We start from the raw sequence: 60,353 nt of genomic DNA, 5'->3' as shown, positions 1-60,353 counted from the left end.
CCAAAATTGACATGGTAATCTACTAGTGTATGTTATTTTCTTTAATTGCAGAAAAAATAATTCTTTCTACAGATTTTTTCGTTTTTTATATTTGTATGTCTGAGATGCTTTTCTTGTATTTCTGAATTGCCTCCCGGGCCAGATCAAACACTGTCGTGGGCTGCACATGGCCCAGAGGCCGGACGTTCCCCATCCTGGTGTAAAAAGTACTGTCAACATCAATCACAGATATAGAGCTAATGAAAATCCATTTTGTCTAACCAGGTTTTACAGCCGAGGTCTCTGAGACCCCAAACAGAAGCAATTCATCATTTTCTGTCGTTCAGAATGATTAGTTATGGGTTATAAACAACTCTGAAAAGAGAAACCTGAAATGTCAAACTGATTAAAGAACATTGCGTGTGTTTTCTGAGCTCTTAAAGAGGGATCAGGGTCTCCAGAACTAAGGTTTAAATAAAACAACACATAAACAACACAGATAGAATCATTTGCTGTGGGATGTTGTTACAATATATTTCGACTGATCTTAAAAGGATGACACACAGTGAGGGACTTCAGATCTTTTACTCTTTATGGTATCTCACCTTAGGTTTTGTTTAATTCCCTCTTGCCTGTTTGTCTACCTGATGGCAATGTTTTGGCAATTAAATCTTGTGTGTTGCTACTGAACATCTGTGAGTGTCAAGGAGATGTGATGACATATCCTTTAGTGTTTGTGATGTAAATGAGGATAATTACATGTTGAGATAATAGTCCGTCAGGTAAATGTTAGAGAGATTTAAGATTTATGGTCCAAGGTGAAGAGAAACACTTAATAAAAAAAAAGTTTTCAACTCAGAGAAATGAGGAACTCTAAATCTCAGTGAACATGCAGAGCTCAGATGACGCACACTGCAGTGTTAATCCTTTTTATTCAGCCTGTTAACAAAGTGAAAACAAGCCTTGGATCCTCTTTTCCAGCCCATTGACACCGCTTCATGGCTGTATTACCGGCTCAGTGTCGGAGGGGGTTGAGAGCTGTGATCACCCCTGTAGGAAACGAGCGCCCTGCAGAGTTAAAAGACCCCAGGCTGGACGAACTGTGCGGGGCCCTCACAGGCCGCCCAACGGTCAAGCTCCATGCCGCCCACGGAGACGCCTGCCCCGGCCCGCTGGGCCCCGCCAATCCGCTGCTGATTGAAGTGCAGCCGCCTGTTGGCCTCTCACAGCGGGACCGGGGAAAGAGGAGCGTTTTGAATAATTATTATGTTACTTGGGTGTCATTTACAACACAAGACCGGGGGGGGTTTAGATATTCCAGTAACACGTGAAAGGATTTTTCTCTCTCTCTCTATTGAAAATGAAACTTTCTCACAATAAAGGTTTTGTTTTCTCACTTCTCTCAATCAACAAAAAGAGGACCAAAGGGGGACATTTGGTCAGTGTCAAAGACTGGCCCACAATGGATGTCGACCCAAACAATAAAACACTTTGAAAGCTATTATCAGCCGGTAACTTTCTTGTCATCTAGCACGCTTCAGCACTTATTTATGACCCGGTATGAGGAGCAACTTCATTAAAACGCTTTATTTTTTGCCACAATTACGCTCAAACACCCCTGTGCGTAAAACAGCTTTTGCATGACTTTAGATTTTCTTATCTCATGCTGACAGCATTCAAAAGTGCATGTTTCCAATGCGTTGCATTTGTCATCACACTTTTGAGGCAAACTGCACTGCCAGAAAGAAATATATGTGTATGTGGTTTAATATTCTCATTCTTATCACCTTAATTGATTGTTCCGAGTTCAGTGCGCTCTGTTAAACATGCGCCATCACGCACAGAGTGGGACAGTTATCACGATTCTTCTCTCGAGTTATCCCGAGACGATTATAACGCAGCTGCAGCCCGGATAGGGAGAAAGGCGGAGAGGATGGAGGGATGATGGAGGGGCGATATCAGCTCGGAGGAGAGCCTTGATAAACGATCGAGGGGGGTCTTCTTCTTCTTCTCTGGCGTTTTGTGTGTGTGATAAGGAGGAGGAGGAGTAAAAGAGGAGGAGGAGGGAGGGGGCCAAGAGACCCCGTCGCGTTTTGACCCTCCGAAACCACCCCGCACGCCGCACACCACCACCATCACCACTCCTCCTCCTCTCCTCTCCTCCTCCTCCTTCTCCTTTCCTCCCGAGCCTGAAAACACCATCGCTCATTCCCAGCAGTGACATTTTCCAGCCTGTCGCCGTACGCTGCGCGGACAGCGAGCACAAGGAGCCAAAAAGGAAGGGACGCTTTCTATCCGTCTTCCCACAGCACCGAGCATCCCGACGGCTGCGAGCCGGAGCGAGAGGCGCACCAGGCGGAGGCGAGGCGCTGCAGTAAGCCGCTGCTCCCTCTCACCGGGTTTCTGGACTACACCGGACACGGCCCGAACAGGACTGGAAACGGCGAATATTTACGTCTCGGTGGGACATTTTACACCATTTACTGGAGCCTTGCGTAGCTATAACTCAACATATTCAGCTAATGGCATTTAATAGGCTGCGGGCTTTATTACCGCTAAGTGTATTATAAAGCACTAAGATTACATCGGCAGCAGCACATAGAAGGATATGACCGTCCATAAAACCTCCAGTCCCATCATAATGTTGAGGGCTAATAGAAGACGCGATGGGCTCTTAGTAAACAGACAGAGGGAGCAGGTCTTGGCTGCTTTCTATCCACAGCCTTGTGTTTTTGTTGAATCCTACAGGCTGTTTTTGCATGGTGTTTATCGTGTTTATAACCTCAGTGCTGTTGAGTGTATACACCTATAAAAAATATTACTTTTATTTCCAGGACCCCAGAGACAGAGGAAGTGAGCAAAGCTCGCTGGACTAGCCGAGCAGCGCATCATCGTCTCCGGTGTAGGTCTGGCTGTCGAGTCGCATGGAGAAGAGGGTAGGTCGGCTTATTGTTATTATTGTTATTATTTTTATTGTTGTTGTTGTTGTTGTTAACGAGAACGGTTTTTAGACCAGATGTCCAGAGCCTGGCGCGTTAACAGATTTTACATCACCGATGAGAGGAGGTAATTAGACATCAATATGGGAGCATATGGGTGGGAATCCTCTTTGTACTGCTGGGTCTCAGGTCCTATTTAGCAGCCATACAAAACAGAGGGCCCACTGGAAACAGACTAGTGGACTTTGCTGGCATGGGCTCAACGAATAGGAAAAAACAACAGGAAAAGCGTGCCAGCAGAAGCATCACAGCCGCTGTGAAGTCCCGTATTTGACCCGGAAAAACTATTTAGAAGTGTTCTTTACATGCCACAAATTGTTGTTTCTAAGCACTTTATGTTGGTGCAAAGAAACAATGAGAAACAACTTTTAAAACAACAGTCAGTAATCCATAAGGTGAAATGCAGTTCAGTGGACTTTATGGATAACTTGCAATGTAGCTGTCAGCAGTCTTCGTGAGGAGCTGTTGCTTTGGATGCAATATTTAATCCTCTCCGTAAAATAATATGGATTTATTGTTGTGCAATGCAAGCCAGGCGTTAGAATGGCACATAAGTGTTAGAGTGTAGGTCATTAAGAGGCAGAGGAGAGGAGACGCAGCTCTTCAAGTCGGTAAGTAGGTCAGTTTTTTTGCTACAGTGATTCAGAGGCACGGTGGTGGTGGTGGTGGTGGTGGTGGTGGTGGAGGAGAAACAGGCAGAGGCTGACGGGCAGCAGGCGGACTGAGACCTCTGAGTGCAAGAGAGCAATTAGAGATGTACAGCGGGGTAGGCAGAAATCACTGCTGTATGGAAACAGCAGGGAGGAGAGGGCTGAGGAGCAGAGGAAAGGTCCACACACACACACACACGCACGCACGCACGCACGCACGCACACACACACACACACACACACGCGCACACACACACACACACACACACACACACACACACACACACACACACACACACACACACACAGAGCCAACTGTGCCAACAGCTTCAAATCAAAATTTAAATAAGGATACACACAAGTAGCTTTCTGCTGTTTCTTAGATGATAAGATCATATAAATGGTCATTTGTACAGTCAGGTTATATAAACATGTTCAAAAGAGAAGCAAGCATGTTATATTTCACTGGCTCACTCAACTTTATTTTGTGCAGTTCTGTTCTGTGCAGAAATTACACTGTGTGATAAACTAAAGTCTACCAGTTCCTTTGGCCGAAACGTTAAGAAAATCATGTACAGATTGGTGAACTAATGCGGGTCGGGACCCTTTAAGACTTAAAAAACAACAGTTCTAGTTGTTTTGTGGCAGAACTTGATCTCAAATCTATGAAAGGTCCGAGTTGATTTGTTTGATTTTATGCTTTAAACACAGGGACGTCTACCTGTAGCCATAACCAAAATAGAAACTTTAGGTAACTTTTTTTTTTTAATACTTTGTACATCGCCTTTGCTTGTGTTGTTGAAGTTGTTCCAACTTTTTGTTGTTCTCAATCTTATTCATTGAAGTGCAGAAAAAAAAACTACAAAATCAAAGTAAATTCATCAAGGTTTTGCTTGGATAGTTAAATCATTTCTTGAGGTAAAACTGTCCTGAAACAAATTCGTATTTCACTTGCATCGTCTAAATCGACGCACTGAAAACACGACGAGTTTTCTTGTTTTCTGCTGTTTTGTCCGTCTAGAAAATGGTTGGGTTTAGTTAATAGCCATTAAATTAAAATAAAGTGTTCCTGTTTACAAAGTTAAATGGACCCACCGTTCCTAATTAATAACGCAGGAGGTTTATTAATTCAGTTAGACTTTTAAGAGCTGAAACATGAGACGGAGCGGTGCACCCAATTTCTCTTATTTTTACTTTTTATTTTACACAGTTTTATGGTCAACTCCAACATAAATCCAGTTCTTTAAAGCGAAATAATGTTATTCCAGCATATCATCGTATGTTGTCGGCTCTTCCCAGCCGAAGCAGCCTAAACACGACTGTTAGGCCTGTTATAATTTTCCTGCGTCCGTGGAAATAAGACAATTAAATCTTGTAATGAAAATGTTGTCCTGCCATCTGAAGCCTGTTTACCAGCTCCGTGACTTTTAAAAATGGGAAAATTCGTGGAATTTGTCATCTCGACTTGTACGCTTTGATCAGCTTTACGCACAGAAACCCGATAGGGGCCGTGCGTAAAGAGAGACGCGCAATCCGATAGCGGTGATTGTGTTAATAGCCAGCCTCCATAAAAACTAGAAGGTGTCCCGGGCCAGGGCCTCAGAGCAGGTGCTTTCTGTGATCCCGGTGGCCATATGGGACTCTGAAATACAACAATTTGATAAGCCGTTTAGGACAGTGGTTCCCAAAAGTGGGGTCCAGAGACCTCCAGGGGTCCTGCACATTGGTTTGCAGGAGGGCATTGCATGCACACAGAGAGGGATAATTTAATTTCTTTTTTATTTGATTCCCAGAGGTTAACAGGAGATAATTTGTAAGAATAATTGCTTTTATGTTGGGTTTCACCGCTGCTGTCTCACCACTTAGGATTTAGATATTTATGCACTCCACAAATAATAAAATCAGCTCAAACTGGATACAAATTTAGGTGTCTGTGAGTTATTTGGATTATTAAAAATAGAGTTGAAAATAAATAGAAATATAGTTTTAATGACTGCAAATCTGTTAATATCAGTTACCTCCAGCAACACACTTAGTAGTTAATCATAACCTCTTGTAGCGTGGGGAATAGTCTCCAGAAAAACTAGGCTAAGCAGATCATAACTTTTATGGCTTGATTAAAATAACACCAAAGTGAAAGGTGTCCGGGCCAGGCCACCTAGCAGGTGCTGTCTGTCTATGATCCCAGTGCCCCTGTGGGACTGAGCCGGGAGTCCCTTTAATCCAGTAGAAAGAGAAACAGAAGCAGATCTGCTGACCTGAGCAACGTCGCCTCAGAGACAGAAGCTGCAGTGGAGCACAAATTAGCTCTGTAACACAGAGAAGGAGAGGGGCGAACAAGGGAGTCAAGACATGTATATTCATGATGCTATGTGTACAACTTCTCTCTGGCTGTATCTGTGCATGTGTGTGTGAGCGTGCCATATGTGTGTCTGATTCTCTGTGTTAGAGTGTGTGTGTGTGTGTGTGTGTGTGTGTGTGTGTGTGTGTGTGTGTGTGTGTGTGTGTGCGTGCGTGAGCGGGCCCCAGTGAGGCTGTCACAGCAGGTTGTGAGAGACGTCTCAGCACGGCTCCTGTCTAGTCTGAGTTTAGGAGGGAGGAGATGATATTAGCAGCTACAGGCTCACCGTCTTTCTCCAAGGATCTCATCTGCCTCTTTTCCCATCTCCTCCTTTTTTGAGAGCTAAGAAAATTGGCTTTTTTTTTTTTTTTTAGCTTGACTTGCAGTGTGTTTTGGAGCTTATCTAAGTGCATTTGAATGGAGTAGAATTTTCAGCAGCATGTGTTCCTTCAGCTGAAGTTAAAACGAAGAGAAGGTCAAGGTTTTCTTATGACGGCATGTGGGTAAATGTACACATATGACTGGATTGTACGACACAAAGCTGCAATGACAAAGGTTTATCAATGTCCATACACACACACACACACACACACACACACACACAATCTGGGAGTAGCGTATAGCCACATTATATTATCTATGTTTGAGTAAAAAGAGGTTTTTGCTTCTCTGACTGTTGATTTTTATTGAAAATGGTGTTTCAAATATTGAGACATGTTCCCATTACAACTTTACTGTCACTAAAATTTACAAATACGTATGCATGTACTGTATGCATGTATATGCATGAATATGAGATCTGAAACAATTTATCAGCGGTTCGATGATCATTTAAATTATTCTCTAAGCAAAAAATGCCAGATATTCTCTCTCTCCAGCTTCTCCAATGTGAATATTTGCTGGTTTTCTTAGTTTTCTATCATAGTTAATTGAATAGTTAATATGTTTTGTGACTCTTGGTCACACAAAAAAAAACAGCCAGCATGAGCTTTGGGAAATTGCTTTTGTACTATTGCTATTTATACTACTACATTTTATACACCAAACAATTAATCAAGAAAGTAACGGTCGGATTGATCAGTTCTGAAAATAAGTGTTAGTTCCAGCCTTAACACACACATCCACAGGCGTGCACACACACACACACACACACACAAAACACATAAAACATTAAATTCAAATGTTCAACGGCAGCACAAAATCTGCTCGGCGGATCAGCAGATAGAAAAATACAGCAGCAGAGCTCCTAAGTGAGAGTCCAGTAAGCTGTGTCACTGAAGCCCCCTGACAGCTCAGCCACGTAATACAATCACAATATGATTTGATGTAGGACAGGCACAGATGCTGAATGTGTCTCATGTTTTCTGTCTTTCCATCTAATTGTGTTTCAGTATGAAGAGCTGGTGCACTACTCAGGGTCGGAGGGCATGTCGGTGGGGGGGTACGGGGACGATGTCAGGCCATTTCCTCCCCCACAGTATGGGCCCACCATCCCCGACTCCCTCAAACACCACAAAGACCAGATCTACGGGTAAGCATGTGTGTTGTGTGTGTCTGAAACCTTAGATGTGCTGAAAACAGTGATTTATGTCGAAAATAGTTGAAATTACATTGACACCTTTAGCAGATTAACATACAGTGTATATTTGTACACTGAATATGAAAATACATGTGAAGTATTTTCAGCTGTCTGTTTCATAAATACTGTGCTATTAAGTTTCTTGTGACACCTTCTGTGAATGTATCGTGTGTACACTATGTCAACTGTTACCGTGTTTATGTATAGTATGTTAACCGCATATATGTGTGTCTGTATGTGTGTGTGTGTGTGTGTGTGTGTGTGTGTGTGTGTGTGTGTGTGCAGTCACCCACTGTTCCCACTGCTGGCCTTAGTGTTTGAAAAGTGCGAGCTCGCCACCTGCTCTCCTCGAGACTCTGCCTCCCTCTCGGCCACCTCCCACCTCCCTGGCATGACCAATCACAGCGACGTCTGCTCCTCTGAGTCCTTCAATGACGACATCGCCGCGTTTGCTAAGCAGGTGAGCAACAGCCGTGAGAGCGAATCAGACAGCAGACAACAAGGACAGATTTGTAATCATTTGTTTGTTTGTTTTTGCAGATCCGCTCGGAGAAACCCATATTTTCTTCCAATCCTGAGCTGGACAACTTGGTACGATTCGCACTGAAATCATACTAAAATATGAAGACACTTTTCACACATGCATTATGGGATACGCGTTGATAAGTAATCCACATTCTCCCCTCAACAGATGATCCAGGCCATACAGGTTCTTCGCTTTCATCTACTGGAGTTAGAGAAGGTTGGTGCTGGTTGATGTTTTGTTTGTAACACTTTTTGGTCAATTGCTAAACAGCACTATTGTCATATGTTCTTCATCATAAAAAAAATAATAATAATTTGTCATCTTAATCAAATATTCATGATTAAAGCTATACATTCGTCGAAGAGCTTCCAAACCAGTTATGTAGAGAAAGTTTAAGAGAATTACATTTTAATTTGGAAACATGGAAATGAAAATTTGATCAGCAAGTGAAAAACATTAAAGGAAAGGTTCACAACTTTTTTCCTTGTAATGACCAGTATGAACAGGATGAAGGATTACAGCAAGCAAAAACTGCCTCAGTATAGAAATGAGCATGGGTATGTTGTTTTCAGAGAGACTTGAAAGGTGGCCAGAACTTTAGTCTGAAATGTTAAAAAACGACCTGAAAAACGATTCACGGCTCCTGGAGTCAGAGCCCTGCTGGGAGCTGCTGTAAATCTCCTCAGCACTGTATTCCCTGCTGTCAAACTGGCTTCTTTTGGTCTCTGAGGCTGTGTTCAGTCCCAGTCTGGTGGTGTTCACTGGGAGGCTGCTGAGCCAACAATCCCCCTGCACGGCTAACTGAGCTAACTAGCTAATGACAGCTAGTAGTTACAGCCAAAGATAGCTACAGCAAGAATATAGTGAGCAGCAGTCAGCGGTTACTCTGGTGATATTAGTTTGGCGAAACCATTGACAGTTGGCTAATTCTTATATTAATACCTTTAATGATATTTTTGGGAACTGATCAGAAAGTGGTGTTAACAGTATGCACTGATAAATGCACACCTGTTTCCAAAGGTGCATGACCTGTGTGATAACTTCTGCCATCGCTACATCACCTGTCTGAAGGGCAAAATGCCCACAGACCTCATCCTGGATGATCGGGAGGGTGGCTCCAAGTCTGACATGGAGGACTTCACTGGATCCTGCTCCAGTCTGTCAGAGCAGGTGAGATGAGCTGCCAAAGTTCCGAATGGCAAACAGTAAAGCTGCAGGACAGGCTCCACCATTCACCTGTCCAGCTGCATTCTCTGGATGTCTGAATAATGACCATGTGTTTCATGACTCCTTGTTCTCTTCCCCGATGGGAATGGCCCGTCTTCCCATCCTCCAACCTCCTCTCTGCGTCTCTGTCTGTCCCTGCAGAATGCATCGTGGTTACGGGAGCCAGATGAATGTGCCACTACTCCTCTGGGAACACCAGGCACCTGTGGCCTGCCTTCACTCAGCACAGCAGACAACTGTAGTGACACAGGTACACACACACACACACACACACACACACACACACACACAGTGAAAATATTGCATGTGTGACAAAACACTGCAGCAGAGATGCATACGGGGAAACAAGGGTGTGCATGTGTACAATAGCCACATCTGCATTAAACAACATCCATTCAACTTGCCATTCATGCATAACATGTTATATCACAGACACTAACTCATTTTTGAGACCACAATGCCATGCACAAAGGAAAGAGCAAAAAGTTACACATGGAATGAAAGAAAGACAGTTCTGGGAAGTCTTGTAAAACCAAAAAATAAGTATTAAATATTAGGAAAGACTTTTTATATATATATGTATTATATGTATATATATATATATATATACACACACACACACATGATACAGCTTAGCTGTTCACTTATTTGCAACAGATTTGTTCATTAGAGTTATGCATTAATTAATGCATATTAGAGTATCAGCAATTATTATTACTACAAGAAATACTGGAAAGTGTTTCTTTTTTGTTCCAACAATAGTCAAATAAAATTTAAAAAGTGTTACAGTAGGACACCATATCTGCAAAGACATCATTGTGAGCTTGCATCAGTTGTACCTAATAGACACTCACACAGTCCCTCAGATATAACATGTGCATCCCTGCAGGCGATGGTCTGGATGGAGCAATGGCCTCCCCTAGCACAGGAGAGGAGGACGAGTCCGACAGAGACAGGAGGAACAACAAGAAGAGAGGGATCTTCCCCAAAGTGGCCACAAACATCATGAGAGCGTGGCTCTTCCAGCATCTGTCGGTGAGAAAGCTTTTTCAGGTTCTTACCACATCAGAGTTTGACTGTTACACATGAAAATATTGACTTTGGACACAAATTAAAACCATCCTGCAGAGCTGCAACGAGACACAGACAGATTGTGTATCGCTGCATGAGAGAATAATTACAGGGAGGATTTAGCGTGTGGCAAAATGTCACCGACAAGAACAGACAGAGAGGGGAGCTGAGTGTATAATAGAGGTCAATTAAATTAAATGAAAAATCAGGGGATTAAGTGATTATGCGAATATGCTATTCAATAACTGTGGAAGAGATAGAAATGGAGTGAGTAATTGTTGGTGAGGTAATTAGCGGCTAAATGAGGCAGGTCAAATGTTGCTTCACTCCAATTATTGCAGTTTGTATGCGTGTGTGTGTGTGTGTGTGTGTGTGTGTGTGTGTAATACAGAGACTGAGGGGTTTCTGAGGTTGAAAATGTGAGTACAGATGTGAATACAGATGGAAGGCTGTCAGTATTCACACTGTGATTTCTCTCACATACTGTACATTACTTCATCATAGATTATTGTGACACCAGTTCGAGGTTATTCTCATGTTGAGCCACATTTACTTAAAAAAAAATAGATACCAAAGCCAGGTATGTATGGATTTCTTTAACCCCCGCTCTACATATCCTCTCCCAGCACCCGTACCCGTCGGAGGAGCAGAAGAAGCAGCTATCACAGGACACAGGACTGACCATCTTACAGGTCAACAACTGGTCAGTGCACTCTCAGTCGATACACTAATTCTAGCCCTGCTGCTTATCAATAATCAGTTAAACTGTCGTGTTTAAATGCAGAGCGTCAACTTTCAATTTAACAACATGGCCGGTGCCACGTCAATGACGTATTGGCATAATCGTTTGCTGAAGAAATGAACAGCATCTCTATTTACATCTCGCTTAAGTTGCTTTTTTTGGCTTGGTATCTCTTCATTGGGCACACTTTGTGCAAATAAATGTCAATTAAATTAAAGGTAGCACATTTACAAGACTTTTAGAGAAGACCGTAATCTAGTTTATTAGAGAGAAGCTTGTAACAGGGGAAGAAATGTCCTGCTAAGCATTTTTTCCTGAAGCTGCAGCGCAGTAAAAATCTATTTGCCCTATGTCCATAAGACAAAATAGCAAATCAATATCCAATAATCAGATGGTTTACTGCACCAAATTCCCCATTCACTCTACAGGCACACATGTGTCTGCACAGGCAAAACACACACTCATACACACACACACACACAACATTTCCATGTTGCTGATCAAATGGTTCTTTCATAATGTAAAATTTCTGCACCTCAGATATTGATACAGAAACACGTTCAAAACCAAAATATTGGTGTGTGTTACATGTTAAACAATAGATTTTGTAAGCTGATAACTTGCATGTTTTTATTTGTAGCCCGTGCTGCAGCACACACACAGTGACCCGATCAATGCAGATCAATCAATTATCCCGGGCCGATCAATACCTGCTCTGCCCTAACGTTGATTTACTCTGCCCTCTGAAAGGGTTAAGTGGTTGTAAAATGGAAAAGGTTAATAGTCTCCCGGTCAACCATTTTCTTCGTTAACGGGTGGTTTCGCCATCTCTCTCCCTCTCTCTCTCCCTCTCCCACTCTGTCTCTCTCTCTCTCTCTCTTTCTTTATGTCTCTCTCCCTGTGCAGGTTCATCAACGCCAGGAGGAGAATAGTGCAGCCGATGATCGACCAGTCGAATCGCTCAGGTTGGTGTTTATACGTTAGCTCGTTGGTCGCTGGGAAAACAACTCTGTGTGTAGATGAGTGTGTGTGTGTGTGTGTCTGTGTGTTGTTGTATATTTGCGTCTGATGGCGTGTGTCTTCTCGCAGGTCAGGGTGGTCCCTACAGCCCAGAGGGAGCAGCTCTTGGGGGCTATGGTATTGACGGACAGGCCCACCTTGGGCTTCGAACAGCAGGTACAGTCGCCTGTAGGGAAATATGCACAAGAAAACAAAGTCTTGTCTTAATTCTACACTTGAATATTGTTTTGTGAGATCCTGTGAATGAGGATGTTTTTCTGCGCTGAAAGGTAGATTATTTTTAACTTTGTACCTTGTGTCTGCTCAATATTTACCCATTTCAGTAGAGCCAAAGCCTAAAAAATATCCCACTTTAGCTACATTGAAAATGTGAACCCTTCTCCATGTTTCCCCTCCAGGTCTCCAGGGCATGTCTTCTCTGCAGGGTGACTACCCTGGCGCTCTATTGTCCCAACCAGGCTACCCTCCCCACCCGGGATCTTCCCTCCACCCCTACCCGGGCCCACACCCCCACCCCGCCATGCTGCTCCACCCACCACCACACGCACACCCGGCAGAGCCGCTCCTCGCCCAGGGACTGGACATACATGCACACTAGTTGTCGGGGTAGTTGAGTTGTGTGTGTGTGTGAAGGCAAATTGATGTATGAAAGTGTGTATGTGAGTGTGTGCAGTGAGATGTGTGTGTGTGTGTGTGTGTGTGTGTGTGTGTGTGTGTGTGTGCGTGTGTGTGTGTGCTGCTGTGTATGTGTAATGACGCATACAGAACACTATTTAAAGAAAAGAGACACATTGCTCCGAAGTTTACATTCCCCACTGAAAGACACTGACCTCAATGTAGCTGTTCCACTTGCTAACACACACACACACACACACACACACACACACACACACACACACACAGACATAAGTAGACATAAACATTACACTTACACACACACACAGTCTGGACCCACAGGTTTAAGCCATACCTCTTTCAGAGTAGAAGTGCTTCCTCCTCTCCAAATGTCTCCACTGTGTCCTGTGGGTGAGACACATGCTTTAAACTACACTTCCCATCATGCCTGCTGAACCACAGGAGGACGGTCGATCAGATCGGAGGGACAGATGAATATTTATCCCCAGACTTTGCAACGGCACATGGACGTTACTGGAAGGGACTTGATCCTGTGAACGCGCCTTCGTCACGACTCCCTGTCTTCCTCCACATGTTGACTGTCAAAGATACACACACACACACTTTCACACACTCTTTATTTAAAGCTGATTTAAGTTTTTCTTATTCTATTTTTATATTTATGTGTGCCACTCCAGGCGGATGCAGCTTCACGTGAGCTTGTTGAAATATTAGTGCTCTTCCTCAGCATGAAGCTAAACACTATGAATGATTTCCAGTCTGCCTCGCTCTCGTACCACTGACCTCCTTAAGACGCCAACAGGTGTCCGTTTCCTTAGGATCTTTCCTATACACTCGCAGACACACAGCATACACACACACACACACAAAGCAACACACACTACACTGAAAGCCATTTCTGCACACACACGCACACACACAATCTTCTGTAAGCATTTCTAGTACATTTTTTGTCTGTCACAGCGGCGTGCGAGGGGAGCTGCAGCCAAAGGACTCTTGAAACATTTCGGCTCCCTCTCCACTCTGCTCGGACTGATGAAACATTTCTGAATGATGATGGGAAATACAGTTAAAGTATTAAAATGTTTTTTTTGTAAGATTTGTCACTGGTCATGTGTTTGTGTGTGTTGTCTGATTCCACCTGTGGTCAGTTTTTGTGCTCTGGTGCAGGAGGTGATGGATTTGAAGTTTCTGACAGCAGCGACAGTCATTAGTTTGGAGTGTGTCCCTTTTTTATACGACTTTATACTTTTAGGCAGGTTTATGAACTAAAATAATACTCAAAAATAACAGTGCAGAATTTACTTGTTTTCAGAGCGTGCTGTTGACAAAAGTGCACATACAAATTGCAGAAGACAGCTGCATTCAAAAAAACGTGTTTTGATCGGAGACTTTTGTATCATTTTTTGTTAATACAAAAATTTTTAGTTCACTAACTTATTCTGCATAAATGCAAAAATTGCATTGTTGGTTAGATATTTGGTTGGTTTGCGCCCTTCATTGTGCCATGCACACACAAGTACTATGACATGAGAAGACACTGTCTTCTGTCCCAAGCTGAACAAAATAATCTATAAACAAACACTTTTTTTATAATCATAAAATTAGAGGCCATCATAAATGACACTTTACAAAATATGGTTCAAAATTTTGGAAGGCCATCTGTCCAAATTCAGTATTCATGGGGTATCAAGACTGATGAACTGAGAAGTGATGTGATATACTGAGGCAGCTGCAGTAAGAAGACAATTATAAACAAAAACAATACCTTACTGGCAGTTCTCGTCTTGCTGTGGGTGAGAACCAGTCAGATCTTTCACTAAATAGACAGTGATGATTAAGATATTTATCTCCTGTAATGAAATACTACAGTGATTAAATGCATCAAGTTCTTAAAAGGTGGAATGAGCAGCATGAAAGGGCAGAATATCTCTGTGGTCAAGTATAGACGGTTGATTGTACAATGGTTGAGATTTTAAGAAACCCATTATTATCCAGTTAGTGTGTAAAAGTAAGACTGCAATCTAACCAAATTCCCACATATTTACAAGACTGAACCACTGGAATTTCAGTATCATTATGTGTATGCAGGAAGATATATGCTATGATAGGATTTAGGGTTCTTTAGAATAAATGCATTTTCTTCTATCAGCATTCAGTTTAAGTTTGAAGTTACTCAGAGATGTCTGATGAAAAATATTAAAGACAGGCTTGAGCATGTGCAAACAAGAGTGTATCATCTGCATAAAAATAGATATTGTGCAGTTGTTAGAGTAGAGTAGAAATTAGAGTAGAACAATAATATTGTTATATTGATGTAAATAATAATGGAGCAGGCACATGAGCTTGTGGTACCCCCTTGGTTATTTAAAGGGATGTTGATGTGAGACCATCAGTGCAGATCATTGTCATTCAGAATAATGAACAATAAAATATTAAATGGACCTCATCCCTTGCTCTTCAAGGAGACCATTAAACCTGCCTGTTTACAGCTAATGATAATGCACCTGAACGTAACTTTGTGTATGGAAATCTTTACTTTTGGTTATGAGTAAGACTCTACAATGAAGATTAGTATGTAGTTTATACTGTATCACATTTAGTATGAAATTGGGTTAAGAAATGGTCAATTATTATTGAAAATGCTGTTCATTTTTGCAATTTTGGAATTCTTCTGAAACATAGCAGTTGTGGGCATATTCCTTCCTCCGAGCTCTGCTTGAGGCCCTCACTTCCTTGATTTTTCTGCTCATCTCAGCCGATAACTTTTACCACTCCATGTTGATATAAGCCTTTCCTTTCCTCGCTCCTACTCTCTGATTATATGAACTGATTATAGACATCAGTAACATATACATGGCATAGAGACAAATTTCAAGCACTGTCTTCTGCTCACTCATGACTTCCCAAACACAACCAAAGTCAAAGAACAGGAAACAGAAAAGATCAAAAACAGACCAAAACAGCGTTCTTGATTTACAATAACCCATAGCACTCAGGAGTGTTCTGGCTCCTTCATGAGATGTTCAAACACTCCCTTCTGCAGGACCTCCTCTTGACAAATAGTGTAATCGTCCTACTTTTTTTCAATCATAAGTCATGTTCCCTCGTCCCCTCCTCTGACTATCTGTTTAACTGACGGAGGCCTCAGGCTGCAGCAGCGGTGATCTGTCACACAGGCTGGATTATCACAGGGACAGAATTTTTTTCTTTAATGCTTCATAGCATTAAAGCTTTACACCAAAGCTCCTTGTGGCTCATATATCACCTAAACCAAGGATAATATCATGTGTCAACATATGCAAACGCAACATAATTTAAACAACCTCTAGGTCCGCTGTCCTATCTTTTACCCTCGCAGCTCCTTATGTACACATCCTATCCATAACCTTCACCTCTTCTCTGAACCACGTCTTTTTAGCCATCAAACATCCATGCATAATTCCACCTTTTGGCACCCTAGGTCCACCCACAGCACCCCAAACACACAACAAATACTGAATACCATCCTCACCCTGCCCCCATTCAGCCTGGAGCAGGAGGGGGGTCAGGAGCCAGAGTGCAACCAGAGGTCAACAGGAAATGGCTGTTCTCCCTGGCACCTAGGTCCTGACCTCAGCACCCTCCACTTTTCATTTCTCTTTGTCCCTCCACACACTCACTCCTCAGACATGTTGGTCAGCGTGGGCCCCTCACTTTTACTCTTTCACCTCTCCACCTCTCTTTTTTTCACAACATGTCTTGTAAAACAGTGCAACAACTTTTGTTTCGATCTAAATTACATCGATATGACCTCTGAAGGTGGGAAGGTGAACTCTGGTTTACCACAAAGCTCTTTGTGGGTAAACATGGGGAAATTACAATGTTCTTTTCCATGACAAATTGTAATTTTTCATGATAAAATGAACAAACACTAACTCGAGTTACAAATGGGGTCACATGGAAGACTATACACATCCACTGTCCATAATTCATGCAATGTTAAGTGTTTTGCTTTAGAGCCATATTCTGTCATTTGTTCATCAGTCACTCAAAATCCGTCCACAGTCCAACAAAATAAAGACAAAAGGGGACATGTCCATATTGCATGTTTAGAGTATATGTATTTTCCCTGTGAAGCATTATAATATGAAGAAAAGTATATATATATTTTTTATTTTTTAATTCCAATTTCCAATTTTCATACACTGAGACATTGATAAATGTGTATTAATGTTAAAACAAGTGTCTATAGAGAGAGTCTATAGCCATGTTTGTGGATCTGCAAGGCTGTACTTGATCTAAATGGTAGCTAACATGCTCACAATGGTAATTCTAACATGCTGATTTTATTAAAATCCATCCTGATGGGCAACATGAAGGTGTGTATCCAAAAAAACATTTCATTCAATATCACAAAACTCATGTTAGCTCTTGATGCATGCAACTTGCTGGCAATGCAAAATGTAGCACTTCCCTCAATCCAGGCAGCAATTACACGTCCCTGCAAAGTGTAGTTGGCTGAACAAAGTAGTGGTATATGAATGTAATCTTGAGGAGGTGGTGCTGAATATCATTGTCAGTATCATCCTCAAAAATCCAGGATCAGTCTGACTCCTACAAAAACTGAGCCTGTTGCTCTGATGCATTACAGTGCACTTATTTTTCTTCCATTTGAAAACAATGATCCTAAGATTTATAATCCTGCAACATCACGACCCAGGCGGGGATCTCAGCAGAAAAATCAACAACACATACTTTATTCATACATCAGTGTGCAGCCCTCACTCACACAGTATAATTCATAGTCATAGCCTCGTCTTATGATTGGTTCACATAGATTGCCATCCTTTGCTCTCACCAACACAGACTCCATTAGACAGTGGGAATTAGACTGCATAAAATCTGTTGACTTCATGTTGACAAATGAAGAGGGGAGGGGAAACGGGAGGGAGAAAGTGCTTGAATGCATTAATGTGCGTTGTGTTTGATTGTTTGTGTGCTGCGGTTAGAGGAGAATACAGTGTCGGGAGGAGTGTGTGGTGCTGCAGTAGATGATTCAGCCTTACGACTTCACAGATCAGAGGTGCAAGGTTTTGGTGGAATTTTGAAAAGTGAATAACACATTTTAGCAAGAAATGTGTTTTATAAAATTCACATAGGCTGAAACATTTTGTTAAAATGACAACAGTGTGATTGTCGTTTCAAATGAGCTGCCTTGCAGCACTTGCACAGTGTTGGCCCTGTGAGGGATAATATATATATTGCATTCAGTGCATTGCTCCTTATAATGTCACCATCATTTCAAGAGTCCTACTGGTTTGAATTTGACCATTTGGGCTATTGAAGCAAAATGAATACACATGTGTAATGTGAAAATGTGAACGCCTGCGTGTGTTAGCGCATGAATATGTGTGCGCATAAATATGCACAATTCCATTTTAACGTAACATGTATGTCTGCATGTGTGTGAGTGTGTGTGCGTGCGTGAGAGAGAGAGGTGGGGGTACATTGGTGGTCATTAATCATTCAATTACACACCTGTCAGAGTTCAGACAAGCGGGAGAAAGGGAGGGGCAGTGGGGTGGGAGGAGGAGGAGGGATGGGGGGAAAAGAGAGGGAGGGGGAGAATAAGAGAAAGGATTGGAGGAATGCAGCGGGCCAAAGAGGAAGAGCAGAGAGGAACTGAATGACAGAGAGAAGGAATGAAAAGGGACCAGCAGGGTTAAAAAGAGAAAGAGAATGGGTGAAAGTTTTATTGTGTTGTAGTGTGTGAACGAGCCGCGACAGGGCCAAGCTGCTGCATGACAGACCACAGTAAAGACAAAGACACTCATATGTATTATAGGGGACGGGTGACAAATGAGGACAAGGAGGCCAGCACAGGAAAGATGGAGACAAATTCAACACTTCATCCAAACTGATTCAAGAAGATTGCTGATCGTAAAGTGAAGCAGTGCGTGGCATCTTTGGGGCATGTTAAACAAAACATGAGTGGTTATTAAAACCAGGCATGCCAAATTAAGAGGTTTATAATGTGTTAATACCACATGTATTACTTATATACTGAGCTTCAGAGCAAGATGTTTAATGCAGTGCGTTTACCAGAAATTAATGTAGGTTACATTTTGTACTAACTAATACAAGACAAGCAGTGGTGGAGAAAGTATTACAGTACTACAGTATATGTGTTTTACTTAGGTAAAATTAGCAGTACTGCTAAATGTTATGTATTTTGTTATGTACTTAAAGTACCTCTGTATCAGAAGTACAAGTACTCATCATTCAGAAAAAGTGCTACAGATGCATTAATGTGTAAGCAGCATTTTAATGCAGTAGTTGGCACGTATTTGAACTGCACGTTTTGTATGTGAAATCTTAATCTGTGAAGTAACAAGTAACTATATCTGTCAAAGGAATGTAGTGTAGTAAGAAGTGTGGTATTTAGCTGTGAAATGTATTGGAGTAGAAGTAGAAAGTAACATGACATAGTAATACTCAGTGTGTGCAAGTAGCTCAGATTTGTACTTCACAGTACTTGAGTAAATGTACTTAGTTACACTTCACCACAGAAGACAAGCACCAACAATCATTAATCAAACACCATCTTTTCTGGATTGTTTTTCACCAAAAACTGCTTAATAGTTATAAGACAGTTTCTTTATTTCTGATAAGGAGGCCGAGGTAATAATACCACTGTATGTTTGCACTGTATGCAGCTTTTTATCTCCTATTTCTCTCTTCTCCTACACAGTGTAAGTGTTTGTATATGTGAGCAGCCCCCCCACACTTAATCTTCTGTGTGTGGTGTGTGTACGTGTGTGTGTTGCAGTCTCCGTGTTTAGCTGCAGTATCTCAACTGCCTCAGGCCACAGCCATCTGTGCCCCCCCCTCCTCATTTCACATACACACAAGTACACACACTCCTCTTCTCTTCTCTGCGGACCCCCTCCTCTGCTGCCGCCACCACCGCCATATATCTAATTTATGGCTGTGGTGAGTGCGTTACACACACTCATGTATGCATAATATATCACATGTGTGAAAGAACTGTGTGTGAGAGAACCAGTGTGAGAAGCTATGTATTGGCCAGTATAGTCTTGACCACAACTCCTTCCTCAGTGCTTCCCTAGATAGATTTTGCTGTGTGTGTGTGTGTGTGTGTGTGTGTGTGTGTGTGTGTGTGTGCGCGCGCGCCCTATAAATGTGTGATCCAGCATGTATTTCTGTGTTTCTTTCTCAGTGTTCCACCAGATTTGACAGTACTGATAAAGTGTGAGAAGAGAAAGGGAATGTCTGTGTGTGTGTGTGTGTGTGTGTGTGTGTGTGTGTGTGTGTGTGTGTGTGTGTGTAAAAGCCCAGCTGTTTCTGGGCTTGACATCCACATGCAGGCAGAATGCCAGATGTCTCATTAGGCAAATTTGATTGGCTCGGTCATTTAGAATGCAGCGATGATACGGTTCCATATGTGTGTGTGCATGAAGATGTGTGTGTGTGTACATTTACATGAGAGGCCCGTATAACTATTTACATGTGTACATGCCTGATGTATGTGCATTCATTAACTATTTTCATAAGATTTGAATTTACAGGCTGGCAAAAATATAAGAACTACATAAAATGGATGTAATAATAATAATAATAATAATAATAATAATAAAATACTTAGCAAGTTAATTGATTAAATTTGTTGCACAGAAATATTATTACTTCATTTCTTGCAAACACTTCCTTTATCGTCCACTACAACTGCTTTCAGCGCATCATCCTTAACTTTCCCTTTACCTCCTTCAAAATCAGCCTTTAAGGTGATTATTATTCAGCTGTTAATTAAATTTGTTGAAGTATTTCATTACAACTTTAATTGCTTTCTGTGTCTCATCTTCACTTAGACTCCCTTATAAGTTACTTCAATATCTGCTGCTTGTTTAACTCCCTCAGTTGCTTTTGCTGCCACTTCAATTATTTAAAGTTTTTCAACCTCAACTCCCCACTCCAAGGGGAGCAAAGAAAAAGCATATACAAAATATTAAAACATACATTTAAAAAGTGGAGAGAAATAAAAGAAGAGCTTCATCTTTATCTATGTGCAATCATGTTGGTGCTTTATCTTCTTCAGCTCCTTTTAGTGCCCAAACCTGTGCAGCCACTCTAACGTCTGGACACCCACAGCACATCTACAGTGGTTTTAGTAATGAGTGGGTATTATATTTAATGTCCTTGTGTGTGTGTATATCATGTGTAAGGGGAGAGAAATAAACATAAATCTGCAGTGACCCACCAGCTGGACAGGTGGCTACTGCAGGCGGTGACATTGTTTCTCAGCATTTTTAAAAACTGCAACACAAATGCAGGTTTTATTCTATTCTGTTTAATAGGTTTCTCAGTGCAAGAACAGTGTAACCTTTTCCATCAGTTTACAACCTCATCTGTTCACACTGTAAATAACAGATTTAATAGAGCAAATGCCGTACATCTCACAGGAGGGTTAATGCTGCCCTCTAGTGGATCAAAAACAACTGCCCTCTAGTTGTTCTGGGATTTCTGGTGAGTCACTGAGTGAGGTTGTGAAGTCTTGATGCATACGTAATACAAAGGACATCCAGCACTTAAACAAGGGCACAGTGACATCAGGCAAAAAAGTGACGGTTATTCACAGCTTAATTTATTGATTTTTATTTTTATCTATTTATTTTGTCCACCTTGGGGGCAGATGAAGTCCACATCAAATAGGAAAGCTACACCTATCTCACAGCTGATGTATTTTGATTAATATATTAACAGCTGCTTACTTACACAACCAGAAGACACAAAGCTACATTGTCATTCATTTGGAGACGTGTTTCTGTCCATCTGATGAATGTAATTCCAATATTCACTCCTGAGGGTTAAATCTGGCTCTTTAGCTGCAAAATACTCATACGTTCACCAGATAGACACAAACTTTCTGTCTGCTCTGCTGTCTAGTAACTGTTCTGCCATGAAGCCATTTCAGGGCTGATGAGAGAAATGAAAGTGAACCTGTTGGCTTTGTCTGCACAGACCACAGAACAGTCGCTGGTGCTCTATAATGACCTTCTGCAATAATGATATGCAGAGACACAGCTGCCAGCAGCTGGTGGACATGGTATTGATGAGAGCAGAAGCATGCCATAGGACCCAAACTGTTATTACTACTTTATTAAGTTTCTCTTTTGCACATTTTTACTTTGATATTAGTATATTTACAAATCAAAAATGACATGAATTTGTATCAACCAGCATATAAAAGAATTCCAACTCATGTTGTACCTTATAAAATGTAATAGCCTCCAAACATGAACTTTATCAGCGCCCTGTTCAGGGGATTGTTCAGGCATGACAGGCAACAAATAACATCTGCTGTAAGCTTGCTTATGTTTCCCACATTTCTGAGGAAAAGCTGGATGGATGGATGGATGGATGGCAACACATTACTAACTGATCAATGTGATCAATTATTAGATGCAAACTCCCTGAGAGGGAACACCGATCGTGTGAAACAAATGAACAACAGTCAATTGTGTGTACATGCTCTTCTCTTCTTTACGATATAACTGTGACATGAATTTCACACTCATTTAGGCCAGTGCTTCCCAAACATTTTTGCACAACCCAGTAAAATGGCCTCAGTGTGGACAGTGTAATCAGTTTAACTAAAGAGTGATTTTTGCTTCCCTGAATTTTTCATTTGAAAGGTTTTTAGATCCCTGAAGAGGTATTTTCGGGACATGCTCTTGGTTTATGTTGCAGCTTATGGGAGGTTTGGACCCACTGAGATCATTTTTAGGTTGTCTGACCAAAGCAGCAACCTCTGGGGCTGAAAATGAAGCCAATGCAAGTGCCAAAATCTGCAGTTCCTCGAATGATCACTTGAGGCTGGCTCCAACGGCAGGTCAATTCTTATAGGCCCCCATATTAAAATGGGCAATTTTACAGCAGAAATAAGCATGTCTACATCCTGGAACAAAAAACAGTTTTGGTTCTGGCTAATTTCCCCGTTCATGACATCTGCATGAGGATGAATTTTCATTAAATTACATTAAGACTTAAAGTTATGCATAATTACAGGCATGGTTGCTTTGAGTGACAGCTAGCTGCTCAATTTCAGGAATCAGGTTTTATTCGGCTCGCCTCAGCTCCACCCACGCTCCACCTCTTGGCTCATTTTTGGATTAGCTGGGAGTTTGGCAGCGATGGTGACGGCCAGAGCTACTGTCATTGAGCATCGCTATGGGGGACCTCCAGGGACCTATGGGTGATGGAACCGAGACTATGTCCATGTTTTATGCAGTCTATTGTCAGACATTGTCTAAATGGTCAAAGAATATGTGGCAGACAGATTGCTATTCTTTGCTTCTCAGGTCCATTCTTCTTCTTTTTTTCTCCGTTACAATCCTCTGTGGTCCTCTTCTCCCACTTCTTGTTTGCTCCTTATTACATCTTGTTGATTACAGTCTGATGCTGGAGTGGACATCTGTGATTTGTCCTCAGCTCCTTGTCCTCTGCTTGTCTCGTCCTTCTGTGGCTGCAGAGCCCCTGTTGTGCTCTCTGTCTGCTGCTGTGACTCATCAATATTAACTGAGTCCGACTCTTTCCCACTTTTCTCTTCAGCTCCAGTTCCCGTCTCTGAGCTCTGCACGCTCCTCTCTCGACATGTCTGTCTACGAATGGTCCGTCGATGCTTGCTGCGGCGTGACTGGTTGCAGTGCATTGTGCGCCTGCGATGCCATTGGTTAAGAGAGTGTTGGGCTTCGACACTGAGCTGACGGGCTGCCAATCGTGGCTGGAAGCTGCTGATGTAGTAAAGAGAGGCGTATAGGGTTGTAAGGTAGTAGCCACCTGTTGATAGGGGGAATGCAGAAAGGGAGAGTTATGGTTAAACAGTATCTAAATCTCCAGAATCAGTGGGAAATCATTTACAAGGTGAGAGACAAACCCAAAATTCCATTTGGAGGTGAGAACTTATTATCAGGCAAAGTTACGAAGTGCTGGTGCCAACAGGTGGAGGAAGCATGGCAACTAGAAAGAATTTGTCAACTTATTACATGCGTGACTGTATCTGCCCTACCTTCTCCCTGTAGCTGTGTGGGGTCCAGCAGCTCCATCATGTAGTCTGTGTCTAGCTGTAAGGTGACCACATCACTACGGAGCAGCACCCATGTCAGGCAGGGCAGGAAATCATCGGCTCCAAACACTGTACCTGCAGGAGAGGAGAGGAGAATGTGGATTTAATGAACAGACAAACAAGGCGTAAATCCAGAGACAGCTAGAGCAACAGAAGTAACAATCCCAAAAAATGCCTGGTTACCTGAGCTAGCATTAGCACTCATGCTATGATAGATGGTCTTGCAGACTTTGAGCAGGATCTGGACCTTCTTGTTTGGGGAATAGGCCTCATGCACACTAGTCCACCTCTGCTGGATCCGCTCCAGGGTGACAGGGTCAGGAACTCCAACGCCTGCCGATCCGCCTAGCTCCTCCATCCCCTTCTTTTCCAGCACACGCAGGTTGTTCTGGAGACGCTTGAAGCTGCTGTCATCGGTCCGGGAGGCGTGGATGCAGGAGTAGAGGTGTGCAGAGATGGGCTTCAGTGCCACCTTGTGGAGGGAAAGTTCTACCAGGGAGTCTACAGGAGGTCAAAAGGTAAGTGAGGAGAAATTAGAGGAGTCTATACATCTATTGAGATGTATGATAATAACACACGTTCTGTCAATTATGTTACTTTTTTATTCGTCTTTTGTCAAAGCACTCACTCACCGATCTCTGCGTCATTAAAGTCGGTAATGCTGTCCAACAATGTCTGGATTTCCTGACAGTCCAACAGTGTCTCCCTCAGTGATGTGAGTGATGATCTCACTTCCTGTAAAAACTCTGACCCCGTGACCCCACCAGGATCAGCTCCTCTCTTCAGTGTCATCTCCACAAATCCTTTCACAGCCTCTGCAAACATCCCACCTTTCCTCTCACTCAGCTCTTGGACACGATTGGTTAATCTCTTCTTCTGACATACGAGCCCACCGAGAGCCTGACCCACCGCTGAGAGCCGATGTATGACCTTGTCAGCCAACCGGTGCGCAGGTGGGTGGTGCGGAGTAGGGCTTGGCGATGGGGACTCCAGCTCTTCCTCTATGCTGCTGATTGATAGCGAATCGAGCTCCAGTGATGGTGGCTGGAGAAAAGAGGAAGGCCTTGGTGGGGGCAGCCAGACTCCATCTTCAATCCAGGACACCCTGTGAGGAGACTGAGGGACGGGGCTGCCATGGTGCTGTTGCTCAAACACTGTGCTATTTATACTTCCAGGGGTGGAGGGAGTAGATGGAGGAAGGCTTCCTGTGCTCGCTCTGTCAGTGAGGCTGGAGTCAGAATCTCTGCTGGGCCTCCTGAGAACCACCCCTGATGGTGCATCTGGTGTCGGTGGGGTTTGGGTGCAATGTGGTGAATCAGCTGACTTGGCTCTGATTAGACCTGAACAAGGAAAAGATGGATTATGAAAACCATGTTTGCAATGAATTCAACCACATCCACTTCACATAACCTCACTACAACACCACAATATATCATATGTACACTTGACAAATGAGATATAGCCTGTTAATTAGAGGGCTTTGGATGTGCTGCTGAGATGATTTTTTTTAACTTTAGACACAGACAAGCGAACTGTTTCCCCCCTGCCTCCAGTCTTTATGCTAAGATAAGATGAATGACTCCCAGCTGCAGCTCAATATCTTACAGAGAGACTCGGGAGTGGTATCAATCTTCTCATTTAACTCTCAACTAGAAATCTAATGACCATATTTTCCAAAAAACATTTTTGACATTGTTTAAAAAAACAAACAAATTGTTGAGTTTTGTGTTTATTAAGTGTTTTGGATGTCATAAACCTGGCCTGTATACTGTGCCATTTTGGTGAACTGGGCCTATAAAGTGGGAGTAGCACATTTCTAAAAAGATTTTCAAATCAATCAAAAAATAACAAGTCTCACCAGAACTCTCCACAATGGCAGCAGAGGGTTCCTGGTCCAATGAGATGGCTCGTTTACTTTGGAGCCCCGCCCCTGACCACGTTCTGGTGGTGCTGAGGCGTCGCTCTCGTCTGTAATTTGATGGCTGTGTGGCGCACTGTGCAGCAGTCGCCCTGTTGGTCAGCCAATCATCCCCATGTTCACGAAGGTAGAGAGGATTGATGATACACAAGGCCCCGTTGGTGGAAGTCAGCTAAGGAAACACACACACACACAAACACAGTGAAGAAAATGAATAGAGTGACAGTGTGTACACCACAATGTAGGCATAAAATAATGAAACAGTTGTATTTTTGCATCCAGTAGACAACATTATCAGTCATTTGGAGTCAAGTTTCTGGCCACTTGCTAAGTGAAACTTCAATATCTACTCTCCTTTAAGCTCTGTTTTGGTCTCCACCAACTCTGGGGAAAATATCTGGCTCTTTAGCTGCTAACTGCTCCACTATTCTCACTGAAGACAAGGCTAGCTACTGTTTTGTGCTGGACAGGTAGTGTACTGTGAGTTTATCAGAGCTATTTTGCTACCGTGTTAAAAAAAAACATACTCATGAGAGTAGAGAATGCAGGAGTTTGAAAGAGATTAAAACACACACACACACACACACACACACACACACACACACACACACACACACTTACCCTTACCTTAATCCAAGTCTTGACCCTAAAGCTTTATGATTTACGTTATGGGGACCTGCATTTTGTTCCCACGAGTAAGGCAGGTCCCCACAATGTGACTGTGTAAACAGATTTATGTTCCCACAATGTGAGTAACGCATGGACACACACACACACAGAATATATACCTGTATGGAACACATTAAGTTGCTTGGCTCCCTGTGTGTCATTTCATCAGTCTGTTGGTCGGGTGGTGTGCAGAGCCACGTTTCTGCATTAGAGAGGTATTAAAAATAAAGCAGTTCTTTAAAAATATCTTTTTGGTTTTGCATTTGTGACGTAGCTCGTGGGAGAGGATATGAGACAGAAAGCCACAGAGATGGAAGGACTTACTGGGTTCCAGTTGAGAGAGACGATCTTTGTTCTTCTCAGTCACAGTGTAGATCCAGCGGGGAATGGAAAGACAAACAGCCAATACATCCCTGGCACAGAGGAAGAGATGACAGACATAAAAGAAATGAGTTAAACAAACAGACACAAGAGGGTTTGCACAGACTGAAATGGCCACAGCGCTGCTTTCAGCTCAATCTAAGATATGAAAATCAAAAAGGATTCAAAACACATACTGTCACAGTAATGTTAGTGCCATGTGCTCATGTTTGCAGCAGGTTGGTTTGCTTGTTAGCTCTATCATTCAATATGACTGTTATTTATGTAACTGCTGATTAAACATTCAAGATGGGCAAATGGAAGCTCGTGCAACAAATAAAAAGGCACCAGAGACACAGCAGGTTCTTACCTGGTCAGAGAGTAGAAGAGCACGAGCTGAGCCAAGTCAGAGAAAGACAGACGAGACTCAGACAGCTGGAAGACTGACACGAACAGAGAAAGAGTAGGCAGAATTAGAGTCATGTTCTGTCAGAAACTACAGCACATTCCTGGAAACACACCGAAGCTTGAACCAGGAAGGTCAAAAGGGGACTTCTAAAGATAAGACACTGCGACCGTTTCATCAAATTTATTTTCACACAAGCTTCAATAGCCAGAAGTCTGTTATTTTCCGCCCATGTGGTTTCTAATGCTAAGAGGTTTGTTCCAGATCAGAAGCATCACGTCTCTCTTTAGCCTGTGATTTTAGCCCAGCTGGAGCTCACAGCTTAAGAAACCAGAATTTGCAGTTTGACAACGACCAGGAGGTGTGTATCCGATTAGCTACGCTCACCTGTAACAACTTTACCGTGTTTGCACTGTCGGCAGACTGAAATTCAACAGTAGAAAGTATGTCAACTGAATATATGATGTTATTGGTTTTCTGCAACTGCTGTAAGTGCAGTGAGTCTCAGCAGATGAAATGATTCACAGAACAACCACTGAAAGTGACAACTTGTCTTCTGTATCATCAACACTCACTCACACTCACTCACTCACACACACACACACACACACATACAAAAGAAACAGAGAGAAGCTGGTGCCTACCTGTGTCTGTGCTTTTGATGACGTAGTCATGAACTGCTTCATTCTCCCCGCCAGCAGACACACACAGCAGGCTGGGCTGAGACGTCACAGAGTCCCGAACAACCAGGAAACTCTGGAGGGAGACACACACACACAGTGAGTCATTTCAGTATCCAGTGTTTTGGAGAAGCTCGTCGAGTTTTCTCATGTTTACGCTGGAAAATACACGGCAACATGAATGAGAAGAGACATGTTGATGATTTCAGACAGAGTGTGGCGGAAAATCAGCGCTGCGTCCGTTGCTGTGATAACCCAGATTGGTTTGATCTTGAAAACTGGTCATGGTGGCAGGCTGTAACCAAACTGAAAGTCACGTAGCAGCACATTTTCCATAAGTGGTGATCAGTGCCCACTCTTAGAGCCCTGACTGATGCACCACTGCACACACAGCTGACAATCTGTACTTCAGTTTTTGAGAGCTTTGTAAAGATTCCTCAGAAAGATTTTAGATTTTAAATTAAACATCTTAAAAAACCCTTTTCCCTCTTCTGGCTATGAATAATGAGGTGTTACATGCACACACATTGTTTGCCAAAGTTAGAGCAGGTTTGCTTATTTCCCACAACAGAGCTGAAGCAGGCACTGTGCAGTTACACAAAGATTATGTCATACATTTCCACTCACCAGAGTTTAGCAGTTTAGAGTTTAGTTTGGCAACATTTGAAAGACAAATGACTGTAAATGGGTTGTTTGCTTAATGTGCCATCATTTTCTATTGGACATAACCCCCCCCCCCCCCCCCCCTTAATTTTAACAGCCAAATTTGTAACATTGTGTTTTTACACTGTTAAAATTGCTTTAAGTCCATACGTGCTCTGTCAGTAGAGCCTCTAGGTCGGACCAGATTGCCTTCTTTGGAAACACTGACTAAAACAGAATAGACAGTTAGTTGAGACATAAGAAACGAAGCACATGCAATCCCAAGTACAGCAAACCAGCGGCTCAGTCATGCACTTTCATCACCTCGACTGAATTTAAACACTAGCACACACACACACACACACACACGCACACACACACACACACACACACACACACACACACACACACACACACAGGAAGTGGCTTTCAACATCATTGTGCACAGAAATAGAGACAAGTTCACTGTAAGTCACCGAATGTCAAACACACACACACACACACACACACACACACACACACACATACATTCATGCAACAGGGCAGCGGAGATGTTACACATGAACAAATATTCTGTTGATTCATAATGGGAACATGTAGTCACACACCCGCACTTGACTGAAGGCGTACGGGAAACCATTCAAGTAGAAATGACCAACGACTAACTAACTAACCAACTAATTCACTTTCAAATGAACAAAATGAGCCATCCTTCAACCGCCATGAGGCACAGCCTTTAGGTTATTTGGCATTTCTAAAACTCTTAGCTTTTCTGAGACTTTCTGCAGCTGAAAACAAACACTCCTGTCTTTCCCCATCGACAAATACCGATGCGTTGTTTGCTGCCAGTTGGAGTTTTGCACTTTAAAAAGCATGCTTTAGTATGTTTTCAGATCTACTCACATTCTCTCGTTGCCACAGCCGTATCCATTTTGTAATGCCATATCCCTGAGACGCACATGCTTTTATTCAACACTACTTCTGCATTCAGCCCCAAAAGAATTGTTTGTTATCAGATGTCAAAGAGAGAAAAGGGAACTACTTTGGTGTCACAGACGTGCATGTCAGTGTTCAGTCCGCCTAAGATTAACTCTGTTGTAAAAATGTGAGGCACGCAGTGCAAACAGTCTGTTTGCTTTAGTTTCATGTAGCACAGAATAGCGTGATATAAGCTGTGTTACTTACAAATGAGGGGAACAGCAAGAGGAAGAAAGAGGGGATGAGACAGAGGACGTGCAGAGAGATGAGGAAAGCTAAAAGACTGATGATGAGGAAACAGACGTGGATACAAAAAATGTAGAATTTAAATAAATCCTCCTTTTTCCCACCTCTCAAAAAAAAAGAAAAGAAAAAAGACTTTTTAACGTGGGCAGAGAAAGAACTCTGTTGTAAGATATGTCAAAATGGAACAAATGGAGCTCGTAGACAAAGTGCGAGATCGCTGGTCCATTTAGGATCAGCTGATTTTCCTGATAATAGAGATACTAACAGTACAGTACGGTTCAGGCAAAATCCAGAATGTGGGACTCATTGCATTTAAAATATAGACAGCACGGAAGCTTCAGCTTTTTCCAAAACGGAGAATTATTCACTGTTCGAGGAGGTTTGCACTTTATCAAATGGCTGCAGAAAAAATGAAAAAGTTTCCTTGAATGTGTGCATCAGTGACTGATTTACTTCAATGAGTAAAACAGCATTAGACATAATTCAACATCACACTGACGGCTTGATGTTTCGTGGCATAATAAAGGTGAGACTCCTCAGTTGATTGATTTATGCAGTGCGGAGGAGGACAGCTCACCCCAGCAGGTGTTCCACAGATAGCAGCGTGGGCCCCCTCTCTGTCCCAGGGTGCCCCTGGGCACCAGGCCTCCTGACAGCCCCGCAGCTGCTCCAGAAGCGTCAGTCTCCTCCTGCTGCTCCTCCACGGGATGGCTGTGGTCCCATTAACTGAACTGTGAACCGCCCTGGATACAAACATGTGGACACGTTTTTGTGCATGCACGAATGTCTGCATACATGCACATAAACAGATCAGTGTGTAAGTCACAGATACACAATTTGGCAACAAAATTGATTCAGATTGCTGATACCTTCATGCTCCAAGACTGAGACAAAACGAAGGTTAAAAGTCAATTTTTTTGGTGAAGATTTAGCTTTTTGAATAAGTTTCAATGATTAGACAAAAAAAAATCTATAGACCTTTATAAAAAAGACTTTCTGATGGCGTGAAAATGGCTGATACTTACATGTGTTGTACTGGCTCAGTTAGTTCATGTAGCTTCTCCCCTCTACACTATTAGCACATTTCTCCACATGTTGCAATCTCCTCCCTTCAACTCTTCCTTTCTGTACGGCACAAAACGTTGCTTAAGAGCTCCAAATACCAACACGGCTAAAAAAGGAAGCTCATGTACATCCTCAAAAAGTTTCCTGGCATAATGTGCAGATTATTTTGTATTTTAAAATGCAAGTAAATGTCACACAGCTGCCACGTTTGCCTTCCTCTGTCACCTGCACATGCTGGCATTTCATGCACTTTCAATTTTCATGTGAAACTGTTGAGCTGATGTTTCATCATGGTGCTTTCTGCGCCCTCCCCTCCCCTCTAGTCTGCATGTGGTTAACCCAGCTCACACTCAAAAGACACTGCATGTTCTCTTAAGAGCAGCATGTGCCTTTTTTTTCCCCCTCTGCAGCATTGTTTCTGTTTTCTGCTCAGAAATAATGAATGGTAAAAACTGCAAAGCAACCCTGAAAATGCTTCACCACAACTCTGAGATTATCTGTTTTAGAGATTTTATCTTGCAGCTGTGGAAGACATGCACACAGATGCATACACTCAGCTTTGAAGCATCAGTTAAGAGATGATATGCAGAAAAACTTTAAATATTAGAGAAAGAACAGAGGCTGGTTTAGTTTCTATTTTATCTCATGTGCATACAGGTTGGTTTGCTGGCAGATCTGCATCTCACGGAAACCGCAGCAAGAGGTGTCGCTGATTGGTCAACATTTCCGTGGCAGGTAGACTCATGGTCTTGCTTTTACATGAGGCGCCGTCACACTTTCTGTTGAATAATTTCCAGGCACCACCATGATCTGAACAATGGCACTGACCAATATGGCTGGCACCACTGAAGCCAAAACAGGCCAAAACCAACTAATAACCTCAGGAGTGCAGGTCAGCAAATGATCCTTTTCGTCCTGTCAGAATGAAGAAAAAAAAATGCATTATCTTTATGTTTCAACCAACGCCCTGATCTCTGCTTTTTAAAACAATAACTGTAGGAAATGAAGACCATCACACATACGTGACTGTAGTTTGTAGCCATGCTAAGGCCATGGATCAATGGACAGAAAAGCTCAGTCTGTTCTGCCTCTTTAGTCCAGTGATTTTAGTGAAATGTCTTAAATCAGATTTATATTTCGATCAATTACATGTGATGCAACAGGTTCATTGGGGCAAAAACTATGTTGAGGCCAAATGAGCATGGTTTATGTAAAAGTCTATGCAAGGTGAAAAACATTAAAACATGTAAAGAAATGATCACCTTAAGCACTTCAAACCACCTTTATTGTTAGCATGTTTCCATGTGTAAATCAGATTAAAGAATAAAAAGGAGTGGACTTTCACAACTCACATCATCATATTTTTGCAAAATTACTCATTCTTTCCTTTCTGAAGCTACAGCAGCTTGGAATAGGTTAGGAACACATTATAGCAGCAGTAGTTCAGATGGTTGTGCGACGAGTCAAAAGGACAAATTTCAAAGGCCCCAGTCTCATACATGCCTCCTAAATCGGTCTCTGTCTCTCTCACCCAACCGGTGCAGGCAGATGGCCGGCCACCCGGAGCCTGGTTCTGCCTGAGGTGTCTGCCTGTTGAAAGGAAGTGTTTTGCTCGCCACTGTCGCCAAGTGCCTGCCCATGAGGGAGTAGTTGGGTCTCTGTAGATGAAGAGTTTGGTCTGTACCAGCTCTATATGGAAAGTGTCCTGCGGCAACTTCTGTTGTGATTTGGCGCTATATAAATAAAATTGAATTGAATGGAATCATTAAAGGCCCTGAAAGGCTGTTTTCTCAGTCAGCTTCTTACTGTTAGTGAGTTCGTCTTATGTGAACCGACGTATTTCTGCTAGGTGATGATTTGTTATGTCACATGAGAGATTTCTGTATTTGTGTTGCTTTTCCTGCTGGTTTTAAGTGAGTGGACAAAAACAATGTCATTCATTTCTGTGCCCCAATCACAGCCCAGCAGTACTTGAATCACAGCGCGCTGATGCTTGTGGGGCCGTTTGTGTTATATTTCCAGACCGCTGTCAGTCAAATATGATGAAACCAAACCTCATCAAGTAAATATTCTTTTTGAAGTGGATGAAGTCTCAACAAATATCACCATCATCAGCTTTACAAAGGTCAAATTTATTGCAGGATTTTTGTATTTGGTTTCATTTGTACAGATGTTGATGTAAAGGTATCCACCCCCTGTATTTTCTATTTCATTATGTAAGAAGTCATGCTTTTGCTGATAGCCCACATAGTTTCCTATGAAACAATATTGTCTTGTACTTCACTACACCGTATTTAAATTATTCTTGCCTGTCTATGCTCCTTGTGTCTCTACAGCACTTCTATCCCCTAAGATTAAAAAGGCAAAATCAACGAAGGAGCCACTCAGGACCTGACTGTAGAGAGCACAAAATGACTGTTATTTTATGCATCATTTGTTGTTCATTTGTTTGTTGTTCCATAAACATCTGAGAACATTGTGTTAAAAGAAATTACAGAAGTCAAATCAAACGAGAGAAAAAGGTTAACATGAAAAACATTTTCAATTTAACATTTTAAAAGTTAGCAATTATTCTGTTGTTACACTGGCGACTACCTCAGTTCACCTATCAGGAAGTACTTTTAAGTCAGTGACTGATCAGGCCAACAGGTTTTGGCTTGGGGGAATGATGAAGCGAGTTGAAGGGGGTTGGCTCAAAGCACTCTATCAGATGTTTGGAGACAATACTGAAGCTTGTCCTGTAATGCAGCAGAGTCATGCCTGGGTTTAGGAGATATGAACCACCCTCCACGCTCTGTGGGATATACTTGAACACTGAGACTGTCAATTGCAGTAAAATCTGCCCATGCACAGAGTGAACTGGCCCAGACAGAAATATACAGCTGAGACAGTTGAGGGCCAATGCAAAAAAGAAAACAAAGGAAAGTAGATTGATGTCAGTAAAGTGCAAATAAGTGACAGAAGCAGGACAGGAGCATAAAACACAGGGACGTCCTGTGAGGTCGTTCAGAAGAATTAAATGTCCCCAGATGAAAAGGTTCCTTCCAAACAAAAAGCCAGGTTTCATAATCTCCCTTTAAGGGCCAACTGTGCAGAAATGTGACACCTCTACAGCAGCTTTTCTCAGAGAGGGAGCTCTTTGAGGAGTTACTCTTCCTGTTTGGGCTCTGGTGCCACCGGTGCAGAGCTGGCCTTGGCTGCAGCTCCTTTGCTCTCGCTGGTCTTGTCCTGACTGTCAATCCTGGCGTGCTCCCGCTTCACCAACTCTTCCAGCTCCGCCTGCAGAGCAGTGACGGCAAAACAAGGGATTTAACATGACTACAGCCCAGAGCACAGAGCGGGGAACAGAACAGCGACTCTAAGAAAACGAAAAGCAGCTCATGCTTTTGCGTTTATCAAAAAGTCCACAGTGGTGACTTCGGACCACAACATCACACAGGAAAATCATAAATAGGTTAGCCTGACGTTTCAAATGCTCTCACCTTTTTTTTTCTTTTTTTTTTTGCTTCTGCTGCAGTTCTGCACTGACGGGGCTTTGTGACTACCACAGGCGCTCATTGTACTAAACTGTTTACTGTATATTTAGATATAACAGTGCGGCTGCATATAGATATTTCTACTGATATGGCCAATAACTTCATATTCATTATCTTGAAACTAGGCTGTTTACATGGCAAACAATAATCTGTGTTTAATGAACTTTAAAAAGCTTATTTGTTTATTTGCATTAGATGCTAGAATGACACCCCCCTCATGTTTATAGACTATATATGAAACTAGAGCCAGCAGGGGTTTAGCTTAGCTTAGCATCAAGACCAGAAACGGGGAAAACAGCTCGGCTGTTTAACGCGCTCTACCTTGTTATTTAATCCGTACACAAACAGTTAAGTAAAAATAACATTTTGTGGTTAGATGGCGCCGCATCTTCACTGGTTGCCTGGCAAACCTGACAATAAGGGTAAGACTCCAGGAAGTCACTGTGCCGTTCTTCACAAGGAAATTGTTCCAGCACGTAACTACAAATAAAAGCATAAACTGTGTTTGTCACATCACTGTTTTTGAACACTTTTTGAGTACAGGGGAAAACAGCGATGTGACGTTTGTTTCCACAACTTGTGAGGCCATTACATACACTGAAAACACTGATTTCCTGTAGACGTACCCTAACTCTAACATTAACCCAAGTCTTCAAACTAAAAGTTTATGGTTTACGTTACGGGATCCAGCACTTTGGATCCCACACTGTGAGCAGCCTTCAGTGACCCCACAGATATAGAAAAACAAGCATGCATGTTTTTCTGTCTCTCCCTCTTTTCAGCTCCATTACCTCATTTTTAATTTTGTGTCCTGTCTGGTTTAAGTGGGTGTGTTGCTGCTCTGATGCTATTTTGCAAAATTTCATATTAACTCTTGAAGTATTTTGTTGATAAATATTTTATTTTATTTCAACTGCTATATAGTTGTTTATTGGGCATTGGTAAATACAAATAAATGTTTACAGAGCTGATTTTGGCTTGCCCTTTGCATGCCTTGGGCACAAAAAGCTGCAGTATGGTACAGTTGAAAGAGGTTTATAGAAGAAGCTGTCCCTCTGGAAAGTGAATAAACTAAGAGTCAAATAAGAAAATATCTAGTGAAGCTTCAATGATATTCAGTAGCATCTTTAAGCAAACTGAGTCTGTGTTGCAGGACATGGTGAGATCTTAAACGAATGCACTAGAACAAAAATTAAACAAGAGGAAATGTAGGATATGACACTTAACACAACAGTAGCACAGCATCAAAATGAGATTATATTAAGGACCCCTATGAGGGGAAACGGTGACAGTACATTACGTTTGAATGACAGCAGTGGGTGCAATGGCCTAATTACCTCCTCACTGAAGTGATTACAGTCTTAGGCTGTTTACCCTCAGACGTGTGTGATTTTTGTGTAGTGAACAGACTGTGCTCACACACGAAGTACGAGCTGAAATGAGCACAGGATCTTTGAAAGGGGATTGTGTAACTAACCTTCCATCCCAGCAGGTCTGCGAGAGCCAGACAGCCATCGTCACATGTACTGATGTGAGCTACATCTCTGGAGAGAAGAAAAAACGGGCTCTATGTTAGAAACTGGACATGGCTCCATATCGCTGCTTCATTTCCATAACACATACAAATATCACAACACCGACTGTCCACCAATACAAAGGATTTTATTCTTTCCTTCTTTAACATCTGTAACACTGCTGATAAGCCATTAATATGCACTTTGCTTAATGGCTGAAATACTGGCACCATGAATAAGCACCAACGTCTGACTGTCATGTCTACTGATTGATTGGGTAATTACTGATTAAGTGGGTTACTGAGTAACAGCATTAAGTATGAATTAATGAAAAGTATAACAGACATCAGTACAGCACAAATGATCTCATTAAATCCTCGTCATGGATACAGCTTTGGCACTCTCTGGTGGTGCAAAGGTAAACTGCATCATGTCGTGTAAAGCTGATCCACAGAATACATGCACGTGTTTAATATACAAAATATCAGTCACTATTGATCATTATGAGCCAGACAACCGTCTCTGTATCACCTGTATGCCTTGTCTGAGTCAAAGTCCATCCCTCCTCCAAAACCCAGCAACCCAAACAGAGGATCGGCCTGCACGGAGGAACACACAGACAATGCAGCACAGATGTTCCCAGAAACACACGACAGAAAACAGTCTGGATGAAGGCAGAAAGGGGATGATGGAGGAGTGAAGGCTCACCTGCCCTGCCTTCTCCATGTTAATGAGCAGTCTGGGGCAACTTTTTGAAACTCTAAAGGAAAGAAAGGTGCAAACAAACAAATACTTCATCAGTATTTCAGTCAGTCGGCTGACGCTCTTAACCAGAGGAATCTGCAATCAGTTCCAAAATGTGGGTGAACCGCAGGGACGGGAACTGATAAGATTTTATTGATATCAATGCCATTATGGAATGTACAGGTCGGTCTGATTCCCTTATTGATTTCTGATCAGTGATCTGTGTGGAATACAAGCAGGCCTACAGGTTTACAGCATCAACATAACTCGAGTTGAGCTGCCGGCTGAGAGCCAGCTGGAGCAACAGTCTGCTGTCATCATCTAAAATGGATGAAATGACAGAATACTTGGGCAGCATTTGCTTTTTTTAGTCAAACAGAAAATCCTCTAACCGCACCTGTGTGGCACTGTTGTTATTATAACAGAAAATAGTTGTATCTGTAACGGACGCGCTGCTTGATTAGGAAGCTGTGGCACTCGTGCGTAGTGTCAAATACATTCCTGGAATTCAAGCCCATGTTGCATAGAAAGCTGTTTTTATGATATTGCTGGTGTTTCCACTCATTTTACAGACATTACAACTAGCACTGTGGTCATCTTTCTTTGTGAAATGCAGCCACACTTTGGACTCCTTCTTGTTGCAAGTTTCAAGCAGCGTTGATGCATGAGTTTGACATCACTGTCAGAAAAACATGCCTCCATCGAGGAAAGGATTAGATAGGCTCAGAGGCATACAGTTCCCACTGATTTAACAATTTGGGGACCAGTTCTTGATTCCCCTTCCTTGTGAGCGGGCCCTCAGCAGCTTCCTCAGAGACACTTCCATAAAACAAGATCATTTCTGAAATCAAGCCTGAATCTTTCATTCTGCAGGACTCACTGGCTGCTAGACTGCAGCATAGCACCAGAATATTACTGCGGCCGTGTCTGTGGTCAGCAGTAGCTTTCAGAAATATGAGACTCGATCTGCAGTACCTGCTGACTAGTCCTGCAAATGGCTGGACCTGCAGAGACGTCCCCATGATGATGAGAAGATCACAGCGCGGAAAGTCCTGACAAGTAGATAAAGACAGTGGAAAGAGTTCATTTCTGCAGGGGTGTTGCATCACATTCTCCTCAAACATGCATGCTCGCACTGCCATGTCCTCACCATCTTCATTGAAGTGAAGAACCGGACAGGTAGATTCTCTCCAAAGAAGACGATATCTGGGTGAATAACAAGCACGGGACACAGAGGTACTGAGATATATGATGGAACATTATCCAGCAGTCATTTTGTAATGTAGGAAAGAGATAAATTAGAGTTTGTTGGTAGACATTTTTGGAAGGAGAGTTAATAAGAGAATTTCATAACACAGGAAAATGCTTCAGAACTAAAATGAGACAGAGAGACAAAGATCCACTGACCTGGCTTGACCAAACTGCTGCACTTGTCACATCGGGGAATGTCATCAGAAAAGATTTTATCTGCAAGAAAGAGGAAGGATGTTAAAGTCTCGAATGGCTGAAATCACAACTCTGTAATCCGATGCTCCAACATGTAAAGGCTGGAAAAAAAAAAAGCAAAAGAGACCTTTCATCCACTCCAGGTTGTACTCCTTGCGGCAACAGAAGCTGACACAGTGGGACGTGTAGAACGTTCCATGAGCTTCAATTAGATCGTCTCCCTCAAGGCCGGCCACGCGCTCCAGAGTGTCAATGTTCTGAATGGACACATAAACGTTAATGTCAAGACAAAACCAACCGCAAAGAGTCAATGTGAAGTGGAGACTCCAGCTGGACTTTTTCTTACCTGTGAGTAGCAGCGTCTCAGAAGCCCCTTGTCCTTCAGCAGCTTCATGAAGTAGTGGCAGATTGTCGGCTAAACATCAAGAAAAGTTAGATGATATTTTGGATTCTGTACAGTGATTGCATTTATTACAATTATTTGAGGCACACAAGACAGCAGGAAGTGTTTTGTACCTTAAACTGTCCAGGGTAAAGCTCCCTGGCCAAGGCGAAGAAAGGCTCCGGATGTTGCTGAGAACAAAGAGGGAGAAAAATGTTCCATTGTATTGTCGTGACAGTGAAGACTGGAGTGAGCACGGCCTCATATCACAAGACAGCACAGTCTTCAGACGACTGTACAAGTGCATACCAAGCAACTAACCACAGCGGCTAAGAAGTAGAAAATCTGAAAAACGAGGTTTAATGTGCTTGATTTTTGTTTTTTAGTTTAGGTCCCGACACTCTTAGTTGACTGTTCAATGACTTTCAGAGCCCAAGGTAAATATATATTCAAACCTATGATACAATTTCAATTCTAACCATTCAAAACAGGGTTTTGGAGGCCTCTGAGAAAGCTGTTATATACTGTAGTGTCGTTCTCCAAACTCTCAAAGGACGCAATCTTTCACACACCTTAAAGTAATCGATTTGGAAGATGGCCTCTGGGTAAGGCAGGTTATATTTCTGCAAGTTTGCATACAGGCCAGTTCCTGGCGAGCGGAAATCAGGGATCCCAGCCGCTGTGGGTGGAGAGAGTGGTGAGGGGGATTAAAAATTAAACTTAAATTAATAAACAATAATAATTAAAAAGCAGCTTTAAACATATATCTGTGATGTTCAAACCAAAATACTCACATGTGGATATTCCTGCTCCAACCATGCAGAGGATGTTTTTACCTGCGTGGACGCAGAGACGCATCTGACTTAGATCGATAACAATTGCATTATTAGAAGAGTATGACACAAATCACTCCACTGTGGTCAGAAATAACGGATGAGCTGAATGGAGGCAGGCAAAGACTCACATTTTCCGCTCTTTATGTATCGTGCCACTCCGTCCAGAGACAGCTCATCCAGAACTTTGTCTGCTGAGCCGAGGCCCAGGGTGCTGGAGAAGAGGTTTCGCAGGAAGTCCACTAACGGGAACACAGACAAGGAGCAGATGATGATACATTTAAACAAACAAACAAACTATAGTATACCATGCATACAGAAACGAACCAACTTTTAAAAAAAATCATGAAATAATACAATGAGTGTCAGAAGTACATCTACAGTATTGATGGTGTATGACACACATTACATAATAATGTACCAGGCATTGCATTACATGGCCAACAGTTGTCAAAGGGTATAAATCTGTTTGTGTTCTGACACTACTGCACCACTTCCGGACATGGCATCATTCTCACATACTCTGTGTGTCTCCTGCAGCCTCGTCCTCACTGCTGTCGTCGGACTGCTCCTACAACAAAACACAGTGACTTGAAATCATGTGACTCCACGAGCAGTACATCTGTTGTGAATGGCTGCCTTCTTCATCTGAGATTTACGTTATCAACACCTGCTATGTCAGACCATGACTGCTTTATCTAAGTGTTACAAAGGTGACAGCTATCGGACTGTAACCCCGACTATCATTTCATCCCATGCTAACTCCCACGAGCCAGTCTCGTAGCTGCAGAGAAATTGTTTTTCTCACCTCCGGTTCAGGCGTTAGCTCCTGCTCTTCTTCTTTTTTAGGATGTTCTACAAATGAAGAAATGAAATACCATGTCAAATCTGCCTCATCAAATATTTCCCCCAGTAAATGGTGACGTTAGCTCGCTGCATGACTAGCCACACAAGCTAGCGCGGTGTAAAACCGTCCGAGTGTCAAAGTTGTTACTCGATTTCCACATCAGGCAGTCATCCTACCTGATGCATCAGACATTTATCCGTCTACTGAGGCCCTTTAACCACAAGGATCCGGGTGACAACTGACTTAAATTCCAGATTTTATTAAGTTAGGACAGGTAACAACTGCTGCTATCACTCAGCTGGGAAGTCTTGTTGTTGTCCGTCACAAACACAGTCCGTGTTTCTCTTAAACCAGTTCCAATATCAGTGACTGGTTCCTACGGCAGATATAACTACTTAGGGGTCTGTTAACGTCACCGAAAACTTCATATACTCAACAAACAATGCTAATAAACACGAGCAACATGAGAAATTCAGTTTGTATTTTTTATTTTAATATACTGTGTAACATATCTTTTCATCTACTGTGAAATAGTGGAAAACATTGCACCTAAACCATGTGCAATTTTTAATTCTTGTGCCATTTTAAATTTTTTCCCATTAGCAGTGTATTTTTTTAATGTCCCCATCCTCTCTGTACAGAATGTATGTAAATATAGTTGTTGTTTTTTTCTTTCTATTTTGTATTTTTAATTCCCTTCTATGTCTCCTTTTATATTCCTGATACTATTGCTGCTGCCCGTAACACCTCAACTTCCCCTACGGAAGATTAATAAAGAGTTATCTTTACATTTTTTGCATACAACTTTGAAGAAGGCACTGCTGTTGGAAATGCACTGTCAAGAAGTAGCTCACATAAGTTCTGTTGACATGACAATTGGCTACCCAAACATTGCAGATGGTCTCTTTACATACAAAAGCAGCAGTGATTGCTTCATCTCCATTCACTCTCATGTCCCAGTCTCATTGGTGTGCTCATCCGTCCACTGTAGGGTCTGACTCTGCTGCAGCACCAGGCTCATACTGGATTATAGGCTTTAGTTTCCTCACATAAGCTTCCAGTGAAGATTAGTAATATGTACACACACTTGTTACAATGGGTGGCCACATGCTCTTCATTGTCTGTGAAGCAGGTAAAGGTTATACATTTACAACAATCCTGACACTGAACAATAAAATCTTTATTCAGTATATTTACAATCATATTTACATTTCAGCAGAATATGATTTTGCATACATTTTTATTTTTATTTTTTACATCATAAATGTGCACACTCTGGAAAGAAACAACACAAGCAGACTGTGATAAAACACATATGGCAATGGCAAAAAAAATAAAAAATAAAATAAATAAAATTAACTTCAGAGGTAACATTTTTGTTCCACACTTGCTGTATTTTTCATCTCAATGTGGGTATATTTAATTGGGTGATGCCACTGTCCAATCAAATATGAGACTATAACAGGTTCATCAACACTTGATGTTGTGTATTATGGACCTTCTCTCACTGGTGTGGTCCAATACAGAAAATAAGCTATGATGGCTGTATTGCCGCAAAAACCAGACTCATGGCCTCCCCTGTTCTTATGTCACATGTTTCCTTGACATGTCTCTTTGCTCCATCAGTGTGCTTTCTGCCAGACGATGGTGAACTGAGCATAGCTCTCTCAGAAGACTCTCTCTCTTCCTGAACTGAGTGCCTTGATTCATCTGACTCCAGGCCCTACCTCTGCCCTTGTAATTGCTCCTTGCACTCCTCTTGTCCCTCCTGCCTCAGGCTGAAGTCATAGCCAGTAGCTGTGATCTTGCACTGGGGTAACATCTCCTCCAGTAGGATAATGACCAACCCAGGAGATGAGATCCCAGGGAGGGATGACACGTCCAGACGCCGAAGTCCTCTAAAATACATACACACAATTTTAAAAAAGGCAGGGAGCATATACAACAGTAAGGTTCTGGTAATAATAAAAAGGCCATGTTGTGAGTGTTTGGGGAATTACTTGAGATTCCGGAGTGCAGCCAGGCCGCCTGTAGTGATGCGTGGACAGTGAGAGATGTCCAGTTCCTCCAGGGAGTCCTGAAACATATGGAGTCTGGGCAGGGACCAGTCGTCCACTTCAGGACATCCTCGTAATGACAGAGTCCGCAAAGATTGCTGGTGCTCTGAGGGAGGACAAAGCAGATCAGAAATACTGAACTTACTTAAATGTTAAATACCATAGAAATGATTAATAGTACATGTGGCTGAGAGAGCAGGACAGACAAAAAAAAAAAAAAGAGAAAGGCTAAGTTGGAGCTCATTACCAAGGTTCCTTAGTCCTGTGTAGTTGATGAGAGTGTAGCTCATGTTGACTTCCTCTAAGGGTGTGTCTTTGTAATTCAAGAAGTCCCAGTTAAATTTGCCCTTCTGGTCTGCACGGAACCACTCTGACTGGCCAACATACCTGAGGACGCACCACAGATCATCACATGAAAGCTGGATCACAGCAGCACATTTGAAACCTGTCTATTAAATGGTCATTTTTGCCGCATTACTACAGATTATATGCAAATATATAACAAGATGTAATACTTCATACAAAAATCTAACAGTAGCTCCACTTCATCGTGACATTTTTAAGAGCTGGGTTTAAAGAAGTTGTAGGATCACCTATGGCAATATTTTCAAGTACAGCCTGAGGGTTGACATCAGCATTAGTTAAAACAAGAGAAGATCTTCCTTAATCTTAAATCTACAGTGTATCCATATGACAGATAACAGTGCAGTGGCAGGGGAACAAGGCACTTACCTGAATTGTCCCTTCATGCTTAAGATATAATATGCTGCGGCTATGTCCCGCCCATAAAACTTCTGAGTGTAGCCATAGTAACTGTGAGAGACAGTGGGGAGAAGTCAGTGATGGGCATCTACAGTAAACCGCATCTGAAATTCACTGAAAGCACTGCGTCATGGCCATTAATTCAGAGAGTGAATCAGGTGCATGCAGCTGAATCAGGTGCACCTGAATCGGGTGCATGCAGAGAAAGGTGTGCCTGAATCAGGTGCATGACAATCACACCTGACAACCTGTCTCAACTGAAGTCCCAGCAACAGATACCAGCAGCAGCACTGCTATGGACGCACCTCTAGGTTCAAAACAGCCAGAAAGGTTCTTACGCATTCTTCTTCTGAATCTTCTTACTCTTCCTCTGAGTCCTCCATCTCAGGAACGCCTCCACATCATAGAAACGCTGGGTGAGGAAGAGGAGAAGCCTGCGGTGCAGAGGAGGCGGAGACACTGAGCTGGAGCTCTGTGGTCGCCTGCCAATCATGAGAAGAGCCGACCGCTGGCAGCATCTGTGTAGAGACTGTACAGAGACACTGAGAGGAAGGATGTGGGCAGGACACAGTGACTACTGTCCCCCAGGTCTTGGCAGGTAAAGCAGAGAATGTGAGAAGCAAAAGAAACGAGATGTCTATGAAGGCATCCATGCTCTGATATCAACACAGACAGCCACAGCCATGTAGACATTCAGTCAAAGCTACAGCCCTGAAAAACTTTCTTACACGTGATGTGATTGTAAGAAAACATAAAAGATGAATTAAACTGCATTTACAGATAATTTATATTAAAGCCAAACTCAAACTCAAATGAAAACCCCCTCGTCCACTTTACCTGGATGACTAAAGTTAACGTAGCGTTCGCTACCTTTTAGCTAACTTTAGCAACATCCAGAATGTCAGTTAGCTTCAGCCTTGTAGCAAAATACCAACAATAGCATAACTTCACGCCGTCAGGCTATTAACTGACTACTGACCAATGGCTACGGCTCAATAGACATATTACCTGCCATTTAAATGGATCTTAAAACGTTTCATACGAGGTAAGTTTAGGAATTTTTGGAAATGTGAAGGTTAACTTACCATGATACAAGCCGACATGGTTACGCCGTGCTACGGATAATATGAAGGGCCAAACATTGCACTTCCGCATTATTGGCAGTCATTTGTTGTTCGTCATGTGAACCGCAGAGTGTCGCTCCGTACACGTCGCTGATGCTGGCCAGATGAGCCTGAGATGACCGGAGACACGAAACAAGCCAAGCACAGAAATCTGGGCTCCGCACAAAAGCAGCCTCAGTGAGACCCCTTCCCCTTTTAATATGTAGCCAATCCACTGTCACACATGAACCAATAACATGCATCTGCAGGTTGTTGCTTCAGTTATTTGTTATTTCTGTAAATACAATAGTAAAACTGGTATTATATTTGTACATATTTCAAGTCGAGTTTTTTTTTTTTTTTTTTTTTTAAACATTTCTATCAAATTACAGCTAAATCTGTATTATTCATCTCTCTTGCATAAACATGCAGCCCTCAGTCATTTCCCTGGTGCTTTTATTTTCAGTTGTATAAAACTGTAAGATTTGTTTTTCAGACTGTGTAACTGTTATGACTCTGCACAACCCTGCTGATACACCGGATATACAATTTGTACATAGTGGCCACTTTTTTTTAATGACATGATTACCTCTATAAATCCATCAGAGGTCCCGTTAGATACAAAACACGGTTTGTCAAATAATTTATTAAACAGTATTACTTTGTAATGCCTCCTTATCTTGTGGCTCTGGGTACAAATAACACACATGCGCACACACGCGAATGACTATATGAATCAATCAACTCAAGGTGGCAGCCCACAGTCTCAGTCTGCTGCTCATCTATGTTGCATTACACCTCCAGGCCAATATTGCTGGTTTATTCAATTTTCCTCCAAGCATTCTCTGAATTTGTGCTTTAATATCACAGGGAGAGAAGACAGCTTAAAACCCTACTCGTCTGACAGATGTGTCACCAAAAAACAAGCATACCAACACCACACCCACTCTGCTTCTGTCACTATTGCACACACAAGCAAACACACACACACATATAGACCTCCCCAAGCTTCTGCACACACTCACAGTGAGCATGATGTGACAGACGGCTCACACCTGCTGGTACAAACAATTAGCAAATGAGATCATGCCTTGTGCTTTTACCGTGTGTTTGCAGAGGATTGGCGTAGATTGGAAGCAACAGTGGATGGTGAGGCAAACAGAGGGGTTTGGTACGTTCAGTGGTTAAACTCTGATGTGTAATGCAATAGAGACCAACATACATGCCAGCAAAACATGATAATATTTTATCGTAAAACCATGAAGATTTATACAGGTATTGCATTTGAAAGATGGGTAATTACATGGTAAATAGAAAGTCAGGAAAACCATTTACATTTCATCAGTTCCTTGGTATTAGTTGGAGAGACCGACTAAAGGATGGAAAGATGAAGGAAAAGGACTACACAGAGTGTGTGTGGTCTGTGTGAAGCCTGTGCAAATCACATTACTGAAGGGTTGGTTGAGTGAGCAGATAGACCAATGAAGTACAGAGTGACTGGCAGAAGGAATGAATGAATCGATTGGTGAATGGATGGTGGAGTAGATGGATTGCTTACTGGACCTGACTTTCAATGCTCCAACGGAATAGATAGACAGCTGTTGTGGAGCACGTGCCTGCAGAACATCTACTGTGTGTGTGCGTTCTTGGGTATTCATGTGTGTCTTGACTCCTACCTACAGGGAGATTGATGATAATCTATTCCGATCTGTTTGAGCTTTAGAAATTAACCATTCTGCATGCAGTCTTGGTTGGAAACGCCTCAAAACAAATTGATCTTTATCATTCTGAGATGACAATTTATTTTTTTATATCAGGCCCCAAGAATATTCATGTATTCAGATCAAAAGCATTTCTCTTTGAACTTCATTTTACTGTATTTTTGATGAGGTGTTTGTTCATATTGGTTGAATGTGGATTGATGCACTGTATTCATACCCAAATGTGTTTATATTCATGAATTTTTGATTGTGCCCTAATGGATTTTGAACAAGTGAGTACAGTGAGTGCAGTAAGTTTTAGGTGAAACATATAGATGGTTATTCTGTGCCATAAAGAGAAAGGATACTCTCTTAAATGTCGACATGAGCAAAAAGCTGTCTTAAATATCACCAACAGCATTGCTCAAAAACCAAGAATACAGGCATTACATCAAATATGGCTTTCCTGTCCTTTCCTAAGTAAACAACAGAAATACATAAGCTGTATGCAAACCCCGGACCCTTGCCCAAAAAATGAAAGGATTGAATACTTTGTTTAAGGGTTGTAGAAAGGGTAAAAGTGACATCCACATCCAAAAAGTTGCAAAAGCAGCAGTCCAGTTCCTCAAAGCTTGGCAATTAGGGCTTTGTTAACACAGCAAAACCAAAGTAGATGAGGATCATGACCTGTTTCCACATATGACTGTGCATTTTGTGCTTCACTGATTTTCTTTCTCTTTCTCCCCTCCACAGCGAGGTCAGGATGAGGTAAACAAGAACATGCCTAGAGCTGGTAGGTATCGCTGTTTTCTTGGACAAAACCCTTTAGATGGTCATAGTAAAGATTGAACGAATAATAATAATAATAAAAATAATAACAACGATAATATACTTTATTTATATAGCACCTTTCAAACGGGAAATGCAGCCCGAAGTGCTTTACAGCAGTGAAATCACATGCACCAAGTGCTTCACATAGAAAAAGACATAAAATGAACATAAAAACACTGAAAAGAAAATTGTAAAATGTAAAATAAGATGGAGAATAAAACCCACTTAAGGTTTTAAAAGAGGTGCAGCAGTGCATAAGCAGAAGGTGAAGTTTAAGACCTGCATCAGGGTGTCATAGCTAGTTAAAGGATAAAGAGATAAGTTTTAGCTCTCTTTTAAAAGCACTGAGTAAAGTGGCTTCCCTGATATCTGTAGGTAGTGTGTTCCAGAGCTTTGGGGCGTAATGGACAAAGGCTGCTTCCCCAATTTCCTTTCAGCTGTTGTTGGAAACCTCCAATAAACCAGCAGCAGATGATCGCAGTGTTCTTGAAGGGAAATAATGAACAAGGGATTAAGCCATGTAGCTTGGTCGTAGCCCATGAGGATTCTGTGACAGGAGAGGACACTGACTGTGGATTAACAGTGACAAATTTAACATTACTATTAGGTTTGTTTAAAGAAGCCACATGGTGTCTGTCTCATTCCTGGTAGACACTTGAGTCATGATGTCTGTGGTTATTGTTCTTTAATAGTTCACCAATCTGAGTGATCTTCAGAGAGGCAGTTTTAATTAAATCCTTGATCTGTGATTGTGTTGGATCTCTTATTGGGACAGAGACATTCTCTGAATGCCTAAGGTGATGTAGTGCAGAAGGTCGGGTGAGGACTGACAGACACAGTCTGCCTCTTTGTGCTGGCCATCGGGCTTATTTATGCATTTTCGTTTTGGCACGGCAAGAGCATGACGCAGGTTGGCACTGAGCAGTCTGTAAACAATGATGTTTGGATGTATCTCATCAGGCTTGAAGTGGTCTTTAAAGTTCCAAAGCATTTTGAAGTTTATCCCCAGTTGATTGATCTGTTCAGATCTTTATTGACAGACAGGGGAAATTCTTTTTTAAGTGTGCCCTTTTAAAGAAAAGAATGCCAAACACAGCCTAGTTCTGATCCACAATTGTGAGGATTTGCAGCATCATTTTTTATGTGATGGTAAATTGAATATGTTCAGGAATTGGACCTTTGGTTCGACAAAACAAGTAATTTAAAAATACCTCCACTTGCTCGCTTGAGTGTCAGTGAGTACATGGCGGAGGCATACTGTCAGCATGAGACCACATTCAGCAGAAGGCTTCAACAATTACCAGCAGATAATTTCACTCGGCTCTTGTCAGGCGCTCATCACTATTGCTATTGTTTTTTTCTCGTAAGTGGGGAAAGGCAGAGCTTCCACAGTCTTGATAGCAGATGAAGTCTGAGGTTTCCTAATAGCTGCTCCCCTGTGGCTCCCCACGTTTTACTGTGAGTTGCAGGAAGTGATGGCTCTGTGGGATCACCATTAGCCGCTGGTTGTCTCTCTCTCTCTGCCCCCACCTCTTTAAAGACGCACACATATCACGTTCCCATACACACACATGCACAAACCACTGCAGCATTCTCAAAACCGTTAGCGGCTGTCAGGGTTGTTTTGTTTTGACCAGCTCCCGTAAGGCCAGTGGAGTCTGTAAATCTCTACAGTCTTGGCAGGAAAGCCATTAGTGGGCGGTCATACTGGGCCAGTTGCTTAATGCTCACATTGAGGGACAGTCACTGAGAGGGCGACTGGAGGGCACACAGGACATAACGAGCAAACTGACAAATGACTGAATCAGTGCTTAAAATTCAGACATGCACAGTTAAGATTTTTGTTGACTTCATATTTGTGCAAACTGCTTTAAATGAACCAAATGGGAAGTGTGATGCCAAATATATAACAGAATTAATGGGTACAGAGTTGTCATGGATGAACCACTTTTCCTTTGCTAAAGCTTAAGGTACTCACAATATTGCCAAATTGGCTTGTACACACTCACACACACACACACACACACACACACACACACACACACACACACACACGTCTTCTGTAATTAAGTGTGCATAGAATTACTGGACTATTAATGTGATGTGTGTCCTCTTATCCTTTGTACATTCGCTCATTATTCAGACATCCTTGTCCACCGTGTGTGCGCTTGTGCATGTGTGTCCACACAGCAGCAGACAATCATCGTCTTGTTATCTTTCTTTTCCACACATCTGTACTAATTTCCATTGACAGAAGTAATTACCATGGTGACGAACAGCACGCTGGCCCAACCCATCTTTATACACACCGTGCAAATATACAGCACCATTACCTTGTAGGGAGATGGCACTCAGAATAGCACATCAGCCAAAAATAGCGTAAGCTGGTGGAGCATGTCATAGGATTTAGACAGTATTGACTGGAAAATGGTACACCTAAAATCACTGCTTTTCACTCAGATCTGCCGTTGAGCACAAATACTGCACGGACACAAAATGGGGCTCATGTACATGTACAGACGGATGCAAACACCATCATTTGCAGCTGTTTGGAGATCAGCACTCTCCCACGTGTGACCCCGAACAAGCAGCTCCATTGTGGATGTGAACTATTAATGAAATAGAGAAAAAAAAAACAAAACAAAACAAAAAAAACCCCAGCAAAGATAGGGTCCAATTTCCCTCTGAGACTTCACATCAAAAATAAAAATTATTGCTATCTGCTCTGAATCCTTTGAACATGCTGATGCACATACACACACACACACACACACACACACACACACTCAACCAGACTCATGAAACAATCTGTAAATTGTGCTCTGTGTATAAGATGTATCAAATTAATGTAAATTAACCACTATACATAAATCCTGCTCTCCAGTTATCATGCAAAAAGAGCGTTTTAAATCTGTCTCGCCCCCGTCTCTCTCTGAAAGACGGCAACTGTACATACTGTATGAGTATTCCCATTAGGTTGGAGGGAGTTTTCAAAGTGTCAGCTACACAGCAGCAGATGAATAATGCAGAGGAAATAAAGGGCTTTTTTCTGCACGGCAGCTACGTGAGCTATGATACATCAGATCTAAGTTGTAAACTGATGCTAACCTCAAAACGTCTGCTTGACTCGTCATCTCTGTTGTGTGCCTTCTGAATGAGTCCTTGCATCCACAACAATGGTGCTTTTGTTGTTATGGGGTGTTTTGATAAGTCATTTCACTTAATTGAGCCAAATGAAAGCCTGTATATACTGCAGAGATCCAATGCAAAGGGCCGTGTGGCACATTCATTCGCTGCTGTCAGAAATGAATTAGTGTATTTTACATTAAGGCTATAAATAGATGTAGCTAAATTAGAGTTCATATATTATACATGTCACTCATTCTATATCCTCTCATTTTGTGCTCCAGTTCTTTCTTCTCCAGTTTTCTTCATCTTCCAAAATCCCACCTCTTCTTTAACTTCCTCTCTCCCTTTGTTCTTCTTGCACTTGTCTTGCACCCAAAGCCATCTGTTTCTCTCTCATGTCTGTATAACCCTGTCCGTACCAGCACGTACAAGTCAGGTTTTTTAATGTAGGAATTCAGCTCATGCATTATCGTTTCCGTTCACGTCCTTCCTTCCCTAATCTCTCCCTCTCTCTGCCTTTGTCAGCAGAATATTGAGTTGAGCCTGTGGTGTGTAGTAATAAGCACAGCTCAACGCACACGTATTATAAATGCATGTCAAAAAAGAAAAAGAGGACAAGAGAAACAGGAGACGCGAAATTCAAAATGAGTCCACGATCCAGTTGCAAATCATGAATAACTAACACGTATCCTGGCTGTTCGTTCACCGTGTGATCAATCACAGCCCTGTCTTTTCACTCCGTCGTGGCTTCATTAAGCCGATAATGGACTCTGGGCTGTGTGTCAACCAGCCAATATCTGCTTCTATTCAAACTATGATTAAATAACCTCTCGGAGCAGCCAAACTCACTTCGAAGTGTCTTAGCCCCATATAATCTAGCTGATAAATGCCTGTCATTGCTACTAGTGGTTCACTGTACTGCACTGGCATGAATTCAGACATACCCCAAATACCAGTGACTGCCACATCACACTTTACCATTTTCTGTATGTTTTCAAAATTTACCTGCACTTACAAAATTCTCTGTCACACTCATGTCAGTATTTTTCAAAGCCTGGTTGTTAGTATCTCATTACAATAAAATCTACAGAAGCAGCTTTGGTGTCATGGATGAACTATTGATTAATGCATAAAATCTGTTATAAGGAGACTGAGCTATTACATAATCTACCAATCTTTCTGTCTCCTCCCGTCACCCTTTGCTCTCTCAGGTAGTAAGCTGATTAGTGAGATTGTGACAGACAGACACACAGCGGGAGGCCTGATGAGGCTGAGCCAAACCCTTGTCTAAAACACTGATTGATTCTGCTGACAACCACGAACGAGTCTGAGGATTCAGTGGAAGATTATCCTACTACGGGTTTCCCAAAAGTCATTTTAATGTTGAGATCAAAATCATTCCTGGAGATGACTGGAATAAAGCAGGTCTTTTTTAGCAAGCACGTGCATGTGTTTTCATAGATTAAACTGGCATTAAAGCCCATATTTCAACAGTGATTTTCACCAAGCACTTGTTGCATCAAATAGCATGAAATATTCAATATGAAATTATGATAATTAGGCTGGTTTTATAGACATATATTACATATGACATGAACATATTCTGTATGTAATGACATATGATGTCAACCGCACCAAATCCATCCTAAATGAACCCTAATTTGTTGCAGATTTTTCATATCTTTTATCTCCACATGACCAACTCAGCCTATCACCACACAACTCAAGCAGCTCAATAACTATCCATCTGAATTTGTGAGCTAGTCTGGCAGTCACCATCTGGAGCTGTCAGATGGCGAGAATGCCTGAGCCATAACTGCTTGGACGCTTCTCATCACTACAGTCTGTCTCTCAGAATGTGACTGTAGCATCATCTCTCTAGAAAATTCCCAAAACAGACTGTAAAAAGCAGCGAGATCTTTTCTCACTGACTGGAAGTGACGTCAATAAATGCCCTCTGAGACAAACTTGTGATTTCGGGCTTTATAAATAACACTGACGTAGCTTGTCAGTACACTTGTGCCTCTCCACGCTCACAGCCCCTTTTCACAGTGTCACAGCAGGGTGAACACAGCTGCAGCTCATAAAACGAAGAAAGGCTAAGCTTGACTGCGATGGGCCAATTAGCAAACATCGACAATAATACTGACTATTGTCAATTTTTGTCGCTCATTAACTTACCTAAATCAAAGTATTTAAGCAATTAAGTTCATCAGCTGCAGCTGTGTTTTCTATGCTATGCCTGCTCCGTGAAGAGTCCCTTGAGAAACAAACGTAGCTCTACAGCAACAAAAACTAACAGATTGACTGTTAATTATTTATTTTTCATATTTTTTTTACATTGTGGCCTTCCTATAACTGGGGTAATTTGTTGTTGATGTGACGACAATATCATCACCTCATCAACGTCCCTCTGTATTCAGCCTTACTATGCCACCTTTTTGTCATATCTTACAGACTGTAACTGCCAGCATCTGGTTCACATTATCAACTAATTGAAAACAAGCTAAAAGCTGCTTGTTTGAATCTGACTTTCTTTTTGTCGGGACAAAAACAAACTGTAAACACAACACTGACAGACTGTCATCTTATAAAGTTGGTAGAAGTACACATCCAGCAGACATGGGCAACATTAGCGTTCATCATCATTCGTGATTAGTCTTTTTGGCTTCTACTGAGAAAGATTCATGGGAAGTTGAATCCCTCTTTCAAACTGCTAGACTCCCCTCTAATTTGACCAAACCGGGGAATGCAGCCTTGTGCTGCCTCTCTAATGATGAAGACCCACTGGTAAAAAGAGTCAAAGACCTTAAGGAATTTCACAGCCGCCTCAACTCTAGAAGTGACAGCATGGAACTCTTCAGAGTACAGCCAGAGAGAAATAAACTCTCGCTCTCTCTCTGGACCAAAAGCATCCTTGGGCGAGCTACATCCTGCAGTTTTCTGCATTAAGTTGTATAACATTCTGTTTGGACAATTTCGGTGGCTCCGACACATCTGTGATGAAGAGAAGGACTTTGATCTTAAAGCTGCAGAAATTAAGCTCAGGTTTTCAGAGCGCCAGTATAAACATAGAGATTTGGAAACATCATAATTTAAATCTATGGATAGAAAAGTCTCGTGTGCAAAAACCTAAAAGTACCACATAATTCAAATACCTGTTTTGTGCCGACTTAAAGTCAACTGTCAGATCATCAAAAGGAACTGAAATAGATCGCACAGTGATCCATCCTTGCAGAAGCTGCTCCCTCCAACTTCAAACATTTTGGATTGTCACTCTAATGACCACTAAGCTTTCAGGACTGAACAATGAGGCAGGCTTTCAGCAGTTTCCTTAACATCGCAATGACCCATTTAAGTAACCTGCTGTCCAAGATGTCCAAAAACCAAGACATTTAGCAGCTGTTTTGGTGATCTGCCACCCACAAACAAGCAAAATGTGGTGCAGGACATGTCATTCACAGCCAAATCTAGCAGACAAAACATCTGCCCTGTCCCCAGAAGCTACTGTGAAAATGTTAACATTTGCTCATTTACATATTCTGTACATCTATTGTTCAGTGACTATGATCAGTCAAGCCGTATAGTGCTTTTATATTTAAATATTTTACTGTCATTCACATTAGCATAATATTATGCTCTTCAATCTGGAATAATTGGATACACTTGTTCTCCTCCTATACATGCCAGTTTGGATTTGCAGTAGACTCCAGCGCTTGCTTTAATTATTAGGCCATTCTGCAGGCAATCAGATAACGAACTGTGAAACTGAGATTTGTTTATCTACACTTGAGCCTCAGAGAATTAACTTTTTTGCTGTGAAAGTGCTGTTTGTTTGTACAGCACGTTCTCGCTCCTTTTTTTTCAGTTTCTTCATTGCAATTATTTGAATTCATTGACTATGTGAGGTTGGTTTCATACATTTTGGTATTTGCACGTATTGTTTGTTTTTCATTATTTTTCTTTTTATTGAATTTTATGGTTCATTAGTTTTTGTTGGTTATTTTCAGGAATTGATTAGTATCTATGCATGTATGGGGTCCTGTATGGGTTATGTATTATGTATATGTATTATGTCTTGTGTTGGCTGGAGCGCCACCCACAGCTGTTAAATAATTCAAACTGATTATGTGTTTGTCAGACCCCGATGGAGACCTAAAATTGATATGCATTTGTCTGTTTGTTTGCCTATATGCTTGGAGCATACATTAATAATATTATTTGCCTTATCTTTGTTCCATGGATGTCTGCACCTTTTAATATCAAGCAAGACTTCCTGGATCTTTTGTTTTTTGCACTTCCATCAGCCCCAATAAAGAACAGCCATCACAGCCATCCGTCTTCCTCTGTAAACTGTAATGGGTTCATTGGATGTTTTAGCTTAAAACACCTACCTGAGGCAGCTAAAAACACCTGAAAGATGCTAAAAGGCTGTATGGAACTCATGGGAAGAGTTGAGCTGATAAATACAGTGACAACATGTTCAGTTTGTCCAGGACTGTCCTGGTTCCATGCTGGCTTTTTCAGTCCTTACATGGACGTTTATCATGTTCTGTCGGACTCATTATTACTTAACATAACATAACATAAACAACAAAACATAAACAATGCACCATACACCTGAATGCAGCACTGATTTGTCTACATGTGTGTCAATCAATCAATGTGTCATTGTCAAGGCTGTTGCTAGCCTGAGTGTCACAGGCATTCATTATAAGTTATGAGTCTGCATCGGTCTCTGACACAGTCTGTCAGCATGCTCACAGTTAGCTGTCAGACTGAAGAGAAAGAGCTCCAGGAGGCCTACTCCTTCTGTCATAACCTGGCAGTGAAAATGCTGTGTTCTTGTAGTCAGTCGTGTTGAATGGTGCACTCAGCAGGTGTGTTAAGCACTGATTTAACGTTAATTGTCCTCTATCCTGATGAGAACGTCCATGGTGTGTACCTGAGAGCAGATGTGCAAATGTATGGACAAATGGTACACTTAAGGGTCCCAGTTTGAGGGTTTGAAAATATGTTCACCCTGTGTAATTTTCTGTGGCTTCGTCCCTGCAACTAACCTCTCTCAGATTTCATCCATTGTTAATATAAAGATATTTATTAGAGCAGTTTTAAAGAGGAACTCCTTTTTAACAAGCTGAAGCGTGTTTACAAATCCTTATGAGTTCTACTGCATATGAAAAAAGTTGCACAAAGCTTTTAGTGTATGAAATCTGATAAATTGCCTCAAGTGATGTCACTTGAGTCAGGGTCAGCTGCGGCAAAAGACTACAAATTTGAGAATTAAAAAAATATATATATATATGAAGTATTAGCAGTTGCATTGTGGGTAATGCAGAAGCCACGTTTTGATAAGGAAGACGAATGCATGGAATAAAGAAAGCCCTTTCTCATTTTCTGCTGCATCAGTTTTGATACTTCTTTCAAAAACTGCACATTGTGAGTCCAACAATGTGACAGAAGCGCTGTGCTAAATTGGTGGAGTACTCTTTTGATGAATTACTAAAAATATGAAGTGTGATAAGAATAGCTAATTTATGCGACATGCCATTTATCTGCTGTGACTTCAAGGCAAGCCATGTCTACCAAAAGAGTGTTAATGCCGAACTACTTCCCAAAATCTAGTTCACTGTAAAGTCATTCACTATCTGCTGAATTTGGAAGTGATTTGAGACACATCACTGACTAAATGCGGAAACACAGCTGTTTGTTCTACCCCAGGGATAGAGTGACCAACTGTTGAGGCTGAAAATAGTTGTTAACTTTTTAAACATTTTCAATAACTCTAAGAATAACTAAGACCGGCCGAACTCATTTCCATCCTGAGTATCATCTTCACTTAAAAACACTGCGCTTCAAGAAAATCCAGACAGCTTCAACACTGCAGGCCATTTCCAAATCATATCAGATAATCAAGGAGCGTATGTGAGCGTGTTGTGAAGCCGAGGAAAGCTGCTGCGTGTGTCTGTGTTTGTTAGTGCAGAGTGTGGAGACAGAACATGAAGAGGAAGGGAAGGATTAGCCAAGAGCAGGGTAATTTGTATTTTTACTCTTCAAGAAGTGTTAAATGTCATGTTATGATTCATTGAGACTTCATGTGACTGCTGGCTGAATTCCACAGAAAAACCATAATTCATCAAATAAATGTTTGTAGATCATACAGTGTATCTCATACATTGTGACATAAAGTATGATTGGCCGTATGCATACAGATAGCACAAACAAACATGACACACACTATCTTTCTTCTTATCTGTCTGTCCTTCATATGCAGTTTTATCATTGTCCTTTCCTCTGCTCATTTATTCCCTCTGACACACCCATAATGTCTCTTCAATTTCCTCTTTCACCCTTCACCTGACCGTGCACCCATCCATCCTTGCAGCTCAACCTCACTCATCTACTTCACCCTCTTACTGCCTTGTGCTCTCATATCACCGACGTCAGATTCATTCGAAATTGTGGAGTTTTATTCTGAGGAATGACACAAAAAAATTGGCCAATGCTTGCAAATTCGAGCTCACTTATCGGCTTCTCTCACTCTCTTTTTCCCTCTGTACAGCTCTCTTCATCCCACCCCTCGCATGCTCCATCCATGTGTGCCATCAGAGCCCACTTTATCATGTTGAAGCACCAATGTTGAAAGCTAATTAACGAGTGCTCATACTTAATACGTGCTCAGCCGTGATTTTCATGTCATGCGAGTCTGACGACGGAATGGAAGGAGCACATATTGCAGTCGTCAGCCCTTCCGCTCATCTTTCTCGTCTTCCTCTGCTGTACTTCATGATCCTCAGTCACCTCCATCTGTCCTTCTTATTCTGTCGGTCTTCAGAGGTGGCACTACTGCTGTCCTCTGGGCTCCTTTCCTCCACATGTTTTTGGTAATTTTAGGGCCAACAAAAGGTTTTTTTAGAACACAGAACCACATTTGTGTACTTTATGTTATATGAGGATATGTTGTGCTGTGTTGTGTTGTGAGGATCACTGAAGGTCAGAGTGGATCCACGTTTTGATTTCATCGCCTTTCCCCACCACTCCCTCATAATCATCCATTTCTCCCCTCCTATCTCATCTCACCCCCCTTCCCTCCCGCAGGGTCGAGCACACAGTGCGAGGGGTTGTTTGGACAGATAGAATGACTTATTCTTTATCCTGTGCGTGCTCCTCTTTTGATGGATGCTAAACAAAAACCAGACATATGCACAGAGCATATTGAGCATCTTGGCTCACTCCTCTCTTCCTTTTCTTTATTGCCCCCTCATCTCTAAGGTCCATTGCTCCAGTAAAAAAAAAAAAAGGCAATGGTAAATTGAGTAACAGTAATACCCATGTTGTTATCTCTATTTTGTTCTGTTACTATTTTTCCCTCTTATTTTCCATCTTTCACAGTCACTGGAATACTGACTTTAAGAAGTAAAGTACAGTAAATTAACTGATTTGAGAGCTAAAATCCACTCTAAAAGCTAAAGGCTAAAAGCCTTTTTCACGGTCACCATTCAGACACCCGTGTTTGTGTTTGTGTGTGAGTGAGTATGGTGAGGGGAAAGAAAGAAAGGGAAAATCACGCCCCCTCGCTCATTCAAAATGATGTTTGCCTCCTTGAAAAGCAGTCACACAGTAGAGGAAATTGCTTTTTCTCAAAGCAAGCCCATGTTCTGTAACGTGCGATGGGTGAAATGGTTTTGTGGGAACACGCATAGGTTATATCTTAATTTCCTGGTGCACGTCAAGCTTTGGATTATACAAGGGGCCGTGCAGTCCCCATCCTCTTTTGCTATTTTTCACTTGTGTTTTGGAAAAAGGTTTTTACGGTTCATTCTTGATTTCTTGCTCTTTGATTACTTGTTGTTTTCCATAACCACTGAAGCTGCTTTGACGTCCCTTCATAGCCCCTGCCACCTTCATCTTGATAACCCACCTCACCACTATAGCCACAGCTGCAGCAAATGGTATACAGATATTTATGTTAACATTTCAAACACCACTGAATCACACATCACATGCATATACAACACTACGAACATTCTGATACTGAACCACATAACCTTTATCTATTGTCACTTTGACATCAATGAAGAGCAGACTATTCCACTTTTATTGTTGCCAGACCTTCATTTTCCCCTTATGCTTGTCTGCTAAATGTCTATACAGTTTAAACAGTTAAAAAAAACATAAGCCAAGAAAGCCTGGACTGCCCACCCACCCCACTCATGATTTACTCCCTCTCATCTGTATATGTTCTGGTCACACAGGAGCACATTCAGCACACAGTGACTTCAGAATGACCCCAGCTGAATCCTACCAACATCACTTCTGTTAATAATGCATGAATATCAAAAATTCGATGTTGAAATGTAATGCCAATGTGTGAAATATATACGAGGAAGCAATATTCCAGTCGCGTGCCAATAGTGGCATACAGACAGACAGATGACAACACATTCATGTATACACGCATGCAAACTGTATAAACCCACATCTCCAGTCCTTTATCCTCACACACACACACACACACACACACACACACACACACACACACACACACACACCATCTGCTGAATGAGCAGACACAGGCTGAAGGTGTACACTTGTGACTGACAGTAGAGTCAGACTGTGGTGCTGCACTGTCCTTGCTGACGGCCTGTAGAGAGTCCCAGTGATTCAGAGGAGGCTGAAAGGCCGGCATATGCTGCAGCAGAGTGCACTGAGAAAGTCAGTCAGTCCCTCTACATTTTATATTATCGGTTACATGTAAAACATATTTATGTGCTGTATGCGTACCATGCTGTCAGTACATTTATAGTGTAATTTGAGTAACACTCCCTTTGTCCTCCTATGTGACAAACATTTGGACATGAATATGTATAAATGTCTAATGTGTGTGTGGATTGTTTACTGACAGATTGAGTGTCGCCTTAGTAATCTTGTTGTTTCACCTTCATCTAAGAGTTCAGGTCAAGCCGACACAAATGTCATTAAAAGTTCTTCCAGTTCTTCCTGACATTCAGTTTTTTCTTCCTGTTGAAGAGGCAGCTGACTCATCTGTCCATCTGTCTGCGTATCTAGTCTTACTTCCATCACCCTGAAGGGGAAGAATTATTGGTGGCACTTTGGCTCATAGCTACATCTAAAGTCAGATGACTAACTGCTGATGCCAACAGACTAACTGTGAAATTACAGAGAGGGAAAGTGACATTTTGACATTTTCAGGGGAAAACATTTTGTTCAAGAGACAAACACAGTCAGTGCCAACCACTTTAGTCGAACATGAGGTGATGTATAGGCACTCAATAGCAGTAAGGTACAGATGATCATAAGCTATGATTACACATAGTGGCCACAAAGATGCAGTCAAACCTTTATCTATTTTGTTATAAGTCCCGAGGTGAGGCGTCACCCTTCAGCTTTTGGTTTCTTTGTTCTTCCTCTGGGGTGCTATGCATTAAACTGCACTGTGAGTAACATCATGAGAGCAACTTTCCTGGCACGATCTGTTGCACCAACATCCAAGATTTTTTTGCCCGTGCCCCATCCCTCAGCTTACCCTAAACAAAGTAGCAGAGCTCGAGATGCTGTTAAAGTGACGGATTGGAGCTTTAAAGCCTCTGTAATGATCTCTAGTGGTGAGGATTATATAAGAAGAGTGTGTCATGTAGATGGATGGCGCATCTCTCTGGTTTGTGTATATGTGGTGAAGGAGGGTAAGCTCAAAGTGGACAAGGATGGGTGGCTTGCACATGTAGTTGTGTACAGATATATATGTCTGTGTGTGCACTTGTATATGTGTGTGCTTGTCAGTGTAAGTCACCGTGTTCTCTTCCTCTGAAAGCACTTAGCAGACTCGGTCCAGTGGCCCTATAAAGAGTTCCTGTCTAATGTCCACTGTCCCTCTGTTCCTGTGCATTATGTAAGGACACACCGGGGCCTTATTTATAAAACATGCACTTTGACTTTATCCTGGATTTCATCATGCAATCAGTTCAACAAATGTGATAACAAAAAACAAGGTATCAGCTGCACATGCAGTACTGTACCTTGGGCAAAGCTGGAATTTATTTTCAGCTTTTGATAGGTGACAAAATGCGGGGGGAATAAATAGATAAATTCTAAACATAGCAAAACAAGATTACAGGATGTGAGCTCTTTGGAAATACTCCTCTGGTAACAGTGAGGGAAGAAAAGGGATCAAAGGCGGTGCAAAAGTCTATTAAAAACCCGTCTCTTAATTTGGCAATAGCTGTAATTTAAGTTAGCTCTGCACTTTAAATTACTGTCACATTAAAAGGATTTTTAATTAAATCATACCCTTGGGACAGATTTAAATTGTCAGCATGCATTGGAACATTTAATCAATGGCCCATTGTCTACAGCCCACTACAGGGGAGAGATGGTAAAGCCTAAAGCCTAAGCCCAATGTAAAGCCTAAACTGCAGTGACATCACAGCCAAAACAATACACAGACTCCCTCAGAGAGGCTCAATAATTCATTCAGATACTTTTTAAGATGGCAGGATTGCATCTGGCACTGCTGTCAGGATTAATTATAGCTAATGACAAATATTCATTGTTTAACAGCATTATAGGGTAAATTCTCCACATAAGATCAG

General features: G+C 41.9%; 4 protein-coding genes across 6 annotated transcripts; 1 reads left to right on the top strand and 3 right to left on the bottom strand.

The window, feature by feature from the left end:
* The first annotated feature begins 2,054 nt into the window (after positions 1 to 2,054).
* Positions 2,055 to 13,869, top strand: meis3 (myeloid ecotropic viral integration site 3). The gene is made up of 13 exons (XM_076736046.1): positions 2,055 to 2,440; positions 2,814 to 2,915; positions 7,361 to 7,500; positions 7,834 to 8,008; positions 8,089 to 8,139; positions 8,240 to 8,290; positions 9,095 to 9,244; positions 9,443 to 9,551; positions 10,191 to 10,336; positions 10,999 to 11,075; positions 12,021 to 12,079; positions 12,204 to 12,290; positions 12,533 to 13,869. Exons 2-13 carry the CDS (start codon positions 2,904 to 2,906, stop codon positions 12,730 to 12,732), a joined length of 1,257 nt encoding a protein of 418 aa, XP_076592161.1. The 5' UTR covers positions 2,055 to 2,440; positions 2,814 to 2,903; the 3' UTR covers positions 12,733 to 13,869.
* Positions 13,870 to 21,179: 7,310 nt separating this feature from the next.
* rinl (Ras and Rab interactor-like) lies at positions 21,180 to 31,685 on the bottom strand. Of its 3 annotated transcripts, none has more exons than XM_076734820.1 (11): positions 30,820 to 31,685; positions 30,372 to 30,581; positions 27,893 to 28,004; positions 27,213 to 27,285; positions 26,807 to 26,895; positions 26,602 to 26,684; positions 25,754 to 25,985; positions 24,528 to 25,235; positions 24,079 to 24,396; positions 23,839 to 23,970; positions 21,180 to 23,609 (listed from the first exon to the last, which is right to left on the bottom strand). In XM_076734820.1, the coding sequence occupies exons 2-11, from the start codon at positions 30,549 to 30,551 to the stop codon at positions 23,158 to 23,160; spliced, it is 2,379 nt and encodes a 792-aa protein (XP_076590935.1). In that variant the 5' UTR covers positions 30,552 to 30,581; positions 30,820 to 31,685; the 3' UTR covers positions 21,180 to 23,157. The 3 variants fall into 3 exon arrangements, with proteins under 3 accessions (XP_076590935.1, XP_076590936.1, XP_076590934.1); XM_076734821.1 differs by having other exon boundaries at positions 30,372 to 30,537; XM_076734819.1 differs by lacking the exon at positions 30,820 to 31,685 and having other exon boundaries at positions 30,372 to 30,644.
* Positions 31,686 to 32,970: 1,285 nt separating this feature from the next.
* On the bottom strand, positions 32,971 to 40,499 carry sirt2 (sirtuin 2 (silent mating type information regulation 2, homolog) 2 (S. cerevisiae)). Its single transcript, XM_076734822.1, has 16 exons — positions 40,338 to 40,499; positions 40,123 to 40,169; positions 39,837 to 39,885; positions 39,446 to 39,556; positions 39,276 to 39,317; positions 39,054 to 39,160; positions 38,616 to 38,672; positions 38,446 to 38,514; positions 38,227 to 38,356; positions 38,061 to 38,120; positions 37,804 to 37,859; positions 37,629 to 37,705; positions 36,618 to 36,669; positions 36,441 to 36,508; positions 35,873 to 35,939; positions 32,971 to 34,138 (listed from the first exon to the last, which is right to left on the bottom strand). The coding sequence occupies exons 1-16, from the start codon at positions 40,351 to 40,353 to the stop codon at positions 34,007 to 34,009; spliced, it is 1,140 nt and encodes a 379-aa protein (XP_076590937.1). The 5' UTR covers positions 40,354 to 40,499; the 3' UTR covers positions 32,971 to 34,006.
* dmac2 (distal membrane arm assembly component 2) lies at positions 39,444 to 44,108 on the bottom strand. The gene is made up of 9 exons (XM_076734823.1): positions 44,066 to 44,108; positions 43,319 to 43,509; positions 42,951 to 43,031; positions 42,466 to 42,605; positions 42,162 to 42,324; positions 41,076 to 42,059; positions 40,123 to 40,169; positions 39,837 to 39,885; positions 39,444 to 39,556 (listed from the first exon to the last, which is right to left on the bottom strand). The coding sequence occupies exons 1-6, from the start codon at positions 44,081 to 44,083 to the stop codon at positions 41,885 to 41,887; spliced, it is 768 nt and encodes a 255-aa protein (XP_076590938.1). The 5' UTR covers positions 44,084 to 44,108; the 3' UTR covers positions 39,444 to 39,556; positions 39,837 to 39,885; positions 40,123 to 40,169; positions 41,076 to 41,884.
* Positions 44,109 to 60,353: the final 16,245 nt, after the last annotated feature.

Source organism: Chaetodon auriga, chromosome 7 (genome assembly GCF_051107435.1).
Source record: "Chaetodon auriga isolate fChaAug3 chromosome 7, fChaAug3.hap1, whole genome shotgun sequence".
In the NCBI taxonomy this organism is placed as follows: domain Eukaryota; kingdom Metazoa; phylum Chordata; class Actinopteri; order Chaetodontiformes; family Chaetodontidae; genus Chaetodon; species Chaetodon auriga.
The sequence above is the reverse complement of the archived record's forward strand: the minus strand, read 5'-3'. Positions and strand labels throughout refer to the sequence as shown.

Bases quoted from the DNA above. Each gene is read 5' to 3' on its own strand.
- dmac2 (XM_076734823.1), bottom strand. The intron at 43,032-43,318 runs GTAAGAACCTTT...TGTCTCTCACAG, and splicing joins AAGATTCAGAAGAAGAATGC to TTACTATGGCTACACTCAGA. The intron at 42,325-42,465 runs GTAATGAGCTCC...GTCCTCCCTCAG, and splicing joins CACAGGACTAAGGAACCTTG to AGCACCAGCAATCTTTGCGG.
- meis3 (XM_076736046.1), top strand. The intron at 9,552-10,190 runs GTACACACACAC...GCATCCCTGCAG, and splicing joins AGACAACTGTAGTGACACAG to GCGATGGTCTGGATGGAGCA. The intron at 12,291-12,532 runs GTACAGTCGCCT...TTTCCCCTCCAG, and splicing joins CCTTGGGCTTCGAACAGCAG to GTCTCCAGGGCATGTCTTCT.
- rinl (XM_076734819.1), bottom strand. From the start codon at position 30,587: ATGCAGACATTCGTGCATGCACAAAAACGTGTCCACATGTTTGTATCC. The intron at 26,896-27,212 runs GTAAGAACCTGC...CCTCTGTGCCAG, and splicing joins CTCTTCTACTCTCTGACCAG to GGATGTATTGGCTGTTTGTC. The intron at 25,986-26,601 runs GTATATATTCTG...GTGTTTCCTTAG, and splicing joins ACTTAATGTGTTCCATACAG to CTGACTTCCACCAACGGGGC.
- sirt2 (XM_076734822.1), bottom strand. The intron at 39,886-40,122 runs GTGAGAAAAACA...GTTTTGTTGTAG, and splicing joins AGCTAACGCCTGAACCGGAG to GAGCAGTCCGACGACAGCAG. The intron at 39,557-39,836 runs GTATGTGAGAAT...TGTTCCCGTTAG, and splicing joins GGCTGCAGGAGACACACAGA to TGGACTTCCTGCGAAACCTC.